The sequence below is a fragment of the Schistocerca piceifrons genome, chromosome 5 (assembly GCF_021461385.2).
Source record: "Schistocerca piceifrons isolate TAMUIC-IGC-003096 chromosome 5, iqSchPice1.1, whole genome shotgun sequence".
In the NCBI taxonomy this organism is placed as follows: Eukaryota; Metazoa; Arthropoda; class Insecta; order Orthoptera; family Acrididae; genus Schistocerca; species Schistocerca piceifrons.
This window is the reverse complement of record NC_060142.1, coordinates 298,395,450-298,467,538: the sequence shown is the minus strand read 5'-3', so window position 1 is coordinate 298,467,538 and position 72,089 is coordinate 298,395,450.

Below are 72,089 nucleotides of genomic sequence, written 5' to 3'. Positions count from 1 at the left end.
GATCGTCCCTATGCAAACTGGTGGCAGTAGAGGGCTCTCCAGTGCCGTCATCAGGGGCAGTGGCCTGGAGTGCAGAGGCAGTGGTCTGTATCTACGACGTTCACACATTGCAGCAGTAACCAAAATCCAGTAACCACGAAAGACATTATTCTCTTTCTTTGGTTGTTATGAGGCAGAATTTAGGCGTATTGATGGGCGCGCTAACGTTTGTGAGACGTAACGAACTTGTTGATTTGTCAGAACTCTGAGATAATTGTAAAGAGAGATGTTTGTTACGGATGACATGTACTACTTGTAACTAAGAGAGTCATAGTGAACCATGCACCGTGTTCGTACCAGTAACTTGTTTCATTTGTAGACGGTACGGTCATGAAGCACCAAATATACTGAGTGTTCCTGGGCGACGATCAGGCAAAAGAAGTAGCTGAGTCAAGGTTCGTACATTGTATGCTATATTTTTCCTGTCTGCTAAAGTTGCTCTGTTTGAAGCACGTATTTTCAGTATAAATATAATTTATTGACAATTGAAGAATAATGCTATGCACAAGGTCACTACTAGTGACAGCATGACCACTCTGACGGAGCAAGTGTCACAGTTGTTAGAGGAAAATGATCAACAAAGGTTACGCCATCATGAATTAATGGTTCAATTACAATGTTTTCGGGCTGCGCAAGAGCCAAGTTAGGGTGAATTTATGTCGCCAATAGCAATTCTCTCCGTTTCAGTTGCTCCTTTAGTAGCTAACCTAATCACACCCTTCTGCGGCAAAACAAGAGAGGACGTAACGGTGTTGATTAATGATGCATTGGCTTCAGCTGGCTGGTTGATTGGTTGGTTGGTTTTGGGGTTTGATGGGGGCTAAACATCGAGGTCATCAGTCCCCTGTTCCAAACAGACATACTTGTAAAAGCCTATACAGTAAAAGCGTAACCTCTGCACCCAGAGGGAGGGAGCACCAAGGGGTACAGAGCTAAAACGAACACCGCAATAACACTAAATAGAGGACACTTAAAAGGAGCTGAGCAAATAGTTGACTAGAGTAAAACGGACTACAGTGGTTGATGGATCAGGTAAAAGGTCAACCATTCAACTACAAACGAAGAACCTCCAGCTGGAAAGCGTTGATAGAGGTACCAACACAACTTGTTACCATAAAAGACACTATTTTGGTATCCACGTCACAATTAAAGGTCGCTGGAGTGGGTGAAGCCAGAGAAATCATGCGAGAGCACCAACACTAGAGCGAGTGTTAAAACACAGCTTCACTGATAAAACGTAAAACTGAGTCAGCTATAGAGGCATCGTCACCCAGAATTAAAGGAAGTGCAGCTGGCAAATTAAAGGACTGCCACAAGAGGGCTAACAGGGGGCAGCCCATCAGAAGATGGACCACTGTCAGCCCTGCATCACAGCGACACTTGGGCGGGTTCTCACGGCGAAGGAGATAGCTGTGGGTCAACCGCGTATGTCCAATTCGGAGACGGCAGAGAACAACTGAGTCCCTACGTGTGCTCCTCAAGGATGAGTTCCATACAGCCACGGACGACTTTACCATGCGGAGCTTATGCGGCATGTTAAAGACAGACCATTCAGAGCTCCAGACATAGCGGACCTTGCGATGTAGGGCTGACCGGAGGTCTCCTTCCACGAGACCAAGCTCCAGGGGTGACGAAGTGGTGGCCTGCTTGGCCAACCGATCGACACATTCGTTTCCGGCAATGCCCATGTGGCCCGGGGTCCACACAAACGTCGCTGAAGGACCACACTCAGCGAGAGCAAAATCAGCATCTTTAATACCGCGCCTGAAAGAGTCCCGAGAAAAACACTGGTCGAGTGCTTGCAATCCACGCAGGGAGTCACTACATATGACAAATGACTCCCCAGGGCAGGAGGAAAGGTGAGAGAGTGCACGATTAAGAGCAACCAGCTCCGCAGTGAAAGCACTGCTCCCACAAGACAATGCTGCTCAACGTAGTCGCCGTGGGTGAAAGCAAACCCAGTGCGTCCATCGACCACAGAACCATAAGTGTAGACTACATCTGCATCGCGAAACGAGGCAAGAAGAGCCATGAATTGTTGACGAAGACGGGCAGGTGGAACGGGGGACTTGGAGTCGCAGGACAAATCCAAGCAAAGCCGCAATCGAGGGAGGGACCAAGGAGAGGTAGAAGAAGAGGGCCGGAAGGATAGAGGAATGGGAAAGGATTGACGAGAGAAGGGAACGAACGCGGACCGCGATCGGGAGGCCCGACCTAGGCCGCCGTCGTGGGGAGGGGAGTGCAGAAGATGGAAAAAGGAGCCTGCGGTTTGGATGGTCGGGTGAGGCATGGACGCGGGCGATGTATGACGCAAGCAACTGTTGTCAGCGGAATCGTAGGGGAGGGATTCCAGCTTCTATAAGAAGGCTAGGCACCGGACTATTGCGGATGGCACCTGTCGCCAGTCTGACGCCACAATGGAGAATCGGGTTGAGCATCTGCAACGTTGAAGGTGCTGCTGAGTCGTAGTCGAGACGGGACTGGACTAAGGCCTTATAGAACTGTAGGAGGGTTGTTCGTGCAGCCCCCCAAAAGGTGTGGCTGAGGCAGCGAAGGATGTTGAGGTGCCGCCAGCGCCGTTGTTTAAGCTCGCGATGATGAGGTGTCAAAGTGAGCTGAGCATCAAACAGCATGCCAAGAAAGCGATGCGTCTCCTCAATACGAAGGAGTTCACTGGCAAGGTAGAGCTCTGGATGAAGGTGGAGCGTTCGACGACCACAGATATTCATCACTCGGGTTTTAGAGGCTGAGAACTGAAAACCATGGGTGGATGACCAAAAATGTGCCTTACGGATAGCTCCCTGCAGCCGCCGTTCAGCGACACTGATGCCTGGGGAACTGTAATAAAGACAAAAGTCATCGGCATATAGAGAGGAACAGACCGATGAGCCCACCGCAGCCGCAAAGTGGGGAACACTGAGAACCGAGCCCTGTGGGACACCGTTCTCCTGAACATGAGCAGAGCTAAAGTAAGTGCTAACTCTAGCCCGAAAGGAGCGATTGGAGAGAAAATTCCGTAGAAAAATCGGAAGTGGACCCCGTAAGCCCCATTCGTGCAGTGTAGCTAGGATGCGATGGCGCCAGGTGGTATCGTACGCCTTCGGAATATCAAAGAAAACAGCACCTAGATGTTCTCGCTGAGTAAAAGCTGTACGAATAGCCGACTCTAGCGAGACTAAATTGTCGATCGCTGAGCGGCCCTGACGGATGGCCCCTGTTGCTGGGCCAGGAGGCACCGAGCTTCGAGGATTCACATGAGCCGCCGACTCTCCATGCGTTCCAGGAGTTTTCACATAACGTTGGTAAGGCTGATAGGGCGATAGCTATCAACCACCAGCGGATCTGCACCAGGTTTCAGCACCGGGATGGTAACCCTATCCTGCCAACGAGTTGGGAAAACGTCCTCCGTCCAGATGCGGTTAAACAGGGCGAGTAATTCACCCTGACAGTGCGCCGAGAGATGGCGAAGAAACTGGTTGTGGATTCGGTCTGGACCTCGAGAGGTATCGGGGCAAGCTGTAAGGGCACTTTGAAACTCCCATTCACTAAACGGGGCGTTGTAGCGTTCCCAACGGTGCGTGCGAAACGACGACCGCATACGCTTAGCCTTCTCTTTAATGGAGCGGAAGCCTGCGCTGTAGCCTGCTGTCGTGGAACTACGAGTGAAGTACTCTGCCAGATGTTCGTCGATGGCGATTGGGTTAGTAGCTGCAGCTGGAAGGGGTAAATGGTCAAATGAAACTATTCTACGGATGGAGATTTTAAGCCTTTCGGGTGAAGCCAAGACATACGCCTAGTATCAGGAAACACTGAGCAAGGCCAGTACGTCCAAACGATTCGCGGAAGGCTTGCGTCAGACTAACCGTATACAAAATAGTGCTAAGCCCTTTAGACAAAAGTTGAATTGGTTGACACAGAAGACAAATGAGACTATACAGACTTTGTCTGACCGGATCCGTAAAGTAACTACGCAAACATACGAGTCGACAATGAATCCAGAAGCCAATCTCGTCATACTCTGGGAGGCAGAAACAGAGCTCTCAATGTGTTTTAGCGGGGTATTCCAGAGGAATTTTCATGAAAACAAATTAGAAATCCAAGTGAGATGCCTACAGCTGTATGTGATGCCACACATTTGTGGTTCAAAAAATGGGTCAAATGGCTCTGAGCACTATGGGACTTAACATCTGAGGTCATCAGTCCCCTAGAACTTAGAACTACTTAAACCTAACTAACCTAAGGACATCACACACATCCATGCCCGAGGCAGGGTTCGAACCTGCGACCGTAGCGGTCGCGCGGTTCCAGACTGAAGCGCCTAGAACCGCTCGGTCACAGCGGCCGGCACACATTTGTGGGAAGTAGATATTGCTGCAATAGTAAGCAATGAAAAACGAGTTTTTGTTTGTAAAGGCGTTGTTATCGTTGTGGGAATAAAGGACATTTGAAGGTGCAGTGCAATAAACACAATGTTACGGATGCCGTTTTAGCCACAAGGCAAAGGAGTGTGGGAACAGAGAGCAGGGTAATGGAAATAAGAGATGGAAATCGTTAAACTTAAAAAGGCGTTGTTTCACCCGTCGGAAAACATATCCATTGAGTCAGAGTACCATAGATACTAATACCGAGATAAATTGTTGAAAATACTTTCTAAATAGAAAAGAATGCTAATGTTTAACCGATACCGGTGAAAATTTATCTGTGAGTAGTTTAGACATCGTTTGTAGAAGAGCACGTGGAGGGCGAAACAAACGTCGTCCATACGTGGACGACGGTGGTCTGTGACTTTCGGACTTAAGTTCCTGGATAGACATCATACAAAAATTAATCTTGCACAACGTAGAGTTGAGCTTACTGTGAACATGTTTCCGATGATTCCTACAACTGTAATACTTTCAATGTCGCACGATACACCGATTGCCAAGCTGTCACCAACTGAACTGCGTACATGAACATTACAAATAATTATGCATGACAAAGAACGTGTTGGTATATGGAAGTTAGTTTGGGCACGTGTAAATTCCGAGGTGCCACATCAGAGATTACGTATAGTTGACCCACTGCAGAACAATGAAGCTTTAGACGCAACGCATTGACTTACACTGAGAAGCGTTCTGGGCGTAAGCAACACTAACGTGAAATTGAGATTCCGATATTCTTTAATAACTTTATTACAGCTAAAGTGAATCTCCCGAAATGATTAACTGCAGGGAGTTCAGAGATACTCGAGAATCGGGATATCGGTGGATCAAAAGGTGATTGAAGCACCCGACAAAACGTCAATGTTTCTCTATTATATACCAAGGTTTATCACTTGGAAGTCAGTGAACAAGAAGCCATAAAAACTCTGTTGTGAGTATATTAAGATTTATTCAGCAGATGGTCCACTACCAGAAGCATCTATCACACAACGGTGCATACTAACAGGCAATAGTCCAACAGTGTGTAAGAAACAGTACAGAACACCGAAACACCAACTGCTACTAATGGAAAAACTTATAAATCAAAAACTATGTTATCGAGCATCGTCATAGCCCTTGCTTTCGCATCCAAAAAGTCAGGTGATGGTACTCCAAAATAAAGACTTTGTACTGACTGCTGTTACTTGAATGCACAAACCACAGTGGAGGCACATTCGATTCCAATTACAATAGATACGTTAGACAACCTAGAAATATGTAAATATTTTTCAGCTATTGATCATAGAAGTGATAATCTCTAGCTGGAAGTGTTTTCCGAAGATAGACCCAAAACAGCTTTCACAACACCTTCGGGTCATTACCAACATCAAAGAATGCCGTTTGGACTGTAAGATGCTCTGGTTACATTCTAATGTCTATTAGATGGCGTACCTCCTGGATTAAAACAAAGAATCTGTATCGTATGCCTTGTCGGTATGGTCGTCTATTTGAGAACCATCATATTATAGTCTGGAAGAGTGATTCAGTTGCTTCAGAAATGAAAAGTATGTTATCCTGGGTATATTACCAGTCAAGATGGAGTGAGGACGGATCATCAACTTACTTCCGCCGAATGCGATTTTGCGACGCCACCAACTACTAAAATATTAAAGGCTTCCATTGGAATATTCAATTATCATCGTAAGTTCGTGAAGCGATTCGCTGAAATTGCACAGCCATTAACTAAGTTACTACAAAAAGGTGTTAGTTTTCAGTGAACAACAGTGTTAAGAAGCATTTGTAAAACCCTTGGAGATACGAATATCAGGCCCTGCACTACTATTCTATGACTTTGAACAGGAATTCATACTTGATGGCTCTGACAATGCTTTGGGTTGTATCTGAAGTCAGAGCGTTGATGGGAAAGAACACCCCGTGACATATGCTACAGACAGTTGAATAACGCTGAAACTGCTTGTTTGACAACTGGAAAAGTGAGGTTACCATTATTTACAGATTCTCTTATTTTCGTTGCTATTTGTATAGTTGTAAATTCAAAGCGATTACCGACTCTGTGTCTTCAAATGAATATTAATTTGGAAAGACCCATCAACTCGATTAACGATATGGGTGTTAATATTTGGTTAAACTATGAAGTAATTCATAAGCCTTCAGTCAAACGGACGAATGCAGATAAGCTCAGCAAGAGATAGCAGTTATACAAGTAGGAGCTGGAAGCCAGGTAGATTGAATAGAAGCACAATCAGCTGACAAAAGAGTGTCAGTTATTTCAGATTCAGCTTCAGTTTGAAAGGCAAGTAGGTATTACTAGCTAAGCCATATATCCCAAAGGGCGAAATAAAAACGTTTTAACGAAATATTATGGACCTTACCAAGTTATCAAAATGACTTCGCCAGTCATCATAAAATGCAGTTTCCAACTAGAGCTTCTATAGAACCTGCGAGTAGAGTTAAATCAATTAGAGGGGTGATTGTTGCATTGCCACAGCTTCCTATAACCGTTACGGAAAGAGAATAATTACCAAGGAAAATCTAACATCAGGTAAACTTATCTTATCCACTTAGGTCTAGGAAATGGCGTAAGTTTCATGTGAATGTACACATGGTATCAGTTATCTAGCTTAGTCTTAATTATCTATACTCATCATCGTCTGTGTTTATATGAGGGTAATTCCTTTTCTCTCAGCAACTAAAACTCTCTGTGAGAAATTGAGAATTTGGTTTCAATGGTTAACAGAAGTAGTACCACAAATGCTAATACGAAAGAAACGAGGTTGGCTGATGTCGAAGGTAAACTGTTGAAACCTGTGTTGGGAAAATCGGATAATGAAGCTAACGAGAATTTAAACCGCACCAATGGAAAAGGATACAAATATAAACTCACGAAATATTATCACCGTCAAGGCAGACACATGCTCATTTCGCTACGTCTGTAGCAAATTTAAAAGGTAGTATTAGAGAATATGTTGTTATATCTGCAACAAGAGTGACACAAACAAACTACCATTCATGTCAAATGCAGTTCCTCTTAGGGAAAATAAAGCGGTAGACTGAGAGAGAAAGATTTTGAGCTCCTCACCCAAATTTTAGAAAATTGAAGTTCACAAGATTTACTCCAGATTTACACCTGAAATATTAATTATCATTTGGTACAAAAACGATAAATCAACAGGAGTAATGAGACTAGTTATTACAGGGAATGCATTGTTAACTAAGGGAATTGTATGTGAAACAGCATTGTTAATTAATGAAATTGGATGTGAAACAGCAACAAGGCAGCTTCACTTTCCAGCTTCCATCACGGACATGACATTCATTAATGTGTGTCGACCAGTGTTGTACAGGCCGGAGGAACCACACATATATCACCTAAACAAAGATTGACTTTTACTTTGCTGCAGTACCTAGGCGAATTAATAACTACAGATAAAGAACAAATTTCAGCCAATTAAATTATGGTACTGGTGGTACAATATTGTGAGGAACATGGATAAAATACAGCTATTTTCTATGTATCAACATCAAGTGTAATCATGGATCTAGTGCTTATTTGTGCAACGTGCTTCTGTGGAATGGATAAGGACTGATAATATGTAATGTAAGAGAAATAGCGTATACAACTAGGACAACATGACAAAGTTGATTAAATAAGCTACCTAAGATTCAAGACTCTGGTTGAGAAGCAGCCCAAAAAACTGCCATACAGCAACATTTTTTAAAAATACAAGACCGTTATGGACTAATTAGTAACATGTAAAAGAAATGAAAAATTCGGAACAATTTTTTTATGGAAGAATGATGTCTTAGGGCACAGTATAGTAGGTGTCAAAAATTAGAAAACGTTTATTAAAACTCATTCTCATTACCACAGGCAAATCAAGTCGTGCCAGAGACGGAGGGAGAAGCAGGTAGCGCATAACGACACTTGAACCGTATGACCTTCATCTTTGCCTAGGTGTGGTGTGTCGTGTTCCGGAGCCTTGGCTTTGTTCCGCCGCGATTGGTCCGTCGGCTTTTAAATTTCGGAGGGTGCTGCGTTCTAGGGAGGGACCTGCTGACAACGAGAGTATCGAGTGCTGCTGCCGGAGTGAGACAGAGAATTTAGTTTCCGGTTGTGTGGCAGCGCAATGTTGCGGGAAAGGTGGTATAACTTCCTGTGAACGCACGTGATTGCTACGAGAGTGTGTACTCGGGATGGCGGCAGTCGTTCTGGACGGGCTGTGTGATAAGGAAGCTCGGCGTGGCCACTGTTGACGCGGCGTGTCCGCGTTGCGATGGCGGAACTGGGGAGATAGACATAACTCGAGTTGGGGTTGGTTGCAACCTGTCGTCGAATGCTTATCTGCCTTCTGGACTAACGGTGAGAATTTCATGACCTGATGTGTCTCACTCAATTTCTGCCCGTGTCGTCGGGTCAGTTTTGCTCTAAGGTCGTGTGCCATAGTGTTTCGCAATTTTAGTAGGCTCAGGCGTGCCCGAAATCCCGATATTCAATGATCTGCTGTTATATTGGCAAGTGTAACTATTACTAGAAAAGAGTGTTAACTCTCTGTGCCATAATAACTGAACCTAAAATATTATCTGTGGTTGAAAATTTATTCTGATCCAAGCGAAATAACGATCTTTTATTTTACAATTTGTTGAGTGGTACTATTATTTAGTACTGGCCGTCACATTTACTAAATCGAAGATTTACAAAGGCCAGTGGACGTCATCAACAGTTCCGCCTAGATAGGCGTTATATTTTGAACCATGTGTTTCAATGTTTAGTAATTTTTATTTCATGTGTTATAGAGAGTTGCTGTCATGCCCTATGTGGACGATTCGCCACGTTGGTGAAGTTTCTAGTTGTTCTGCTGGTCTGGTGCCATATTGCTAAAGCAGGCAGTCCTAGCACAGCTGATTGTAAATTTTCCCTAGTGGTGAGGATCACGGGCTGGTTTTAAGTGCTAACTCACTAACTTCAACCATTCTCAAATATTTATTACTACTGATATTCAGGCCCTTCAGGCCTAGTGGCGACGTCACTACCCGTTTTTGGTTATTAATTTATCTTGTTAGCTTGTTCCATTAAAATAAAAACGTTTGGTATATGAATTCGTCTTTTGGTCTCTACTGCTCCTTTGGACGAAGTAAATTTAACTGTCGGTTTCGCATTCTTGTAGCATTATCAAAACAGCATTTGTGGTTGTATTTGATTGGCCCTTCTGGGCGAATGATTAAAGTAATTCCTTTCAGTAACTTATTGTACTGGTCAGTAACTAATCAAAGGTGTTGGGTCCTTCAGACTGTGATTATCTCCTTATGTTGAATCTTAAGGTTGTCATTCTGACATTACAGTTCTGAATGTTCAGCGGCCCTTCAGGCCTGGAGTAAATTGTGTTTGAAACTGTAACCTCATTTTGGTCTACGCCTTCACTCCCTGCAGCCTTTGAGCTCTGCTTGCCTTACGTTTTGGTTAAGTTTTTCCATACCACTGACGAGTAAGGATACGCATTCAGGAAAAAGCAGACTGCGACAGAAAACCTAATAATGAGAGAGATGCATATTCGTTATCTCGTGAGAGATGTTGCAAGAAACACTGTATCTTTTATAAGAGCACATAGCGAGGGACTGACTCAGCGGTTAACAGTGATTATAGCAGTTTCAGGAGAACACATTCGGTCAATACGAAACGAGCTTTACGTATTAGGTTCACTCTAGCTCCCTTTCAATACTCCAGCTCTCATCATGAGTAGATCATTTTGATCAATGGCATTCGCAGTGATTGCACTCGATTCCATGATTACGATTCTGTAATGAATCTATGTCTTACGTTATCCAGCACAGTCTGTGAGCTAACCAAAGATGTACTCAGAATCATACTTGACGGGAACACTATTTTCTAGGCATCTTTACGTGCTCACTATGCGTCCAGAATGGAAAAGAGCGACGTGCTGCGACCGGCGAATATACTAGAGACTACTCAACACATTTGTGCAAAACATCATCGCATATTCACAGTGGTTTTCATTCCGCAACCGATCAGAACTTCTTTTCCTAGTAGTCCGCATATTTGAAATTGGAAATATAGCTAAAGGCAAGTTGTAATGCTAAACATCCGTACTCAGAAATTTGCCTCTCAAATTAAGACGTATATTTCGTACGAGTGAACAATGTTTGGCTAGAAGTGATTTTGTTGCTGCTTCTAGTATGCTCCTTATATCTTCGTTGGTTCATCTACCTTTCTTAATAATGCTTCCAACGTCACACAATTCATTCATTTAGTCTATTACATCGTCCCTTATTTTCATGTTAAGCAATTTCTGCTGCTACTCGATACTTTCTTTCTCTGTGGTTTACGCTTATTTCATGTAGATTGTTCAGTTCAATAAGTGTCGTAGTCTCGTCACTTCCATAGAATATGCCAATAGTGTTTAATGATCGCCGATTTATATGATTGCTGCCCTTTCACCTTGAATCTTTATGTTTGTTACTTCCTTCATTGATTCCTTAATGTACAGAGTAAACAGTAAAGGCCCAAGACTGTTTATTTAAACGGAGCACATATTGCTTGGTCTACTGTTTTTTTTCCTACAGGTTCTTGTATATGTTGTAAAATACTCGCTATTGCCCATTCCTAACTACTGTTCCGAGGTTTTCAAACATCTTGTTCCACGTTATAATACTGAGAGCTTTTTCTAGGGCAAAGACTATTTCTTGACGTTTCTTAAGTATTCTTGCATTCTAAGCGTATGGTAAGAACTATGTCTTTGGTGGCTATATCTTTGCTAAGGTCAATCTCATCAGCATCTAACTACAATTTTCTTTTACCCTGTTTTATATATCAGTCTGGACAGCGAATTCGATGCGTTAGATGTCATACAGATTGGACTATAAATCTTGGCATTTAAGTGTCCTACTTTCGAAATATGAAGCAAATATTCGTTACCAATCTCCTAAAACCTTTTTAAGGCGGCCAGAAATAATGTCGAATACCTTCGTTGATTTATCACATATGACGCGATGGCACACACAGAAAAATAGTAATGGACCTCAGCCCTGAATGGCTACCCTCCTGTATCACTGAAAATCTGTTATCAAAGTCCATTTACGTATGAAATAAATCACTGGCCACAAAATATCGAGACAAAAAGAGAGCAATAGAAGCGACTACTGCAGAAGAAATTGAAAGGAAGATGTCATGATTCAAAAAATGAAAAGAGCATAAGACGTGACAACTGAGTAGATACAGAAAGAAGTCTGACATCATCCAGGAAATGGTGTCAGCCAAGGAGTGATGTAGAGACAGCGATGCACTTCACGTTGACAAGAAGTAAGTCCAAGAGAAGAGGGTAAAAGCCGAAAACTAAGACGATGTTAGCAGGCACACACATGTTTGCCTGGTAAGCATAGGGACAAACAGGAAAGAGATGCAAGAGATTTTAATAACAATGTATTTCAGTCATTGTGGAACTGCCTGTTAATTATTAATTTAGCTATACATAGCTCACACTGACATCTAAAGTAAGAAAAAAGATATTTTGAGTTGAAGCCGTCTATTCGCGCGTCTGTCGAAATGTATTATGTGAGGAAATTTCGTCAGTTATAATGTGCTAATAACAATGCGACTAATAATGCATAAACAATGCTCGTGACTGGTCTTATTTATTTATTTATTTATGTATCAGCTGTTTAATTTTTTCCCTGTATGGTAGCGTCTTTATTCCAGTCATTTGACTTTATTTGACATGGATCTGAAACCCATGACTGACTGGCCCGAACGCCACACATTTCAGTTTCCATAAATATGTGATTGCTTAACTTTTGGTCGCATTACCTTTCGTTTTGTCATGTTAACCACATATTTCTTGTACACTAGCAACTCCTCCTCTTGTTCACAGTTGGTAGAACTTGAAGAGCAAGCTTCAGGCCTAGAAACTGGTCGTGGAATACAAAATTACTGTCGACTGAAGCGGATATTTGATTCTATTATGGTTGAGCCCGCAATGGACGGATCGTTCCCGTACTTGCTAATAACACAACATTTGTTTTATCTATGACATCATCGTCCGTGTGTGGACACATACGCATCGTTGCTACGAATTGGATTACCGTAAAAGTAGCTAGTAGCGCCACTATTAGGTTACATATCAGGTTTGTTTTAAATACACGCTGTAACGGTCATGAGTGTTAGTTACCTTTGAGACTGGACGTGGTGAGCTCATGTTATTCAAGAAAAACTTTAAGGTGACAAAGACGCCACTATCAACACCTCAGTTTGAAAGAGGCAGTCTAATAGGATTATGAGAAACTGGACATTCCTTCTACGATACTGCAGAAAAACTTGGCAGGAATGCAGCCACTGTACATGTTTTCTGGATATGGTGCTCATGAGAATGTACATCGCAAAAGACCGAGATCTGGACAGTCACGTGTCACTACCGAGACAGTATACCATCATGGTCGACGTATAGCTCAGGTGCATCATTCTGCATCTGTAACAGGAGTTTGAAACTCAGTTGGCACCACAGTGACATAACGAACTGTTATAGTTCCGTTACTCCCAGGACAACTCCGAGCCAGACGACCTATAGCGTGCATTCCTCTGTCACAGACCAGAGGCATTTTCGACTTCAGTGGTGTCAAGCGAGAGCTCACTGGAGGGCATGCTGGAGGTATGTTGCGTTTTCCGATGAAAGCTGTTTCTTCGTCGGTGCCAAAAATGGTCGTGTGCTGGCTAGAAGGGCCTGCAACCGAGCTGTATGCGTGCTAGACACACTGGACCTACACGTGGAAGTATGGTCTGAGGTGTTATATCTTATGACAGAAGGAGCACCCTACATCTACATACATACTCCGCACTCCACCATACGGTGCGTGGCGGAAGATACCTCGTAACACAACTAGTATCTTCTCTCCCTGTTCCACTCCCAAACAGAGCGAGGGGAAAATAACTGCCTATATGCCTCTGTACAAGCTCTAATCTCTCTTCTCTTATCTTTGTGGTCTTTCCGCGAAATATAAGTTGGCGGCAGTAAAACTGTACTGCAGTCAGCCTCAAATGCTGGTTCTCTAAATTTCCTCACTAGCGATTCACAAAAAGAACGCCTCCTTTCCTCCAGACACTCCCACCCGAGCTCCTAAAGCATTTCCGTAACACTCGTGTGATGATATAACCTACCAGTAACATATCTAGCAGCCCGCCTCTGAATTGCTTCTATGTCCTGCGTCAATCCGACCTGATAGGGATCCCAAACGTTCGAGCAGTAGTTAAGAATAGGTCGTATTAGTGTTTTATAAGCGGTCTCCTTTACAGATGAACCACATCTTCCAAAAATTCAACCAATGAACCGAAGACGACTATCCGCCTTCCCCACAACTGCCACTACGCGCTTGTCCCACTTCATATCGCTCTGCAATGTTAACGCCCAAATATTTAAACGAAGTGACTGTGTCAAGCGCTACACTATTAATGGAGTATTCAAACATTACTGGATTCTTTTTCCTATCCATCTGTATTACTTTACATTTATCTATATTTAGAGTTAGCTGCCATTCTTTACACCAATCACAAATCCTGTCCAAGTCATCTTGTATCCTCCTACAGCAACTCAACGACGACACCTTCCCGTACACCACAGCATCATCAGCAAACAGCCGCACATTGCTATCCACCCTGTCCAAAAGATCATTTATGTAGATAGAACACCACAGCGGACCTACCATACTTCCCTGGAGGACTCAAGATGATACCCTCACCTCCGATGAACACTCTCCATCGAGGACATAGTACTGGGTTCTATTATTTAAGAAGTCTTATAGCCACTCACATATTTGGGAACCAATACCGTATGCTTGTGCCTTAGTTAGGAGTCTGCAGTGGGGCATCGAGTCAAACGCTTTCCGGAAGTCTAGCAATATGGCATCGGTCTGATACCCTTCATCCATGGTTCGCAAGATATCATGTGAAAAAAGGGGGAGTTGCGTTTCACAGGAGCGATGCTTTCTAAAGCCGTGCGTATGCATACACAGAAACTTCTCTGTCTCGAGGAAATTCATTATATTCAAAGTGAGAATATGTTCGAGAATCCTGCAACAAACCGATGTTAAGGATATTGGTCTGTAATTTTGAGGATCCGTCCTTCTAGCCTTCTTATATACAGACGTCACCTGCGCTTTTTTCTAGTCCCTCGGGACTTTACGTTGGGCAAGAGATTAGCTATAAATGCAAGCTAAGTAAGGAGCCATTTCAGCAGAGTACTCTCTCTAAAACCAAATTGGAATCCCTTCATCTGGGGATTAATTCATTTTAAACAAATTCAGCTGCTTCTTAACCCCAGGGATGTCTATCACTATGTCCTCCATACGGGAGTCTGTACGAGAGTCAGACGGCGATATGTTTGTACGATCCTCCTGAGTGAGAGATTTCTCAAATGCTAAATTTAAAATTTCAGCTTTCGTTTTGCTGTCTTCCGTTGCCAGGCCAGACCGATCAGTGAGTGACTGGATGGAAGCCTTCGACCTGCTTACTGATTTTACGTAAGACCAGAATTTTACTTCGGTTTTCAGCAAGATCTTTTGCTAAGGTATGACGGTGGTAGTGGTTGCATGCTTCGCGCATCGCTCTTTTTACAGCAGCACGAATCTCTACTAACTTTTGCCTGTCCTCATTCTCCCGATCTTTCTTGTACCGCGAGTGTAACTGTCTTTGCTACCTGAGCATTCTTCGAATTTCGCTGTTAAACAACGGTGGGTCTTTTCCGTCCGTAACCCACTTTTTCGGCACATACTTCTCCAATGCGTGATTTACAATGTGTTTAAAATTTGCCCATAATTCTTCCACGTCCATCGTACTGGAAGTAAATGAAGTCGATTCATTTACTAAGTGGGATTCTAACAACTGCTTATCTGGTCTTTCTATTTAGAATTCTCTCCTAGCCTTCTTGACCGACTTTTTAACTTTCGTAACAATAGTCGTAATGACAACATAATGATCACTAATCCGTGTCTCAACACAGACACCGTCGATGAGGTCTGGTCTGTTCGTGGCTACCAGATCTAAAATATTTCCATTACGCGTTGGCTGTCGATTTAGCTGCTGAAGACAGTTTTCGGATAATGCGTTCAAAAGTAATTAACCCTCGTGGTAACCCCACGCACCTGATTGCAAATTTGTACGTCAGTCTGTGATTTGACCTTTTGAGCTACCTTTCATTAACAGCATTCGAGGGGGTGTTATCCAACAGGATAAAGCTCACTCACATAACACCATTGTAATCTAATATGCTCCATAGAATCTTGACACGTTGCCATGGACTGCTCGATCACAAGTTCTGCCTCCAGTTGAGCACGTATATGACATCATCGGACAACAAGTATAGCTTCATCGAAAACCAGCATTAACGTTGCCTATATTGACCGACTAAGTGCTACAGGCACGGAACTCCAGCGCACAAAATGACATCCGACACTTGTACAACGCAATGTATGTACGTTTTAACGTTTGCATTGAACATTCTGAAGGCTACACCGGTTGTAATTGTAGTTCCATTTCACATTTGCAGGTGCTTATCTCGCTCTATTTTGCGATGTTAAATACTTAATTACGTTACGTAGACAAATTCATTCCCGAAATTTCATTACTCTACGTTAATTATTTTTTGGTGTTGCGATTTGTTTTCTATCAGTGTGTAACTTGATCTAACGTGGGAACGCGTTTAGACAGGAAATTGATTCGGTATGACTATGAGACCCCGCGGAGCACTACTGGAACTGAAAGTCAGACAATAAAAGAATTCGCCGGAATGTAAGTGAAAATCTGTTGTAAATGAAAAATTACGAAACAGTGAAAGATGTCTTCTCATAAGTCACGTAAATACTCTCCACATTATAGGAAACAAGTCAGAGGATAGTTCTCGTCAAAAGATAACGAAAAAGCCCAAAAAGTGCAGTGCCGAGCGAATGCGGGAGCTACAACAGCGTCGGAGTGGAAATAAAAAAATAGGCACAAGGTGGGTACGCAGCTGGCCAGTGACCATCCAATCCCAAATTATGATTTACTAATTGTGTAACCAACACACTATCATTTTAACCGTTGCACTACACAGATAGATAATTAAATTCCATATTTCGCGTAATAGGAAACACTTGTTTTGATATAACACCAGTATTGTCACGAATTATGTACGGCGTTCTCCCGAATTGCGCTCGCAATATATTTTTTACCTTTGCAAAATAATTCTTACCATTCAGTATCCAGTGATGTTGCATATGCAGAAATCAACCGTCATTTCCGCTCTGTATAATCCAGACAATAGCAGCTTAAGTCGATTTTCCTTGATGGAGAGGTGCTGAAGTTGACTGAAGGGAGTCTTAAGCTTATAATCTGTAGCCTGAATATTGACTGAACTTTATCGTGACGCAGTGCAGGTGAGTGCGTGGGCGGGCCCTCGACTGGATCGCCGCCGCCCCCACGGTAGACAGTGGCAGCTCAGCCCCTGACTTGTGGTCTTTGTCTGGTGGAGAGAACCTAATGGCCGACCGCAGGTAGTTAGGGTCGAGTTACGTGTCCTGAGGAAGTCTTCTTAAAAGTTTGCCAGTAGCTCGGTCGTCTTGCTGTCCGCCTTCTGATCCACTTCAACCGGAGGGCGAAGTTTCAAGCGAACTTCATCCCCACGCAAACACACTGGTAAATCTGTATTGGGTTGACGAAAGACTTAGAATTACTTGCAAGGTAAACTGATACTACTATGTTACGTTTGTTTAAATTGTTTCGTAGGAATATGTTCTAGGTTCAATTTACAGAGGATGGACAATAACACAGGAAGAGCGAGAGAAATGAACACTCGAAGATAAGCGCAGATGTTATCGAAGCCTGCAAGTAGCACTATTGAGTTTGACCACCTCGATACACTGCAAGTATTATTCGTGACCAGAGCAGTGTTCTGTGTGGTTAAGAATGACCTTTCTCAGGCATAAGTGATGGCGAACGTGGGCATAATTGTTCCTTCTTTTATAATGGTTGCTTGCGTCACCAAGGCAGTCTAAGTGTTTCGTATTCTAAGAGGCACGGTGTCGAAGTTTTTACCGCGTCCAAGGAAATTAATTACGAGACCAGTTTGGGTGATGAGGTCGATCCCATGGTATAATATTTCGTCCCCAGTGGTGATGCTGTCTTCCAAAAGGGCAGCGCCGCACCTCACACAGCTAGCGTCCTTCAGGATTGATTTTACGAGCACGAAGATAAGCTGTCGCATCTCTCCTGCCCACAAAGTCGTTAGATAATTATTGGTGTACTTTCGGGAGAAGGGTGCGCGATCACTACCCACCTCCATGATCGCTGTCTAAACTTGCCACTTCCATACAGGAAGAGTGATATAATATACCCCGGAAAACGAAACAAAGACCTGAATCTATCCTGCCGAGATAAGTGGCAGCAGTTTTCAATGCCAACGTATTTTCTTCATCGTATTAGGCTTTTAATGCGTCGTGTTTTAGGCGTTCCCATGGTTTTATACGCCCACTACATTATTTGACGCGTATATACTGAGAACTTTAGCCAGGCGGTATATGTTAATAAAGCCACGTACTTAGTTCGTTGAATTAGTTGTACAGTTTTGAATCAGGAAATATTCTTTATATTCAGTGAATTATAAGCTTTCACAGACGTATGATATCTATATGAAATACAAGAGAGCTGCATGGAAGTAATACGAAAAACAGTGAACCTTAACTGAAACGGTCGTGACGAAGAGACATTCAGCATGTACTAAGGTCAAACTAACTATCGTCAACGTTAAGAATCCAAAATGAATTTCAGTGCTAAATGCTGACGAAAGATCAGTTTGTCGGAAGAAATACACTAAGGGTCTCCGCAGACTGCGAACGTGACAGAGAAAGAAATGGGCACCTCAGGGCGTACGAGATGCATTAGTAAAGTCTGAAAGAATTTTACCAATATTTAACTCAATCAGGGCAGAATTGGTAGATAAAATCCCTTCGGACATTCTGAACTCACTTCTGTTAGATTACATCACTATAAGGAAGAGATATTGGATTATAAGACGTGCCAAGGATCAAATATGGACTGAGATCACAATTTCGTGACGATGGACAGTAAACTGAAATTTAAGAGCCTGGTCAAGAACAATCGATGCACGAAGAAGTGGATACGGAATTACAAAGGAATGAAGAAATACATTTTAACTTTCTTGAGGCTACAGATACTGCGGTAATGAATATCGTAGTAGACAGTTCAGTTACACTAAAAAGTGGATACGGAATTACAAAGGAATGAAGAAATACATTTTAACTTCCTTGAGGCTACAGATACTGCGGTAATGAATATCGTAGTAGACAGTTCAGTTAAAGAGGAATGGACACCTCCAAAAAGTGCAATCATAGATGCTGGAGAGGAAAACATAAGTACAAAAAAGGTAAATGATACAAAACGATGGGTAACAAGAAATACTTCAGTTGATCGACGGAAGAAGGAAGTACAGAAATGTCTCTGGAAATTCAGGAAAACACAATTACAAGTTACTTAGCAATGAAATAAATATTAATTGCAGCAGGGTAAGGCGAAATGGCTACATGAAAAATGTGAATATATCGAAAAAAAAAAAAAAAAGAGGGTGGGCCGGCCGAAGTGGCCGTGCGGTTAAAGGCGCTGCAGTCTGGAACCGCAAGACCGCTACGGTCGCAGGTTCGAATCCTGCCTCGGGCATGGATGTTTGTGATGTCCTTAGGTTAGTTAGGTTTAACTAGTTCTAAGTTCTAGGGGACTAATGACCTCAGCAGTTGAGTCCCATAGTGCTCAGAGCCTCGAAAAAGAATTGGTGGTCGGAGGGACTGACAGCACGCATCGGTGAAATTAAAGGCAAGGACGGTAGCATTAAGAGTGCAGTGGGAATTCCATTGTTAAATTCAACGGAGAGATCGGGGGGGGGGGGGGGGGGGATGTGAGATACCGTCTGTAAGTGAACCTGAGTCCACAAAATAACAGCGTGCGCCTGTTACCTACGGATCTGCCTGGTAAATCGGGCTGTGTGACCCATACTTCAACACTGGCTTACACGCCTTCCCAACAAGTGCAACAAAGGGCTACGTCTAGAGCTGTGAATTGTTTTGGTTCCCATCCCTCATTTTCCTTCCCGGCCCCCAAGACGTTGTTCTTTGGAGTACATCACCAACACATCATGACGATGGTGCTGTCAACACGAAGCGTCGCAGAAAACTGTCCAAGGAGGCACTTGTACTCCACACGACAATGGCACAGATCTTCGTGCACAAGACACATTCACACAGGCTGCTTCAACGGGCCACCAAATTTTGTTTAGCTCTCCCGTATGCTTCCGATGCCCGCTATTATTTCTCTATAATCGGATGAAGAAATCATTGTTTCACAAGCTTTTCGAGAATGACAATGAGTTGCTTTTAGGATTGGAACTGTCCCCGAAAAGCCAAATTGTCTTCTCGTCTCTCCTGCTCCTCTTCTTCTTCCCCTTTCTTTTTTCCATTATTGTTACTTTATCCATCTCATCCCATAGGGGCGGAAAGTGGGCTGTCGGCGGTATAATATTCCGCTCTTCAGTCAAGAGCATTTTAAAAAATACATCAATGTTCAGAGTGATAATGTTAGGGAGAAACGTTACATATACTTAAAAAAAGTAAATAAAGAGAACCCATTTTGTTGGGGTCTACATAAACAGCATTAAGACTGCTTCTTGTTTGAATCTAAAGGACTAAAGAGCCAAAATACACATTCTAACCCAAGCATTACCAATAGGAATGCTTTGTTCTCCCACTAATTCCATACTTATTAACCAATCGGCGTTCTTTGATGTTTGAAGTTGAAATCAAATTTTATTGTTCGATACTGCATTTATAACTGAGTGATAGCAGAATTTGTTAATTAAAATTTATTTATTCTATTTTATATCCAAGGACCTTAGAAGCGCCGTCCCCCCTCCCCCAACACATACTTAACCCGTCGGTAATACCAACGAAATATTGCAAGTAGTTGAGACTTTGATACAAAACATAGTGCATCAAAGAAGGGGGCTAAGACAACAAGGAAAAACTGAGTCTCCGAATGAGATTTTAGAGCTCTTTTTAATTACATTGCGTTATGATTGTAATAAAAGTACACTCAAATGAAGAGGCTTCTAGATTACCTGTTGAACACACCACTGAAAATGAGTTATTTTGTCATATAGGACGTTTACTAATAATGGATTCAAATCATGACAATAAGATACCTGACCAAGATTTATGGTATATGCTTCGGGGCCGACAAGTGTACTATGGATCAGTCAGCTGGAACCTATTTTTAGAACTGACTAAAATATTTATGTCTCATAGGAAGAATTCAAGATAGTTTGCTCCAGTGAAGGACATTTTTGAAAGCTTCAGTACTTTTTTCCATTGTATTTCATTCCTGGTCTACACGCCGCAGTAGATGAGACGTCTTTGTTCCGTGAACGCTGCCCATTCAAAGTATTTGTAAAAGATAAGCCTGGTAAATGCGTCATGCAAATCAGAATGCTGTCTGATTCTGAGACTAGATATGTGACAGCATATACGTCTGTACAGGAAAATGTAGAAAGATACAGCACCTAAATGGACGAATGTATGCTGTAAAGAGACAAATAAAAACCATTGAGAAGTCAAACTGGAATGTTACCACAGATCTGACTTGTTGGCACCCTGCGTTGGAAAAGACAACACATACACAAGGTGATCAAAAGTATCCAGACACCCCCAAGAAAGTATATTTTTCATATTAGGTGCAATGCGCTGCCACCTACTGCCAGGTACTCCATATAAGTGACCTTAGAGGTCATTATAGTAATAGAGCAAAATGGGGCGCTCCGCGGAACTCACGGACTTAGAACGTGGTCAGGTAATTGGGTGTCACTTGTGTCATACGTTTCCACGCAAGATTTTCACACCCCTAAACATTCCTAGGTCCACTGTTTCCGATGTGACAGTGAAGTGGAGACATGAAGGCACACGTACAGCACAAAAGCGTACAGGGCGACCTCGTCTGTTGACTGACAGAGACCACCGATATTCGAAGAGGGTTGTAGTGAGTAATAGGCAGACTTCTATCCGGACCATTACACAGGAATTCCAAACTGTATCAGGATCCACTGGAAGTACTAAAGTGGGAGGTGAGAAAACTTAGATATCATGGTCGAAGTGCTGCTCATAAGCCACACAACACGCCGGTAAATGCCAAACGACGCCTCCCTTGGTGTAAGGAGCGTAAACATTGGACGATTGAACAGTAGAAAACCGTTGTGCGAAGCTACGAATCACGGTACACAAGGTGTACAAGGTGGCAATCCTATTGCTGGTTATGGGTGTGGCGAATGCCCGGTGAACGTCATCTGTCAGAGTGTGTAGTGCCAACAGTAAAATTCGGAGGCGGTGGTGTTACGGCTTGCATCCGTTGTTGCTATGCGCGGCACTATCACAGCACAGGCCTAAATTGATGTTTTAAGCACCTTCTTGCTTCCCACTGTAGAAGAGCAATTCAGGGACTGCGATTGCATCTTTCAACATGATCGAGCACCTTTTTATAAAGCACGCCCTGAGGCGGAGTAGTTACATGACAATAACATCCCTGTAATGGACTGGCCTGCACAGAGTCCTGACTTGAATGCTATAGAACACCTTTGGGATGTTTTGCAACGCCGACTTCGTGCCAGTCTTCACCGACCGACATCGATACCTCTCCTCAGAGCAGCACTCCGTAACGAATGGGCTCCCATTCCCCAAGAAACCTTCCAGCACCTAATTGAACGTATGCCTGCTAGAGTGAAAGCTGTCTTCAAGGCTAAGGGTGGGCGAACAGCAAACTGAATTTCAGCTCTACTGGTGGAGGGCTCCACGAACTTGTAAGTCTTTTTCAGCGAGGTGTCCGGATAGTTTTAAAAACATAGTGTAGCTGAAGAGTATAACCGGTCGCAGTGTACGTTCATCCTTCTTTGCATATGCTCACAGTCAGACACAGAGGTCACCAGCTACTCTCGCATCAACGCTAGTCCGTGATACTTTCGACTTATCACTCAGAAGGGTGATTAAAGGAGTTTCAAAAAAGACTAACGTAAATAAATTTAATAATTTTGTAAAGGGAGGTGTGGACACAACAGACCAAGTGGCAAAACATTATAGCGCGAAGAAAGGAACAAGAACATGGTCTACGTCCATCTTCTACACATTGATGCAGAAGCGGTAATGCGTGTTCAGTCTTGCTTCTCAATTTTTGAAACTGGAAAAATAGTTTATAAAATCACAGATTTTCTCGTTAACTTAGGTCCTCAACTAATAAGGCCTCATGTAGATAAATAGACCCGAAATTTATACGGGCTTCAGATTCCAGAAATAAAGACGATGGAAAGCATTGCTTAACAGCTTAACTCTGCAACCTTCACTATCGACAGCAGGGCCAGAAACGAGTGGACAGTGTGACCTAATCTGCCAAGAAGCTGCATCCAAAAAGATGAGGTACAATAGGGTTGGAAAGTCAACTGTTATCTGCTCTCAGTGCCGCTAATACGTCTATGGAAAATACAGCAATCAGTGACATTTGAAAATATGTTTCAGAATGAGGCCGTACAATCTAATTGCTTCATATAGAGGACTGAAATTAAATTGTTGTTTTTTATAAGCGAACACAATTATAAACGTTACTGGAAAAATATACAAATACAATTTTATGATTTGTTGATTCTGTTCCAATTATAATTTAATTTTTTTATCCAGTATACAAAAAGAATGTCCCATCAGTTTTAAATGTTTTCAGTGGTATCAGAGGTAATTAAACTTGCATTGAGACAAAGTAGCTTGTCACTTTCTTTGTGGGCCTCTGAGTCTCCCCTCGTTGGTATTAAATGTAACAAGAGTTATTTTGGTAACGTTGGGATTAATAACACAATACAGAACGGTTAAATTCTTCTAAGAAGAACACTGCATTTCCATTTCATGTATGAAGGACCTGCACGGATAGAGGAGGATTTCTGGAAAAGAAGATACGTTACATAGGGTTGAGAGGTGTACTTAGGAAAGATAGCGCTCTGTTAGCTAGGAAACTGTATATTGATGAAGGTAGGTTTTGTGGGGGATAGTGAGAATACAGAATGTGGGAAAGACAAGGGCGAAGGGAAGTTTCGTGCTTTGGTAGGGTAGTGGTATCAAGAGTGGGATGGGGATGGATGGAGAGCGATGAGGAAAAAGGAATAGGATAGGTGGCGAAAGTTAAAGATTGTAAGAGGGATTATATTGGGTCGGATCTCATTGTCCGGGAGAGGGAGTTAGTTGAGGTTGCAGAGGATTCAAATGGGGAAAGGTAAACGGATGTGGAAAGTGAGAAAGAGGATATAGCGTTTGAGACATTGGAAGGACTTATAGAACATTGTTTGAACGATATTTCGGCCATATGACTGTACAACTTCTTCATTTTATATTACTATCATGGCTTCGGCCTTAATCCATTATCGATTACAACAATTTTGTGCGTAATTAAGCTTTTTTAAATGAAGTCATCATCAAGATCCATCGTACTGATTGTCGTAGCTTGTGAATATGTGCAGAATCAATGAAATATATGGCGGACAGGTAGGAAACATGATGTTTTCCAGCCATAACACAACTGAGACACAGAATAATACCTACACATGTGTTACACGTGCAGTGAACATGTTCTAAAAATATTCTGTAAATTGTATTTCCATATAGTGTAATGGGTTAGAGGTGGGGTAGAAGATATACAGCTTATCGGGTATGACAGGGGCTCGGACATAAATGAAGACCTACACTCTACACTCAAATACGTGAATTACTTGAAAAAAAAAAAAGAATCGAAGCGTTTATTGTGTGCTATTACAGAAGGATGCTGAATATTAAATGGGCTAATGAGGGAAAAGTATTCTTCGGTGAGGTAATGAATGTTGAAAACTATTCCTATAAGAAGGGACACAATAAAGTTAAAAGATCAGTGAATTACATCCATGGTTGTAGCGGAAGTCGTAGACAGTGAAAATTGTAGGGAAAGGCAGGGATAATCATAGACGAAAAAACTTAAGAATTGGGATTAGATTTTTCTTTGAGATGAAGAGAACGGAAAACGTGGCAGGTGACATCTCGCTCTGTTTTCTCACACGTTATCAACAAAATTATACTTAGATCGTTTGCTTACTGTGTCATAATCTGAAAAGGAATTTTAATAACTTGGCAGTGTGACTCACTGCACCATACCGCACTGAACTGACTGGACAAGTACACATACGGCAGGGAAAGTGATAAACCTAAGTTAAAGATGAAATAATTCGGATATTATAAAGTGCTATCTGATAATTTAAGTTTCATTCTTACAGATAAAGGTGAGGAATTACCCACCAAATGGAATTTGACCTAGCGTTACCGCTCTAATATGACTTATAAGAACGAAAGTTGCAGTAGACACAATAAACAATTAAACCTTTGCTTTCGCAATTCATTATTAAATCGTTTTACCAAAGAAAAGATCGAAAAATGTAGAATGCAAATTGTTTAGTGGGCATTCACATATACAACTTAATATCAGCATACCTTGTAAGCAGTCATTTGTGTGCAATTCTGTCCACCTATGTTCGCTCCACGATTAACTTGTGTACTCATCTTCATTAATATTTGTATTATTACAGTGGTGGAATTCTCCCTTGATCCCTCTACTGATTAATATCTCTGTCTGCTGCTCAGTACTTGCAGGCTATTATCCGATTCAGTATATGCACGTGGAAATGTCCTCCAGTTCACAATTTGGTTCATCAGCCGTGACTGATATCCACGTCAGTTTTGAATTTCTCTCTGATCTCGCATTTTCTGAAGAGGACATCTAGCTGTAATTAGTTAAATTCTATTAATAAACTGCCATTACATTCCTTATTAATCGTTTTTGTTTCTTCCTGGACCATATTCTCCTAAACTACAAGCTTATCTAATAATCTATTGTGATTCCGATAATGAAGGAAATTTTCTCACAGGAGAAACCGTGACTTTGCATACTTCAAGAAATGCATCACTACAGATCAGTAGCTGCTTTCACAAGTTTTCATACATTCTCAGTATGTTCATAACTGTATCTGCTCTCCATTTTGCGATGACTAATTGTAAATAAAAGGAAAGGTCCTTCCCGTTGTTCCGCTATAAATTATTGTGGATGGTAAGTTTTTACCCTCTTGCCGATTCGTAACGAAGCCAGAGCATTTCATATTCGCACGTGGCTGTGGCTATTACCTGTAGTCGCCGTAAGTCTTTGTTCCTTTCACTCTTGGTGTGTTATTGCCAAATAACTCTTAGCCTATACACCTCTAACAAATTTTACAAGTTCCCCTGCAATCTGGAAATTGTATGACTCAGATCTCAAAGTCCCTTCATTTGCTTCATTCCCTTATTGAGCAGCTCCCACAAACTAAGAGATGGACGTTCTTTTGGTTTCTGTAGCTTAATTTTCTTTTGCAACAGAGAGTGTCCTTGTAGGATGATTTTGTTAAACAGTAAACCTGTCTCCCGAATATTTATATTTAACGCAGCGCTTCCATAACTTTCTTCTTCGAGACTGCCTTTTATCGTAGGTGACACCCCGATTTTAGTTATCATAATCTATTGTGGAGTTTAATGTTGGAGCACGATTAAAGGGGTTGGTCTTTTTGGTTAGCAAATGCTATTGCGACAGATATTCAGAAGTTCTTTCGTGGCGTTCATAGTTTACTTGCATACATTTTTAAATGGTATTATGGAATTTTTACTATTGTTTAAGTTCAGTTCAAATAATCACATCTTTTTATAAATTTTAGTTACTCTGGTGGTTTATGTGGTTTGGAGCTAAATATATATCGCTTTATTTCCATTAACTTCTGTTACTAGTTAGAAATTAGTACAACAGCGATTATAACTGAATAATTACCTGAACCAGGTTTTCTACGTATTCAGCAAGCTTTGTTCGTCTGCCACTTGACGAATTATTCATAATGTGAGTTTACAACACGAACCGACTGGTAAAGCGCAATATTTAATGTATGAGGAAGTGTCCTATACTGAACACTTGGTGGTTAATGGCCAAAGAATAGCTGCAGGCGTACGGAGCTACGTTTGCAAATCAAGTCTGAAGTTGCAGAAGACGGCCCCAGTAACGGAGAGACACGTTTGCTTCAACTTCTGCGGGATGTTTTTCTTCCCTCTCTATCTCTTGCGTTCCATTACTGCTTCTCCACAGAGGCAAGATGGAATAGGACTGAAAGTCAACAAGCAAAGTTTCAGAGATGTATAGAGGTCTATCACAGCTGTAGCGTTTACTAGCTACGTTATACACTCCTGGAAATTGAAATAAGAACACCGTGAATTCATTGTCCCAGGAAGGGGAAACTTTATTGACACATTCCTCGGGTCAGATACATCACATGATCACACTGACAGAACCACAGGCACATAGACACAGGCAACAGAGCATGCACAATGTCGGCACTAGTACAGTGTATATCCACCTTTCGCAGCAATGCAGGCTGCTATTCTCCCATGGAGACGATCGTAGAGATGCTGGATGTAGTCCTGTGGAACGGCTTGCCATGCCATTTCCACCTGGCGCCTCAGTTGGACCAGCGTTCGTGCTGGACGTGCAGACCGCGTGAGACGACGCTTCATCCAGTCCCAAACATGCTCAATGGGGGACAGATCCGGAGATCTTGCTGGCCAGGGTAGTTGACTTACACCTTCTAGAGCACGTTGGGTGGCACGGGATACATGCGGACGTGCATTGTCCTGTTGGAACAGCAAGTTCCCTTGCCGGTCTAGGAATGGTAGAACGATGGGTTCGATGACGGTTTGGATGTACCGTGCACTATTCAGTGTCCCCTCGACGATCACCAGTGGTGTACGGCCAGTGTAGGAGATCGCTCCCCACACCATGATGCCGGGTGTTGGCCCTGTGTGCCTCGGTCGTATGCAGTCCTGATTGTGGCGCTCACCTGCACGGCGCCAAACACGCATACGACCATCATTGGCACCAAGGCAGAAGCGACTCTCATCGCTGAAGACGACACGTCTCCATTCGTCCCTCCATTCACGCCTGTCGCGACACCACTGGAGGCGGGCTGTACGATGTTGGGGCGTGAGCGGAAGACGGCCTAACGGTGTGCGGGACCGTAGCCCAGCTTCATAGAGACGGTTGCGAATGGTCCTCGCCGATACCCCAGGAGCAACAGTGTCCCTAATTTGCTGGGAAGTGGCGGTGCGGTCCCCTACGGCACTGCGTAGGATCCTACGGTCTTGGCGTGGATCCGTGCGTCGCTGCGGTCCGGTCCCAGGTCGACGGGCACGTGCACCTTCCGCCGACCACTGGCGACAACATCGATGTACTGTGGAGACCTCACGCCCCACGTGTTGAGCTATTCGGCGGTAAGTCCACCCGGCCTCCCGCATGCCCACTATATGCCCTCGCTCAAAGTCCGTCAACTGCACATACGGTTCACGTCCACGCTGTCGCGGCATGCTACCAGTGTTGAAGACTGCGATGGAGATCCGTATGCCACGGCAAACTGGCTGACACTGACGGCGGCGGTGCACAAATGCTGCGCAGCTAGCGCCATTCGACGGCCAACACCGCGGTTCCTGGTGTGTCCGCTGTGCCGTGCGTGTGATCATTGCTTGTACAGCCCTCTCGCAGTGTCCGGAGCAAGTATGGTGGGTCTGACACACCGATGTCAATGTGTTCTTTTTTCCATTTCCAGGAGTGTATATGGAATGATCTGTCAATTACTTTCCACGAAGACAGAAAACAAGTAAATCAGTAAATATTGCTTTTATTAACATACATGCAGAAACTGCAAAGTTTTCTTTTTCTATTTCCTTTCCTCCTCATATTTTTTAGCTACTTTAGATGATGTACTGTTGTTTATAGTCGTCTTAACTTTATTCTGTTATGGCGTGTTCCGCAGTATCTTACAGCAGTGCGTCATGCAACTAAAAATTACCACATTTATTCCCTGCTGTATACAGAGTGAAGGTCAAATTCATTCCTTACAATCCTGATTGATCGTAGTCATGTGGTGGGACAGTCTAATTTTACGTTCGAGTTTTGCCTCTCTGGAACCATGTCCATCATCTAAACTATTTTCCAGTTCTTCTACTGCGTTCAAATTCCTGCCGTCATCCCCCGTCCTAATTACTAGTGCGTTGTGTTGTAAAGGTGTATTGCACATAGATGCACACTAGTTTTTAAATTGAGCTTAACGAATCAGGAGAAATAAAAGGACCTATACTACTATTGCTAAGACTAGGAGAACGAAATCACCAAGTAGTACAGACAAGGAGAGAATTCCACACCAAAATAAAACAAATAATACTATAAATATGCTCTTGTTTTAGGAAGAAATGTCTGGAGGTGTTCGTTTGGACCTGCCAGTGTGGCCGTGCGGTTCTAGGCGCTACAGTCTGGATCCGCGTGACCGCTACGGTCGCAGGTCCGTATCCTGTGCCTCGGGCGTGGATGTGTGTGATGTCCTTAGGTTAGTTAGGTTTAAGTAGTTGTAAGTTCTAGGGGACTGATGACCACAGATGTTAAGTGCTCAGAGCCTTTTGAACCTTTTTTGTTAGTTTGGAAAACAGAATTCTATGGAATGAGTAAAAGAGAATAATAGACTGATAGTTAAGTGGAAATTAACATTTAAAAAAGAAACATGTACAGAATGATGAATGTCAAGGCATCAAAGAATAATTTCCATGGTACTGGTGGGAGCTACAGAGGGAAAATGTGTAGGAGAATCCAGAGATGAATATATACGACAAATAATTGTGTAGGGAGAGTGCTAGTGCTACTCTGAGACGAAGCCGTTGGCACAAGGGTCAAAAGATTAACGACCCAAAAATTTGCTTGTATTGTGCCATGGTGATCATTCATCTGTCTTCCGTTAAAGTAAAAAACGCCGACCTTCCTGTAAAACTTCATGTTGTCAACCAAAACGTTCTTAATAACAGCTGATGTACTGCGATGTTTACACCGCATTTAAAACAGTTACTTATGAGAATCATATGGCTCATACCATACGCTGTTGGGATAGAAATAAATCGTGCACTTGACCTGAAAATCCCCTACACTCGCAATTAAATTAGCGCAGTAACCGTCAAACGTTTTTGCTCAAGAGCTAACACTGACAATGTGGGACGGTACCTACGCTGACGTGTATACCGATCTTATTATTAACTGGTTGCCTACATAAACTGGTAAGGTATGAGCCCCCAATACAGTAGCTATAGTAGGGGCGCGATAAATTCACCGCTTACCATTAAGTATTGAAAGGCACAATTCGAAACACTTCATGTCGACAATTCTCCATTTCAGACGGCCGGCAGCAAAGTGACCTCAAAGTCGAGGCACTGTAATTACTTAGTGATGTGTTGTTGTCTGTGTAAACGGCTGATTGATTAACACTTTGACTGCCGTCCTCGCAAGAAGTTTTTTAGAAGGCGTGTGAATCCTTTGGCTTTTCTATACTTTTTACTAACAACACTACCCTAAATTTAACTGTGGCGCTAAACTCTTATGAAAATCTGAAACTACCTCTTCTGGTTACATATATAAATTGTTACGCATTTCTTTCACATGTTATAGTATTTCTGCGTAATATCCGTTGAAACAAGGCTTCTTCCACATGTATGTTTTGTACTCGCTGCAGTGGTTTGTAGGATCCTTTCTTGTGGTGTTTCATGGCTTTACACTGAAGAAACATCAGAAAAGAACGCAATGTTTCAACAAACTTCTACAAAATCAAAATGAGGAATACTTACTTCAAGTTTGACACACTGCTTCTTGCACAAAGTCATGACCATCGTCTAAATTGTAGGCATTGTAATCACCACACTCATTGTGAACAATATGTTGCTCCCTTTTCCGCAAATCTCGTAGTCCGTAAGACAACGTGAAACCATGTCTTCCGTTTCTTTGTGTACTGAAAGCTATCGCTCTCCAGGAGTTGGAGTTCATACAACGAATGACTGTTTCAGAAACTACATGTTCCTCCCAACACAATGAAGACCGATCGAGCTCTCCAATGTACACAGTGGTGCGAAAGTCTTGGAATACCTTCCAATATCGTGTCGGACCGCCTTTTGCTGGTGTGGTGCAGCAACTCGACGTGGGGTGGACTCGACAAGTCCAACTCAAGTTGGAAGTCCAGTGCAGAAATATTGAGCTATGCTGCCTCTACAGCTGTCCTTAATTGCGAAAGTGTTGCCTGTGCAATATTTTGTGTACAAACTGACCTCTTGATTATGTTCCATAAATTTTCGATGGATGAGAAACCATTCCCTCGAATTGTCCAGAATGTTCTTCATACCAATCGCCATCAATTGTGACCCTGTAACATGGCACATTGTCATCCATAAAAACTGCATCCATGTTTGGGAACGTGAAGTTAGTAAATGGCTAAAAATGGTCTTCAAGCAGCCGTATATAGCCATTTCCAGTTATAGATTCAGGTGGACTAAAAGACGCGTTCCATTCCGTGCAAACACAGCAAACGTCACTATGAAACCACCATCAGTTTGCACAGTGCCTTGTTGACAACTTGGGTTCATGGCTTCGTGCGGTGTGCGGCATACTCGAAGTCTACCATCAGCTCTTGCCATCAGGCTACACGATTTTCCAACCGTCTAGGGTCCAACTGAAATGGTTACGAGCCCAGGAGAGGCACTGCAACCGGTGTCGTGCTCTTAGCCGAAGCACTCGCGTCGGTCGTCTGCTGCCATTGCCTGCTAACGCCAAATTTCGCCACACAGTCCCATCGGATACGTTGTCGTACGCCCCAAATTAATTTCTGCGGTAATTTCACGAGATGTTGCTCGTCTGTTAGCACTGACAACACTATGCAAACGCCGGTGCTCTCGGTCGTTAAGTGAAGATTAAGGTGAAGAGTAAAGCTCGAAATCTGGTTTTCTCGGAGCACTCCTGACACTGTGGATCTCGGAATACTACATTCCCTAATGATTCCCGGAATGAAATGTCCCATGCGTCTAGCTCCAACTACCATTCCGCGTTCCAAGTCAAATAATCCCCGGTGTCCGGCCATAATCGCCATAATCATGTCTGAAACCTCTTCACATGAATCACCTGAGTAGACATGACAGTTCCGCCAATGCGCTGCCGTCTTATACTCTGTGCACTCCATAGTACCGCCACCTGTGTATACACATCGCTATCCCATGACTTTTGTCAACTTTGTGCACTTGTTTTCATGTTTATAAGAGGAAGAAATTTTATCGCGTTGCAAGTCGGGATGTAGTTTACAGAAGTGTCGCGTTCCGCCGATAACGGGATTGGCAGTCAAAGCGTTAGATCATAAATTGTACTTAATTTTAAATGCATTATGCAATGTGAGGAGCGATGACGAATGTTTACCAAATGCTTTGAATGTTGCTTTTCTGCTACTAGCTGCGTTGTATTACAGCAACCTTAATTTAATTTCATACGTCTTAGTATTTGAAGATGACCGCCTCTATATGCGTTTTTACGAAGCCATGTTACTTGCTTTCGAAATTTGTACCAAGTCATCTGATTGATACGGAAAATGTACACCGATGAACTGTCAGGACTAGGAGGCAAACATCCTCTAAACACGGAGTGATCAGGCTACTTTCTGCTTTGCATCGGAGATAAGGGACCAGCTTCACTTACGGCCGAACTTTTTTTTTTTGGTCATCAGTCTACTGACTGGTTTGATGCGGCCCGCCACAAATTCCTTTCCTGTGCTAACCTCTTCATCTGAGAGTAGCACTTGCAGCCGACGTCCTCAATTATTTGCTTGACGTATTCCAATCTCTGTCTTCCTCTACAGTTTTTGCCCTCTACAGCTCCCCCTAGTACCATGGAAGTCATTCCCTCATGTCTTAGCAGATGTCCTATTATCCTGTCCCTTCTCCTTATCAGTGTTTTCCACATATTCCTTTCCCCTCCGATTCTGCGTAGAACCTCCTCATTCCTTACCTTATCAGTCCACCTAATTTTTAACATTCGTCTGTAGCACCACATCTCAAATGCTTCGATTGTCTTCTGTTCCGGTTTTCCACAGTCCATGTTTCACTACCATACAATGCTGTACTCCAGACGTACATCCTTAGAAATTTCTTCCTCAAATTAAGGCCGGTATTTGATATTAGTAGACTTCTCTTGGTCATAAATGCCTTTTTTGCCATAGCGAGTGTGCTTTTGATGTCCTCCTTGCTCCGTCCTTGGTTATTTTACTGCCTAGGTAGCAGAATTCCTTAACTTCATTGACTACATGACCATCCATCCTGATGTTCAGTTTCTCGCTGTTCTCATTTCTACTACTTCTCATTACCTTCGTCTTTCTCCGATTTACTCTCAAACCATACTGTGTACTTATTAGACTGTTCATTCCGTTCAGCAGATCATTTAATTCTTTTTCACTTTCACTCAGGATAGCAATGTCATCAGCGAATCGTATCTTTGATATTCTTTCACCTTGTATTTTAATTCCACTCTTGAACCTTTCTTTTATTTCCATCATTGCTTCCTCGATGTACAGATTGAAGAGTAGGGGCGAAAGGCTACAGCCTTGTCTTACACCCTTCTTAATACGAGCACTTCGTTCTTGATCGTCCACTCTTATTATTCCCTCTTGGTTGTTCTACATATTGTATATGACCCGTCTCTCCCTATAGCCTTACCCCTACTTTTTTCAGAATCTCGAACAGCTTGCACCATTTTATATTGTCGAACGCTTTTTCCAGGTCGACAAATCCTATGAAAATGTCTTGCTTTCTCTTTAGCCTTGCTTCCATTATTAGCCGTAACGTCAGATTTGCCTCTCTCGTCCCTTTACTTTTCCTAAAGCCAAACTGATCGTCACCTAGCGCATTCTCAATTTTCATTTCCATTCTTCTGTATATTATTCTTGTAAGCAGCTTCGATGCATGAGCTGTTAATCTGATTGTGCGATAATTCTCGCACTTGTCAGCTCTTGCCGTCTTCGGAATTGTGTGGCTGATGCTTTTCCGAATGTCGGATGGTATATCGCCAGACTCATATATTCTACACACCAACGTGAATAGTCGTTTTGTTGCCACTTCCACCAATGATTTTAGAAATTCTGATGGAATGTTATCCTATTCCTTCTGCCTTATTTGACCGTAAGTCCTCCAAAGCTCTTTTAAATTCCGATTCTAATACTGGATCCCCTATCTCTTCTAAATCGACTCCTGTTTCTTTTTCTATCACATCAGACAAATCTTCCCCCTCATAGAGGCTTTCAATGTATTCTTTCCACCTATCTGTTCTCTCCTCTGCATTTAACAGTGGAATTCCCATTGCACTCTTAATGTTACCACCGTTGCTTTTAATGTCACCAAAGGTTGTTTTGACTTTCCTGTATGCTGAGTCTGTCCTTCCGACAATCATATCTTTTTCGATGTCTTCACATTTTTCCTGCAGCCATTTCGTCTTAGCTTCCCTGCACTTCCTATTTATTTCATTCCTCAGCGACTTGTATTTCTGTATTCCTGATTTTCCCGAACATGTTTGTACTTCCACCTTTCATCAATCAACTGAAGTATTTCTTCTGTTACCCATGGTTTCTTCGCAGCTACCTTCTTTGTACCTATGTTTTCCTTCCCAACTTCTGTGATGGCCCTTTTTAGAGATGTCAATTCCTCTTCAACTGTACTGCCTACTGCGCTATTCCTTATTGCTGTATCTATAGCGTTAGAGAACTTCTGACGTATCTCGTCATTCCTTAGTACTTCCGTATCCCACTTCGTTGCGTATTGATTCTTCCTGACTAATGTCTTGAACTTCAGCCAACTCTTCATCACTACTATATTGCGATCTGAGTCTATATCTGCTCCTGGGTACACCTTACAATCCAGTATCTGATTTCGGAGCCTCTGTCTGACCATGATGTAATCTAATTGAAATCTTCCCGTATCTCCCGGCCTTTTCCAAGTACACCTCCTCCTCTTGTGATTCTTGAACAGGGTATTCGCTATTACTAGCTGAAACTTGTTACAGAAGTCAATTAGTCTTTCTCCTCTTTCATTCCTTGTCCCAAGCTCATATTCTCCTGTAACCTTTTCCTCTACTCCTTCCCCTACAACTGCATTCCAATCGCCCATGTCTATTAGACTTTCGTCCCCCTTTGCGTACTGCATTACCCTTTCAATATCCTCATACACTTTTCTATCTGTTCATCTTCAGCTTGCGACGTCGGCATGTATACCTGAACTATCGTTGTTGGTCTGTTGTCGATTCTGATTAGAACAACCTGGTCACTGAACTGTTCACAGTGACACACCCTCTGCCCTACCTTCCTATTCATAACGAATCCTACACCTGTTATACCATTTTCTGCTGCAGTTGGTATTACCCGATACTCATCTGACCAGAAATCCTTGTCTTCCTTCCACTTCACTCCAATGACGCCTACTATATCTAGACTGAGCCTTTGCATTTCCCTTTTCAGATTTTCTAGTTTCCCTACCACGCTCAAGCTTCTGACATTCCACGACCCGACTCGTAGAACGTTATCCTTTCGTAGATTATTCAATCTTTTTCTCATAGTAACCTCCCCCTTGGCAGTCCCCTGCCGGAGATCCGAATGGGGGACTATTCCGGAATCTTTTTCCAATGGAGAGATCATCATGACACATCTTCAATTACAGGCCATTTGTCCTGTGGATACACGTTACGTGTCTTTAATGCAGTGGTTTCCATTGCCTTCTGCACCCTCATGTCGTTGACCATTGCTGATTCTTCCGCCTTTAGGGGCAATTTCCCACCCCTTGGACAAGAGAGTGCCCTGAACCTCTATCCGCTCCTCCGACCTCTTTGACAAGGCCGTTGGCAGAATGCGGCTGACTTCTTATGCCGGAAGTCTTCGGCCGCCAATGCTCATTATTTATGAAAATTTAGGCAGTGGCGGGGATCGAACCCGGGACCGAAGACGTTATGATTATTAATCAAAGACGCTACCCCTAGACCTAGACTAACGTCAAATAAAATTAAGTACATCTGTTTTTCTGAGCAGAAAATCTATGCTCTTAAGATGCTCTTAACGTTAACTAACGTTTTCGGATTAGGCTCGTAGTTGCTAAATTGCATATTGTTATGAAACGCGGCTAAGAACTGAGGACTGCACGATTACTTGATTGGGGCCACATGCGGCCCGTGGGCCGAAGTTTGACTACTACTGAATTAGGGACTTAGAGAAGCCACATACCCTCTAAATGGTGTCTCAAAAAGAATTCCATATTTGAAGGTACTATAAATCGAATTTATTTATTTGAAAGAACAAAACAAAATACGCCATTCACTTCTGGAAATGTTGAGGTTTAATCCGAAACGCAATATGAGACATTTAACCCGCACCACTCCCCCCTCCCTCTTCCCCCCCCCCCCCTCTTCCTACTAGCCCTACACGCAGTCGCTCGGTTGGTGAAGTTAACCGTCACCTGCTGACACAGTTTCCCACGGACTTCGTCGAGGCATAGCAAATTTTTTGCTTGCGTTCCAACAGATTACGGGGTTCATTATGGCGAAGTTGTATTTAGTGTAGCCTCATAGGTAAAATTCAAAAGGAGTCAGGTCACAAGATCAAGTTAGGTTTGGTCTACTCGTAACGAGTCATCTGTCCGCAAACTTCTTTTGCAAGAGAGCAATTTTGTCTTCTGTAGTGTGACAAGTTGCTTCTTGTGTTGGAACTATGAACCGATGTTCCGTTCACCCAAATGGGGCCAAAGAAAAGCAGTGAGCATCGCGCGATAACGAATTCCATTGACAGTAACAGCCTCTCCTTGTTCATCTTCAAAAAATTAACTACCGATTAAACCCTTGCCAGAATCCCATACCAAATCGTATCTCACTGAGTATACACGTCTTGTTCGTGAATTGGTCTTGCGTTCCATGATTTGAATATTCGACTATTGTGATTGTTCACAAAGTGAGCTTCACCTGATAAAATGATGCTTTTTTGTGAAGCTACATCTCTCTCTTTCTTGTGTGTGGAATCAAATGCATAAATCGCCATCGTTTTCCATGGTCCCCGGGTTTAAGTTTCTGTGTTAATTGACCTCTGTCATGAAGCAAGGTCAAATCTTTTGTCCATATTCTGTGCATTGGTGCTGGACATATGCCTATTCCTTCAGCATTACGATGATATGACTCACAGTAAGAGAATCAAGCAGAGCAATATTTGTCTATCTCCTACCATTTCGAGGGTGTCCACGGCTTTTGAGATCTACTGTTGATCAGGTTTCTTGCAGATTTTTTTCATTAACCTACTAACAGTCGATTCATTTGGTTCATTGTTGTCCAAGAATAAAACGGACTTTCCGAACAGTTTCCAAGAAACTTTCACCATTCTTGTAATGAGCTTTCACAATCAACACTCACTGTTCCGTACTGTGTATTTCCAACTGACAAGAAAACACGTTTCCAACAACAATTAATAAATAACTGTCCCTTCGAACCGGCGTTCTTACTGAGACTCTCACTATGTTGAATCCCTAAGAGAATTTTCGTTCGGTCTATACATTACCAAGTATGCATCGTTCGATGAGTGTGTACACTGAACCACCATCACGTGCAAACGAGCTAGCGTCCAGATACCAGAACGTTGCCTCCAGGGAAATTCACCGCGGCGTTGCTCATTGGCCTCTATTGGCAGCCGGTCGCAGTGCGGCTGTTTACAAAGCGAGTTTTCAATTTTAGCCGTGCTGCTCCTGCTATGTACGAATTGCGGAATGACACACAGAAGCTGACATATATTGCCGTGAATAGCACCACAGTGCTTCCCCAGTTGACATAGTCTGCCCAATAATTTCCGTCGCTGGGGAACACCAGTTCTGAGTCCTGACGGCAGACAACGAGAGTCACGTTGTTTGACGCTTTCTTCCATACAATGTTTCCTTTTGAAGGGGGGCATTTTTTATAGTAAATTCTGAATTTCCAAAGCATGGGAAAATTTCGTGAGATGAGTGTGGTACCAGGTCTGTAGATTCAGTTAGATTCACAGCGATTTCATAAATACTTAACAAATAACTAACAACTGATTAACAACTAACGAAATACAATTCCAAGGGTTGAAAGCATACTTCTTCCTGAGACATACAAATTCAGTGCTATTACCTATGCTCACAATGTATAGAAAAATGAAGAATAACCTATTCTAAAAAAATGTCATTCACTCGCCTAGTGAAATGAGCATTAGTTGCAATTAAGCAATGAAAAGATTAATGATTTAAACGAAGCTGGCACCATGAGCTCGTTCGGTATTTCCGTCTTATACACACTCTGTCTTGTTGGATACTTAGTTACAGATATTCAAAAGAATAAATTTCCTGATTAAAGAAAATAGTAACGTAGTGAGTAATAGGGGGTAATAAAACAGCTATTGGTTCACATTAAAAAAAAAAAAAAAATGAAAGAAAGAAATGTGGGCACAAAATGCACACACACATCAATATCTTCTTGCATGGATGCACTTGGGGAACTTGAAATACATAATAATTTTTAATGTGCCTAATTTAAAAGAGTACCCACTTTTTGTTACTATAACAAAGCCTTTTTTGCAGTAAGCTCCCTGATACATGTCTTCTCCTATGATAGAATTCCTCTTTCTGGCGGTTCATACTCGTCTAACAGCAACTTATTTCTTTCTGATTGTTCAGAGTACACTGACATTCGCGATAGGCTGAACCAATTCATTCCTGCGAACCACTTCACTCAGCCACAGTCTTTAGCGTGAATCGTTAGAATGACGTGGTTCGTTCATGAAATGCTGAAGTCTGACGAAGCTGTTCAGTTCGTCATTCCGTAGCGTTTTCGTTCACTGTACCTCACTCAGTCGATAAAGCTTCGTAATCCACACTAATATTACACTGAAGCGCCAAAGAAACTGGTATAGGCATGCATATTCAAATACAGAAATAGTAAACAGGCAGAATATGGCTCCGCGATCGGCAGCGCTTTCATATGACAAGTGTCCGTCGCAGTTGTCAGATCAGTTACTGCAGCTACAATGACATGTTATCAGGATTTAATTGAGTTTGGACGGGGTGTTACAGTCGGCACACGAGCTATGAGACAGTATCTCCGAGGTAGCAATGGAGTGGTGTTTTCCATACGACCATTTCAAGACTGTACCGTGAATTTCAGGAATCCGGTAAAGTTTCAAATATCCACCATGGCTACGGCGTGAAAAAGATACGGCAAGAATCGGACCAACGACGACTGAAGATAACCGTTCAATGTGACAGAAGTGCAACGTTTTCGCAAACTGCTGCAGAATTCAGTGGTGGGCCATTAACAAGTGTCAGCGTGCGAACAATTCAACTCAACAATATCGATATGGGCTTTCGGAGCCAAAGGCCCACTGGTGTACGCTTGACGACTGCAAGACACAAAGCTTTATGCCTCGCCTGGACCCGCCAAAACCGACATTGGACTGCTGATGACTGGAAACATGTTGTCTGGTCGGAAGAGATTCGTTTCAAATTGTATCAAGCTGAGGGATGTGAACGAGTATGGAGACAACCTCAATAATTCATGGAGTCTGCATGTCAGACGGGGACTCTTAAAGCTGGTGGAGGCATCGTAATGGTGTGGGCGTGTGCAGCTGGAATGATACGGAACTCCTGATTTGTCTAGATACGACACTGTCAGGAGACAAGTACGTAAGCATTCTGTCCGATCACCGGCTTCCATTCATGTCAATAGTGCATTCTGACGGGCTTGGGCAATTCCAGCAGGAGAATGCGACCTCCAAACGTCCAGAATTGCTACAGAGTGGCTCCAGGAACATTCTTCTGAGTTTAAGCACTTCCACTGGCCACCAAACTCCCCGGACATGAACATTATTGAGCTTACGTGGGATGGATTACGAAGTGCTGTTCAGAAGAGATCTCCAGCTCCTTGTACTCTTACGGATTTATAGGCAGCCCTGCAGGATTCTTGGTGTCAGTTCCCTCCAGCACTAATTCAGACATAAGTTGAGTCCATGCCACGTTGTGCTGCGGCATTTCCGCGTGCTCGCGGTTGCCCTACCCGATATTAGGCAGGTGTACCAGTTTCTTTGGCTCTTCAGTGTAGGTAGTTCTTAATGAAACTATGAGAAGTTGTTCACACCACGAAACTCTCGCAAAAAGTTCCTTTTGTAGCTATTTATTCTATATTTTGATCCATAGTTTCATTATAAAAAGTGCCGAAAATAAAATAAAAAATTGTTTCGTTCCTTTTGTAAATAACTGTCTTTCTTATTAATGAAATATTATGTTTTGAACATCCATTTTAGTTAGAGTTTCGTAAATGTTTTCTTATTTTTGTGTCGTAGAATGCAAGTGTTGACTCGGCTGTTCAGATACCCTTGATAATAGATCCTTTGATACTAAAACATAATAATGCAGAAATAGCTTTGTCCGTTACTTTTTCACCATTAAACTGTTGAAATGATTTCGGCGAAATCTGGTACTGAGTTAGCTTGGAGCTTAAGAAAGAGCATATATAGGTTACTTTAGAAAATTAAAAACAGATTAGACTCCTAAAGGCGAACCGTAGTGATGAAACATCTTTTATTTACATCAGAGAATATAAAAACAGCTAAGAAATTATTTAATTTTTTCCATAATGTACCTGTTCTATAAAGTGTAGCTATTGTGTATAGAACATCATGAGCTACGCTTATCTTAGCGGGCAGACACGTCAGGGCAGCTGACGTTATTTCACGTACAAAATGGCTCTGAGCACTATGCGACTTAACTCCTGAGGTCATCAGTCGCCTAGAACTTAGAACTAAGTAAACCTAACTAACCTAAGGACATCACACACATCCATGCCCGAGGCAGGACTCGAACCTGCGACCGTAGCGGTCGCTTGGCTCCAGACTATAGCGCCTAGAACCGCACGGCCACTCCGGCCGGCTATTTTACGTACAATAGCTTACTTACTCAGCATCACTCATTACACAAAAACTAGTGATGTGCGAACGCTGCCGCTGGTACTCAGTAATGTTGCCAACAGATGGCGGAACGATATAATTACGGGTACCCATTCGTTTGTGTTTTAAACAGCATCTGATGTAATTTCAGCAGTACATGCTTGAAGGGAAAAAGAAAAAGATCAACAGAGTAGCCTGTCTCATATGAAGCAGGAATTACGTTTGATCGTGCTTGACATTTTCCCATGAGACCAAGTGATACTCCATTTGTTTTACTCCCTAGCAGGGCTACGGAATATATGCACCGTTATACTATGTTCCTCTTAAAATTCAATAGAAAGCGGAACGAATATGTTTGCCTCTGCCATAAGGCCTTTTTTTTCGAGTCATCGGTCGTGCGATCGGTCGGATGTCCGCCACGAATTCCTCTCCTGTGCCGACCTCTTCGTCTCCGAGTAGGCAGTCCGGAACCGCGCGACTGCTACGGTCGCAGGTTCGAATCCTGCCTCGGGCATGGATGTGTGTGATGTCCTTAGGTTAGTTAGGTTTAAGTAGTTCTAAGTTCTATGGGACTGATGACCGCAGATGTGGTCATAGTGCTCAGAGCCATCTCAGAGAAGCACTTGCAACCTATTACCTCAATTCCAATATCTTTCTTCATCCACAGTTTTTTCCCTCTACAGCTTCCTCTAGTACCGTGGAAGTCATTCACCGATGACGTTACAGGTGTCCTATCATCCTGTCCCTTCTCATTGTTAGTGTTTTCCACACATTCTTTTCCTCAATGATTCTGTCCAGAACCTCTCATTCCTTACCTTATCAGCCCACCTAATTTTCAACATACGTCTGTAGCACCACATCTCAAATCCTTCGATTCTCTTCTGTTCAGGTTTTCCAACAGTCCATGTTTGATTGCCATACAATGCCGTTTTCCAAACGTACATTCTCTGAAATTTATTCGTCAAAATAAGGCCAATGTTTGATACAAGTAGACTACTCTTGCCAAGGAATTCCCTTTTTGCCAGTGCCTCCTTCCACCGTCCATCATTAGTTATTTTGCTGCCTAGGAAGTAGAATTCCCTCAGTGGACTTCATCTAGAAGTGCGCGGGTGGCGTCCACGGGGACCCGAGCTGAGTCTGATATTGCTTCCACTTACTTGCGTCAGGCTTCTTCTTTCTCCTTCCCTGTCGGCTTCCCTTGGTCAACTGTTGCTTTTTCGACCCCAACTGTATTAGGTTTTGTCTTTCCAATTTTCTTATTCCTATCTCTAACCCAGCTCCTGAGAGGAGCTTACCACTTAAGAAAAGCTAGCAATCCTTTAAGCTGTGAGGGTAACGTCTCAGGCTGGACGAGAGGTCAGCACCCTCTCTTCGTAAAAAAATTAAACATGCTTTCAAGACTTTAAGTAAGCCTCGGAATATTACTGATAAAACTAGACGACGTCAATGACAAAGAAACGGTATACGATTTGCTACGTAGTATGTAAGGAATCTGTGCAAGACAGGAGCTGCAATCAGTGTTGCCACAGAAATTCAGAGGTTCGAACTAGACCTAGTTGCATTGCAATAAATCGCGTGGGAGGATGCTGGTAGCATGGATATTGAAAACTGTACTGTTTTGTACGGAGCCAGTGAATGAAGTCATCTGTTACGTACTGGTTTTTGCTTAGATAAGACTTTGGCCACCAATGTTTCAGAGTGCGTGTCAGTCAGCCCAAGAATATCTTAAATATCTTCTACATTTCGCGGCCCTGTCAGTAACTGTTTAAATATTAATTTTAATTTTAATAATTAACAGCCTCAGTGTACCTAGAATTTACCTACCTTTCAGTCGGGATAACGCAACCTTCTTCAGAATGACAGTAACTAACGTTTGTCCATAGTGCACATCGTCAAGCTTAAACTACAAATCCATAAATCATCGTCAGATTGTAAAACGTATCTGGAACTGAATCGGCCTCACCTCGCGACCGCGATGCGGCAGCCACGAGTGCTGATATAACAGTGGACGTAAAGTATATCAAGGCGGCTTTTTTGAACTGTCATGCTCCCACGGATGAGAGTGAAAGTAAGGTGAAAGACATACGCCCAGCTAGAGGCATTGATGGACGCTCTACACCAAACGGACACCTGAGGATCGTCCTTGGTGATGGGAATGCCAAGGTAGGGAAAGAGCAAATATTCCAAGACACAACAGGAAGGCACAGTCTACACGACCTAAGCAGTGATAATAGGGTGAGGTTCAATTGCCTCGCTACATCATCAGGGTTGTTCATCTCCAGCACAAACTTCCAGCGTAAAAACATACATAAGGGAACCTGAGTATCACCAGATGGAAGAACTATAAATCGAATAGACCATGTTGCCATTGATGTAAGAGCCTAGAGGTGGGTGTTAGACGTTAAGACAGCGCGGGGTGCCGAAGGTGGGAGTGATCATTTCCTGGTCAGAGGCATTTTAAACGTACAGTGTAAAGGAAGAACGGGGCCTAAGTTAAAAAGAGTTGAAAGGTACCATGCGGAGAAACTGAAAGATGAAACAACGAAGACCGAATACCAGGTGCAACTTAGTAACCGCTTTGAATCACTCAGTGAAATGGACGTGAATCAGGGTCTAGAACTAATGTTGGGAGACATCCAGAGCTCAGTCAGGCATATGGCAGAGGAAACACTTACGGGAAACACAGTGGGCAAGAAGATCTTGTTTGGAAAGGAATGTGCAGATGCCCTGGAAAGGAGGTAAGAAGCCAGGGGCAAGTGGCTGAAAGGGAGAAATGTGGCACAGTTGTTGTTGTTGTGGTCTTCAGTCCTGAGACTGGTTTGATGCAGCTCTCCATGCTACTCTATCCTGTGCAAGCTTCTTCATCTCCCAGTACCTACTGCAGCCTACATTCTTCTGAATCTGCTTGGTATATTCATCTCTTGGTCTCCTTCTTCGATTTTTACCCTCCACGCTGCCCTCCAATACTAAATTGGTGATCGCTTGATGCTTCAGAACATGTCCTACCAACCGATCCCTTCTTCTGGTCAAGTTGTGCCACAAGCTCCTCTTCTCACCAATTCTATTCAATACCTCCTCATTAGTTATGTGATCTACCCATCTAATCTTCAGCATTCTTCTGTAGCACCACATTTCGAAAGCTTCTGTTCTCTTCTTGTCTAAACTATCTATCGTCCACGTTTCACTTCCATACATGGCTACACTCCATACTAATACTTTCAGAAACGACTTCCTGACATTTAAATCTATACTCTATGTTAACAAATCCACAATTTGAGGAGGTCCGAAAGACAGCACAAGCAACTCTGATAAGAGCAAAGAAGAAATATATAATGGATATCATCATTGTAGCAGAAACAGACTTCAGAAGACAAAAGACCTGGGAAATATTTCTGAAAGGGAAGTACCTCTGCGAAGGTCACCAGGCCAAGCAAAAATTTTCTCAAAGATTCCCATGATAAGATCCTGACGAATGAAAGTGATATAGCGAAGAGATGGAAAGAGTACTTTCGACAGCTCCTAAATTTTGATGAACCCGAACTGCAGTTTAATTTCCGGTACCAAATCACAGCCGATGCAGATTATCCCCCACCTTCTTTGGATTAGATAAAAACCAGGATTAGACATCTTAAGCAGAATAAGAGTCCAGGTGAAGAACGAATACAGGCTGAAATGATCCCGGCAGGAGCAGAGAAACTTGCAGGAAGAGTATACCGACTGTTACAGGCAATATGGACCAAAGAAGAACTACTACCAGAATGGAAAACAGCTCTGATTTGTCCAATACATAAGAAGGGTGACAAATCGAAATGTGACAATTATCAGGTAATCGCCCTGCTTAACGTCTGGTATAAGATCCTGTCCAATTGCCTCATACACAGAATTCAGCCACTGGCGGAATCGGTGATTGGACAGTACCAGGGAGGTTTCCGGATAGGGCGGCCTACAGTAGATCACATCTTCGATCTCCCGCAGCTCACTGAGAAACTGAGTGACTAGGGTAAAGATTTAAATACTTTATTCGGTGATTTTAAGAAGGTCTATGATTGTATACATCGCAAGAGCCTGCTCAGCTGTTTAAGGCAGTTTGGTATGGCAGAGAAACTCACCACTCAGATAAATATCTGTCTGAGCGAAACACGTGGAAAGGTGAAGGTGCGAAATCGCATGACTGAGGAATTTGAAATTGTGACAGGACTCGGGCAGTAAGATAGTTTTTCTCCTACACTGTTAAACTTAGGCCTCGAGAAGATCGTACTCGAGCCCTTCCAAGAGAACGAAGGGATTGAAATCGAAGGAAAGAGACTGGCACACCCAGCCTATGCAGACGATATCTGTTTACTCTCTAATTCTGTAGAGGAGTTGGAGCAAATCACCAAAGCACTACAGGAGGCTGCCAGCAAATTTGGGCTTAATATAAACGAATCCAAGACATAGTACTTCGTTTTGACGTGTGGTCAAAGTCAGACTGCTGGTCATCTACAATCACTGTAGGTGGGAGATCAGTCCTACAAAAGAGTGCGTAAATTTAAATACCTAGAGGAACTTTTCACTGAGAACTCGTCATGTGAAGCAGAGATCAAAGCCAGAGTACAAGCAGGAAACCGATATTACCACGGCCTATCACAACTGCTTCAGTCCAGATATCTCTCCAGACAGTTCAAGATTCGACTATAGAAAACGCAGCCTGTTGTTCTGTATGACTGTGGGACGTGGAGTATCCGGAAACGGGACTTCCATAAGATTCTCGTTTTTTAGAGAAAAGTGCTTCGGAAGATCTTCAGTCCGATTCTGGATGCAGACACAGGGAGTGGAGGATTAGACACAACCAAGAGCTTGAGGAACTATACGAAGACCTCAACATATCAGGAACTGTCAAAGCCAAACGAATGCAGAGGGCCGGATGGAAGATCACAGATGGCCAAGGAAGCTCCTGGATTTCACACCTACAGGAAAGAGACCCCCAGGGAGACCCATGAAGCATTGGAGAGATGGCGTCCATGAAGATTTATACCAAGCATCAATAGATGTGGACGGAAGGCGAATATCAGCAATGGAAAGAATACAATGGAGGAGGAACATTCGAGCAGCGTGCGGTCCACTGTGTCTGATCACGTAGAAGAGGAAGAAGAAAGTAGAATTCCTAACTTCGTCGTCTTCGTAAATATTGATGTTAAGTTTCGCGCTGTTCTCATTTCTGCTACTTCTCATTACTTTCGTCTTTCTTCGATTTACTCTCAATCCATAATCTGTTGTCATTAGACTGTTCATTCCAATCTGCATGTCATGTATTTCTCCTTTACTTTAGCAATGTGTCAGCGAATCGTATCGTTGATATCCTTTCACCTTGAATGACCCACTCATGAATCATTTTTTTAAATTATTATTTCCGTCATCGCTTCTTCGATGTACAGATTGAACAGTAGGAGGGGAAAGACTAAATCTCTTTCTTACACCCTTTTAATCCCAGCAGTTGGTTCTTGGTCCGCCACTCTTATTATTCCTTCTTGGCTCTTGTACATATTGTATATTACCGTCTCTCCCTACAACTTATCCCTAATTATCTCAGAATTTTGAACATCTTGCAGAATTTGACATTGTCGAACGCTTTCTCCAGGTTAACAAATCCTATGAGCGTGTCCTGATTTTTTTTTAGTCTTGCTTCCATTATCAACCGCAACCTCAGAATTGCCTCTCTAGTGCGTTTACCCTTTCTAAAGCGAAATTTATCATCTAACACATCCTTAGTTTCCTTTTCCATTCTTCTGTGCATTATTCTTGTCAGTAACATGGATGTAAAAGCTGTTAAGCTGATAGTCCGATATCTCACGCACTTGTAAGCTGTTGCAGTCTTCGGAATTGTGTGGATAATATTTTTCCGACAGTCGGATGGTATGTCGGCAGACCCATCATACATTCTATGCACCAACGTGAATAGTTGTTTTGTTACCACTTCCCCCCAGGTGGTTTTAGAAGTTCTGATGGAACGTCGTCTATCCCTTCTAGGTATATATACCAGAATCAATCAATTTTTCGTTAATTTTTCTGTTAATTTACTTTTTGTCGAGACAAATAATTCTCCGGATTCAAGAGGTAAACTACCGCGTTGGGCCACTGGTATGCTTTTAGGTAAAACTCCTCTTTCTTTTGTTCGGGATGCAGTTTTTGTATCCGTTTGCGGTTAAACCATGGCTAACAACTCGCAACCATTAGAAATTAGTGAAATGTGGATTATTTTCGCAGATTTAGATTATGCGAAAGTCAAGTGCCACTTTCGTACAGAATCTGTTCCATATAAAGGAGAAAATACGTTTAATACTGATTGTCATGGTCGTATCATGCAGCCGATTGTCTCTCTTTCTGTTAGGCGTTTAATACCTCCTGCTACTGAGCTTTATGGTATTTCTTCGGAAAAAACCTCCAAGATATGTAATCAACATTAAAAAAGGAGTCAGGAGATAAGTGTCGCACTTGTAAAGATTGTGGTGAAGATTATTTGCCCTTTAGCGTAGTTGAGAACATGCATTTCCAAAAGTTCTTAGGTAAACAGAATGGCGCTTATAGAATGACAGTACAGAAGACCTTATCCTACACACTTTTCCGACAGCAATGCCCCATGACAGAGGAAATGGTGAAAACCGAAGTTAACTCCGCAGAAACTGTTGTAGTGACATTAGATTGGCGGACTTCAGTTAGAACTGAGTGCTATTTCATTATGACAGCACATTTGTAGAAGAGGTAGAGCTCGGGTCTTCCCTCCTAGAGTGCTCGAAGTATAACAAGCACACTTCAGAAAACAACGCCGATGAACTGTGACATGTTAGCAGGTAATGGGACGTTGAAGTAAAAGTGTGTATAGTTAGCGACAATGCGTCTAATATTGTGGCAGCTATAAGACTCACAACCTGGTAACACGTGCCCAGTTTCAAACACGCGCTGAATTTAAATGTTAAAAATTGCCTTAAGCACATTTGTATCATTACGAACAAAGTGGAATAAGCTGTTGAATTTATAAACCAAGTTCGCAGGCCAGCTCGATACTCAAAAAGATGCTGGAATGCCTGAAATAGCCAGTGCTGACACTAAATCAGGATACAGCAGATGGTGGAATCCGACGTGTGATATGCTGCATAGAATACCTGATGAGAATTCCCTGATGTCATGGAATACTGCATAACTATCGACTACCAGTGTCTTCCAAATTTGACCACAGACGACGCTATAACAGAAGCATGTGAAATGTTGAAAATTTTTAAAATCTGTACTGAGAAAATGAGCAGTGAGAGGGTGATCACTGCGTCGGTAGTTACACTCCTCATTCGGTCGCTGAAAACGTGATGTTACAGCATTGTTAATAGCATTGAACTTCGTGATGATGTGTGGAATATGGCCGAGAAATTAGTTGAAGAACTAAACCGGTGTTTTCGCTGTTTTCGCAGAGTAAGTTTATTGGTTCCACCGTTCAGACTATGTGGATTTTCTGATAAAAATTGTGCTGAGAAAGTGGAATTATATTTGATCAGGCATTGTGAGAAATACGTGATGCAAGCATTCACTGCTCTTTCAAAAATCTCGGCTCCAATTATCCAATCTGCTTCTGGTCTCTGGGTTGAATCTGATGCTGTGTAGTCCAGGCTGTAGAGTAATCCACGCGCAAGAGCTGCTACAGTAGTGGAAAAGCCCGTAATACAGAGGCAACGCAGTCCGCTTCAATGGTTCCCTGAGTGGCAGTCAGTATACCTCCCACCCTTTGAACATGCAGACATGTGGCTGTGTATTGTTGCAACCTCCACACAGGATGAAAGACTTTTCTCGAGGGAATGACACAATGTAGCATTCAGAATGAACCGCTTGACGCATCTCGTTTTCAAATACAAATCCCTAAACATTCGCTTTACAGTAGCGATACCAAGTCCGTTTAACTTTATTCATATAAATAATTTAACGAAGCTATCCTCAAACTGCCATTAGCTGTAATTATTTAAGTAATGTGTACTAGATAAACTTTCGTACAAGGAGGATAATCCTCTTGCCGTGAATTCTGCCGTGCTTCACTTCCACACTAGCAAGGTAAGCATATTACTTGCATCCTGGCTGTGCTCAAACTGTCAGTGTCTTCATTTTTATTTTTAATGTTGTACGACTACAGCTGATAGATAGGATGGGACTCTGAAGTGAGGTAGCACCGCTGTTGAAGGAGAGGGAAAGATCAAGAATGAGCGACCCACAGGCAAATCATAAGAAATTTAAAGTGTCTGAAAGGCCAGTTCCTTGAAACTGAGATGTAAGTTCACACTTCATAGGAATGAAACGTTCATTTTGATAGATTAGATGCACATATTAAAGATACTAACAAAAACATCAAAAATACATATGAAAAAGTTGATGATATCGTGAATGGACAAAAGAAAGTAACCAATGTATTATCACGTATGATAAATGCTGATGAGGAGACGATAGTGGAACACACTAAATATTTTGCGTGTCTCACAGACACCGTCTGACTTTTGGATAGTAATTTTGGCAAAGAGATTTAGAGACGTGATGCAAACTGAATAGTAAAATAGGGAAAAATTGACATATGTTATGAAAATGAAACGGTCCAGTCCAACATTTTGTAACAAATAATACAAAGGAGGTGTCTCAAAAGAAGCTGGTAGTCACCAGAAGGAGAGCGATTTTAAGCCAAGGAGCACTGACGTCTTTGATGAGAGAGTAGAGAATAAGTTAGATTAAAAAATTAAAAAATTTGGATATTGTAAGTACGTTTAATGGAAATTTTGGCAATGAAGACTGCTGTTGCAAGGTACCTACTTTCTGTAACTAAGCTGCAACGAGGTAATAACTTCCAAAGGCCTTTATAAAACAGTTCAATGGAGTATTACCAGAGCACTGGGACAACAACATTTGCTAACCAAGCTTCCCAGTAGGTGATAGGACGTACTATGAGCCTGGTCGTAAGTGTAAGTCGACGACAGAATATTCTGAGTATTGTTCAGATATAATATTCAGGAACTTCTTCACTATGTGGAAGGTATAAATCTAGCTTCTCACTATTTTGAAGCGTTTGCAAATAAACGCATCGTATGCCATCTCTAAATCTGTTTCATAGAAACTACCTACCCACATTACTAATTAGAATGAAAGGTCGCCTGCTTGCATCTTCTGAACAATTCAGCGCGCTACCAAATCTGCTTTCGGAGACATCTTCTACGAGACCATCACAGAGTACAGGTAGAATATCCTAATACCAATTCACTATGTTAATCCTAGATAGGATCATCTTAACTAGCACAGTTTGCGGTGCGAAGGCTTGACCAGTACACTGAATGTCACCACGACCTGTACCACTTTTTACGGAATTCCCAATAGAGCTGAGAGACTTGTACGGAAGCTCAAAATCGCGAAGGAAGTTTGCAAGCCATCCTGCTTCCTTTACGAGCCAATCTGATTCATAAATAGAACGCGTCGACGAGTGAGTATAAAAAACACTGATATTCAAAGTCCTCCTTCCGCTGTTTTATGGATTCTGCAGAACAATATCTTCGCCGTCCTAAGGTCGAATACAATGCAGGATATTTCAACCACACTTAAAAATCTTGTGTGACATCGTAGCACTGTTCTCTATAGTTCGGTGATTGCAGCTCAAAAAAGATACTGAAAAATGTAATTAAACGCTTATGATGAATTAAGACCTTCCTCCAATCCCAGACAAACATACACGACACGGATGCACAGATTGACAAACTGACACATATTCACTTATGGCGGTAACATTAAGTATTAAATAAGCGTTTCTCATTCAGGAATTTGACCAGAGCCTGGCCAAGTTTATCTATGGTGTTTGATTTCTTCTGGGGTAATTGTCCTCAGTAGGAAGGATTCGAACTGTCACTGTGTTACCGATGGTGACATTGGTATAGCGTCTCTGTATTATGCATTTGCCTTAGTCATAAGTTGTCTGATGTAGGAATGTAGGAGAGGGAGAAGACCAACTAATTAGGACCATACAACTATTTCTAAATCTTCGGTCTTGGAGGTTTCCAAATGAACCAAGTACATGCATCAATAATATGAAACGAAGGCCTTTGCAAGCATGTTGTTGTGACGGTGATTACATTTTTTCCTTAGTACATAGGTTTTACCAATTTAGAATTTTTCATTATGCACACACGTTTTGCAAGATAAGCAAACTGTACGTAGTTGCATGTTCTTGACCTTTTCATTGTAACTGTAAAAACCTATAAAATGTTTTGTTTCTGACAGCTAACCTTATACGTAATGTTAGGTGGTCCTCAGTCTGCTTTTGGAAGGCATGTTTATGCGGCAGACCTTTTGGTGCACATCACCAGCTGTCTCTGATAAACAAGCCCATGGTCCAGCCACTCAGACTGTAAATAGAATCACTCAAGTGTACACATAGAGAAACAGGCCTGCACCTACTCTCGCGCCTCTTCTTGTATGTGAGGCTTCTGTCATGCTGAAATTCATCCTCAGTCACTGATTTGGATTTGTCAGTCGCAACTTAGTGGCGGTTTGGTAATTTCCCATCATAAATAGTTCAGATAACAGTTTAAAATTCTCTACAACGAACCTTTTTTGCATTTGTCAACTGTGCTACACTACGATAACCATAATTGGTGGAATGGTGAGCCTGGTCACACGTCTTAAAATCACTCAGATAAACAATAAACGACTGTTTCTGCGAACTGCTTGTGTGACACACGCTAACTATGAGAAAGGTGGTGGGAGCATGGCGCAGTCAGTTGAAAATATTATTTCCTTTACAGTGACCATTGCAGAACCGCAGTATGAAACACACTCGGGTTAGGGGACTGGCCGTTTTCCAATCTATGATCTCTTGTGGGTGACGTCACGGACAAACATTATTTTACTTTTTTTAAAAATCTAATAACAGCCATGCCACGTTTTTATATATATAATTATCGATTTATTCAAGAAAGAAATATGGTTGTGATCACCGATAGAAAGCTGATAAGCTAAGGTACCAAGCAGAGCCGTAATATGCTCGCTATTCACCAGCATAAACTAAGATTATGTAATATATTGGAATGGCAATCAACGGAAAGGGTATACCTTACATACTTGTATTTGTGTAAGTGGGAAGAAATAGAGACACAGGAATTCCCCATTGGTCGTGAAACGACTAAAAGAGTGTCGTTTGCTAACTTAACTCAACCCATCATCCTGCCTGCACGGTAAATTACATTTGAAACTACTTATAACTGCAGAATTTTCGGACGAAGTGTAGTTTGTTTGTTGACGGAACTTTGGGGTGGACTTTATCTTGAGAGGCTTGACAGGATGATGAATTTCGATATAGATTATCCGACGTCAATTGGTTATCAAGTTAGTTTGTGTTGAGAACAACACTGGTGAAGCAAATGCCGTGTCGATAAAAAGAAAGAAAAAAAGCCTGCAATCTGGCAACGCCCAAAATAATTGACATTGTGGTATCCGAAACTACGAGAAATACAACACTGAAAATAATGTCAGCTGCAACTGCGTTAGCGACAACTGTAACAGAAACTTCAGATGTAACATGGACATCCTCATAAACAACTATCCCTCTTGCTCCAATCGTGAAGTCAGTCTTGTACGGGCGCCTACATGACTGCCACTTGCTAAAGAAACGGACGAATTTCGTGCGTAACACACAGCTCCAAATGTGTTTTCAGGAACGTGATTCAAATTTGCAGCGTGCCACTACGTTACTATCAAATTCTAAAATTTTCAGTTTCTTCGAAAGCTCAATGATGACCTCATAATTACAGCAAATTTTAGTCTATGAACTATTTCTTCACGTTTGAGAACAAGAAGATATCCCAAGGAGTCACCTCGGAACAACAAGGCAGGTGTGGCACTAATTCTGAAAGGTATTCATCTAAGAAATGAAATTGTTCAAATGGCTCTGAGCACTATGGAACTTAACTTTTGAGGTCATCAGTCCCCTAGAACTTAGAACTACTTAAACCTAACTAACCTAAGGACATCACACACATCCATGCCCGAGGCAGGATTCGAACCTGCGACCGTAGCGGTCAGGCGGTCCTAAACAGAAGCGCCTAGAACCGCACGGTCACACCGGCCGGCCGAAATTAAATGTGCAAAAGACATGTCTAGCTGGCCGACTACTTCCAGGGTGTACGGCCACTTGTTGTAAGTCTTTTTTTTTCTTTTTCTTCTAAAACCGCGCGCCTTCACGTCGAAGGCAACACACACACCTACCCAGCCCCGGGCCGAGAAAATATCCGACGCGCAGGAGAGTCGAATCCGCGGCCATGTGATCGAGGGTCAGCAACGTTAACCACTAGACCATGCCCTGCTGAAAGTATTCATGTAGTTGTACTGTGATAACTCCAGAATAATTTCCTGGCAAATTTACATTGTGAGCCAGTACTTTCTTCGCTAAATTGCGTCTTTTCTTCTATTTATAAACTAAGTGATGCAGTATATCAACGTAGTATTGCCCAGTGATCATTTTTCCTATTTCTTAAATGGTAGCAATGATACATATAGCATTAAACAGAAAAAGTCATTGCTAGAACGTTGTTCCTGTTGCTAAGTGATGAGTGCAGGTCTTATCACTAATAAAATGTTCTCGGGTTTCAAGATGCGTCAAACATTTAGCTGCAAGCGAACTTCCTGTAAAGATCTCCTCTGCCGTTGATAAGTGGGTGACTGTCGTCTAAATCCCGCTGCCGTGTTTATATAGCGGCGGTGCCGCTAGTGACGTCATTGATGACCATTCCCGCGTCATATATGGCAATGTTTTCGTGGCGCGATCGCCGCGCCCAGTCCATTTCCCCAGTCATAGGATCCCACACCGTACTCAGCTGCAATCCACCGCGTTTCTTGAGGTTGTTGTTCGAACTTTTTCATCTCTATTGCTTCATGTATTCCGCTATCCCAGTAGTCTTTGGTCAGTTTAATAAAAAAGTGTCGTCGAATGAAGTTCGGCAATTCTGTGCCCTTTTTTCAGTACATGCTCCGCTACAATTTATCTTTCGGCGTAGCGTGGACGGAAACACCTTTCATGTACTATGCGATACTGTTAAACAGTGTGAACAGTCTGACCATCATAAAATTGCCCATACCCACGCAGTATTTTTATTTATCTATTTTATTTATTGATTTATTTAACCTGACAAGATTAGGGCCATCAGGCCCTCTCATACATCTAACCACGCATTCTCCTTATTTTGATTTCATATGTTTCAGTAGGTGTGTTAAAACACATCTAGTATATAAAGTGAAATTAACAATTACGAAGGTACGTACAGTTTATATTCGTGGACGATAAGCACTGCTATAATTAGACATTATGATACAGACTTATTTTAGATAGGAGTGCTAGCAGGAGCGGTATGAGGGAAACTGATGGTGAAGGGAGGAGAAGAATAGGGACATGATGAAACACATTTAGGGGAATATAAAGGAAAAGAAGATTGCGTGGCTAATGGAGGTACATGAAGAGGAAGAAGAGGAAGGAGCAAGATAGTAGACACTGGTTTTATTACACTACTGAAAAAATTCCTACCCCACGAAGATGACGTGCTGCAGAACCGAAATTTAACCGACAGGGAGAAGATGCTGTGAAATGCAAATGATCAGCCTTTCAGGGCATTCACACAAAGTTGGCGCCGGTGGCGACACCTACAACATGCTGACGTGAGGAAAGTTTCCAACCGATTTCTCATACACCAACAGCAGTTGACCGACTTTGCCTGGTGAAACGTTGTTGTGAAGGCTCTTCTAAGAAGGAGAAATGCGTACCATCACGTTTCCGATTTTGAAAAGGGTCGGACTGTAGGCTATCTCGATTGCGGTGTATCGTATCGCGACATGACTGTTAGCAGAATATGGAATCGGTGGTTCAGGTGGGTAATACGAAACGCCGTGCTGGATCCCAACGGCCTCGTATCACTAGCAGTCGAGATGACAGGCATCTTATCCGCATGGCTGTAACTTATCGTGGAGCCACGTCTCGATCCTTGAGGCAACAAATGGGGACGTTTGCAAGACAACAACCATCTGCACAAACAGTTCGACGACGTTTGCACCAGTATGGACTATCAGCTCGGAGAACATGGCTGCGGTTAACCTTGACGCTGCATCACAGACAGGAACACCTGCGATGGTGTACTCAACGATGAACCTGGGTGCACGAATGGTAAAACATCACTTTTCGGATGAATCCAGGTTCTGTTTACAGCATCATGACGGTCGCATCAGTGTTTGGCGACATCGTGGTGAACGCACATAGGAAGCGTGTATTCGTCATCGCCGTACTGGCGTATCACGCGTCGTGATGGTATGTGGTGCCAATGGTTACACGTCTCGGTCACCTCTTGTTCGCATTGACGGCACTTTGAACAGTGGACTTTACATTTCAGATGTGTTACGATCCGTGGCTCTACCCTTCATTCGATCCCTTCGAAACTCTACATTTCAGCAGGATAATGGACGACCGCATGTTGCAGGTCCTGTACGGGCCTTTCTGGATACAGAAAATGACCGACTGCTGCCCTGGCCAGCACATTCTCCAGATCTCTCAGGAATTGAAAACGTCTGGTCAATGGTGGCCCAGCAACTGGCTCGTCACAATACGCTAGTCACTACTCTTGGTGAACTGTGGTATCGTGTTGAAGGTGCATGGGCAGCTGTACCTGTACATGCCATCCAAGCTCTGTTTGACTCAATGCCCAGCTGTATCAAGCCCGTTATTATGGCCAGAGGTAGTTGTTCTGGGTACTGATTTCTCAGGATCTATGCACCCAAATAGCCTGAAAATGTAATCACATGTCAGTTGTAGTATAATATATTTCTCCATTGTATACCCGTCTATCATCTGCATTTCTTCTTGGTGGAGCAATTGTAATGGCCTCCCCTCTGTCAGATATACTACTGGCCATTAAAATTGCTACATCAAGAAGAAATGCAGATTATAGACGGGTATTCAATGGAGAAATATATAATACTACAACTGACATGTGATTACATTTTCACGCTATTTAGGTGCATAGATCCTGAGAAATCAGTACCCAGAACAACTACCTCTGGCCATTATGACGGCCTTGATACAGCTGGGCATTGAGTCAAACAGAGCTTTGATGGCGTGTACAGGTACAGCTGCCCATGCACCTTAAACACGATACCACAGTTCACAAAGAGTAGTGACTTGCGTATTGTGACGAGGCAGTTGCTCGCCCACCATTGACCAGACGTTTTCAGTTGTTGAGAGATCTGGAGAATGTGCTGGCCAAGGCAGCAGTCGGACATTTTCTGTATCCAGAAAGGCCCGTACAGGACCTGCAACATGCGGTCGTCCATTATCCTACTGAAATGTAGAGTTTCGAAGGGACCGAATGAAGGGTAGAGCCACGGATCGTAACACATCTGAAATGTAAAGTCCACTGTACCAAGTGCCGTCAATACGAACAAGAAGTGACCGAGACGTATAACCAATGGCACCATATACCATCACGACGCGTGATACGCCAGTATGGCGATGACGAATACATGTTTCCAATGTGCGTTCACCGCGGTGTCGCCAAACATGGTTGCGACCATCGTGATACTGTAAATAGAACCTGGATTCATCCGAAAAAATTATTTTTTGGCATTCGTGCACTCAGGTTCGTCCTTGAGCACACCATCGCAGGTGTTCCTGTCTGTGATGCATCGTCAAGGGTAATCGCAGCCATGGTCTCCGAGCTGATAGTCCATGCTGCTACAAACGTCGTTGAATTGTTTGTGCATAGGGTTTTTGTCTGGCAAACGTCCCGATTTGTTGTCTCAAGGATCGAGACGTGGTTGCACGATCCGTTACCACCATGCGGATAAGATGCCTGTCATCTCGACTGCTAGTGATACGAGGCCGTTGGGATCCAGCATGGCGTTCAGCATTACCCTCCTGAACCCACCGATTCCATATTCTGCTAAGAGTCATTGCATCTCGACTAACGCGAGCAGCAATGCCACGATACGATAAACGCAATCGTGATAGGCTACAATCCGACCTTTATCAAAGTCGGGAACGTGATGGTACGCATTTCTCCTCCTTATACGAGGCATCACAACGACGTTTCACCAGGCAACGCCGGTCAACTGCTGTTTTTGTGTGAGAAATCCGTTGGAATCTTACCTCATCTCAGATCTTTGTAGGTGTTGCCTCCGGCGCCAACCTTGTGTGAATGCTCTGAAAAGCTAATTATTTGTATATCACAGCTTCTTCCTGCTGTCGGTTAAATTTCGCGTCTGTAGCACGTCATCTTCGTGGTGTAGCAATTTTAAAGGCCAGTAGTGTATAAGAACGTATTCGGCGTTCAGACGATAGTGAACCATTTGACAATGGCAGAGGAGACCACTGTCAAATCCTCTTGGGCACCACTGTACTCGGCTGGCATAGCAGTTAGCACATGGTCACATGACTCGGTCTATACATCGATGCTATTTTATTGATGGATGCGATGCATATATGTGAATAAATCTTCATCTCTCTTCTCTTACGAATTTCAGCACACGAAATGTGTGTTCTAGCGGAGATGATCTTATAAGGATAGTTGTTGAGCCCGGGTCATATGCGCTTCGGACCCCTTCGTTGAGTCTGATGAGGGAAAGTGACCACAACATCTGTTGGCGAAAGTACCGGTAAAAGCTTTTGAGTGGATGGGGATTTCTCTGGTGACTGGTATAAAGAGAAGACCTTTACTGGATATGTTAGACGGGTCTCGCTGTGGTCTGTGTAAGCGGTAACGAACATCTTTGTTATTCATTGCGTATGTTGTGAATAGCCTTTAGATTACCTATAAGAAGTCGTAGGTATTGTAATTTACTTGCATTTTCACCTGCAGTCATTAATGTCACTTTCTTACATCTTAACCCCAGGCACTGCGGAACTAATAGTTTTATTATTTGATGCACATATGCACACTGAAGCGTCGGATGAAAATTTGTACCAAGTCCGGAATTAGAACCTGGATCTCTTGCTCACTAGGCATATGCGGTAACCACTACGCCAACGTGGAACAAAAAGCTTCGCACAACTGCACCGACTGCCTTAGGACGCCTCCATCCTCAGTCCAAGTTCCAGTCCACACCTCTCCTCAACTGGTATTTGAGGCGCGAATGAGAACTTGGAAAGATGAGCGAGGTTTGCTACGGTAGTTAGTCCAGTTGTGCAAAGCAACTGTGCCAGACAGACATAATTAGCACGTATGCCTTGGGAGCAGGCAACTCATATTCGAATCCCGGTCTCGGTACATATTTCCCTCCGTTGGTTCAGTCTGTATGCACAAGGTATTCGTTAGAACACCGACATTCGTTAGGGATAGATTCCTTACACCAAAGCAAGTAAAAATTGTCTAGTAAATAAGAGCTCTTAAGAGCATATCTTATGGAACAGGAGTACTTTTCATCTTCGATAGTATGTATCACACCACTTATACTGCGAGCTCTTTGCTTTCCGTATATTGAGAGGAGGTGGTATGGGCCAAAACTAGAAAAAAGTGTACAGTATAACCTAAGAACTATGAGCATTTTTTTCGTAGAAGAGATGTTTCACAATAGACAAGACGAACGAATTCTAGACATTTATTTCTTGTTTTGGTCATTACGTCCTCCTGCCAAAATACTGAAGGCAAAGACCTCACAGTAGAAGAGATCTCTTTCTTAGTATCCAACATACTCATACCTCTTAAGATATGCATTTTAGAGCCAGTGTTTACTAGACCTTTGTACTATTTCTGTATAAGAAACCTGTCCCTAAGCTTTGTCGGTGTTGTTTGGGGACCCCCTGTATACGTCATAGATTTTGAGACTTTAAACGGTCACTAGAACAACATAGCGTCATTTATTATTTGAGTTATGTATTTTTCCTAACCATCCCTATTCTTTGTACTAATTGTGAATTAAAACTGAATCCGTAAACTGGCCCACATTAAAAGTTCCTTACTCCTGTACTGAATCATAACTTGTTTAACGGCCACCTAGTAATTCAAAGCGTTTTCTGACCCTCGTGGATATCTTCACCGAGTTGATCTAATAGGAACATCTCATTCACAGACACCAATCGACTCACTACCACCCGGGAAACGACATTTTATTAGGCTATCCAGGGCCGTATTTTGGAACTATGCTCCTAGACGAAATGTGTGGCACGGGTCGTACCGAGGGAAATTTATGGATTCTCTTACGTACAGCGATATTCGAAATTAATAGCTACATCCCAGCAATTAGGTTTTTGGTTGTTTTTATAAAATTTTACCACACATTATATCATTTAATGAAACAGTAACATCAAAAATAGAAGAAATATTAAAATCATTCAGGTATTCAATGCACTCTGTTAACAGCCGTATGAAATCAATATTCTTCTATAAAAAGTGTTAAGGATATTAGCTGTACATCAACGCATAAATCACTATTTCAGTATTAAAAACGCATTTGTACCCGTAAGTACGCACAGTTATTAGCCAAGTAAAAGACAACAAAATGAACCTATCAGCAAAACAATTTCTCCCTATATTGAATTTAAATACAACAAATTTATATATGCCCATATTACAAGTCTTAAGTAGACTATCTGAGTAAATGGTTTGGTCCTAAGATTTGTAACTTATTCGTCTTAAAATGCCACTTCCAGTATTTAGTGGTACAGAAAATTGAGCTTGTCTTCAAAGATGTAAGCTCGAAGCCTGTTTTTGATGACTTTCAGTTTTCAAAGTAAACTGCATCCACTGCTGTAGGTGATTATAAGAAACAGTTGCATTCATAGAGCCACTTCTACGTTGGGAAAGAAATCTTTGTCGTATTGTCGGGTCCTGACTCAGGTGAATGAGGTATCGGCTTTACACGGAATCGAATATTTTTTGAAATTAACAAATTTCTGTTAACCATTGTATCTAAAGTTTTGCGTTTGGACCGATGTCACGGGAATCTGACGCGAGGTCTTGAGGCGTTCACAGAAATTTTAGCCGAATAAGAGTATACAAAATAATTACTACAACCACTACGACAGTAAGGTAGGGGAGAGGGGGCGGGCGAATCACAAAACTGAAACAAAGACTTATTTATTTTAAATTTTTGTGGTGCACATCCCTAGATTTCAGCCTAGGTAGACTGCTCGTAAACGTGGCACTGGGTCTACCGAAATATCAAGATTAACATACAATCACAACTGCGTGAATCAGTTCCCTTTTTCCACATCTGGTCTCGGATGTATACATATTAAATATCAGCATTTACTCTCCGCTAAGTATCTTTTCTCCCGGTTTGTTCACAGAAAAAAATTATGAATGCTTCTTTCTTCAGCTGAGGGAGAGTAGATAATCCTTAGTGAGAAAAATGCTGAACAATGTCTAATGGAGTCTTTTTAAAAATGTAATACATATGGAGTTTGAGTGTGAACTCACTGAAGAGTTAAAGCCACACGTTACGTAGCTGAGCCGATAAAGAACCTCTGGTGAAAACACAGGCCAAAATAAACATTCATTTTGTTTGTATAACACCTACTTGGTCCTCATTTCCCTGTGAAATATGTCACGTATGACTGAATGTGTGGGTGGTGTCATTTTAAAATTTCGCGGGCAAGCAGAGTGTGTAGTGACGGGGATGTGTTCTACCGATCTAAAGTGGTAGGAAAGCGTATCAGAGAGTTTTGGTCTAACATCGAAGCTAATCGATAGTTTGTGGCTTGATAGTGCAGCGTTGCGGACATTACTATAACGATAATTTTTCTACCAAACTTCTTTTAGCCGGAAGAAAAAGTGAACGGTCACGTGGTATAGCATTTCTAAGTCACCTACTTTGTAAGTGTTTATATGGTCATGCTTTCTTGAGCCGTCAAGTTGAGCTATGGATTCAGATATAGAAATGAGGAATCTTAATTCGCAATAGTGTTTAATCCATGTCTTTCAGCTGTGATGTTTTAATGAAAGAGATCTGCATATGTCTTATGATTCTTTTGTACCTGGTTTTGCATACACATAGTGATTCAGTAAGATAGGCACTATTCTTCCTGAACTGCTGCTACATGTGCTTTCATGCCAGTATGGTTAGGCTTTCATCATTTGATTGCCCTTTAATTTGAATATGTATTCTTTCGCAAGGCATGTCGTATTTATTCCGTTGAAATTATTCTTATTTTAAACAAATTTTCGGTGCGCTAGAAATACAAACCGTTCTCCGTTAGACGATCAAGTGCTGCAGGAATGGAACTGTGTCCCCCGTTAAATGGTTGAATGTTAAATGCAAGCGGCTTCAGAGAGTGTTCCTTGCTCACCACATTTTTATTCCGTAAACGTGGTCTTATTCCAACTTGACCAACTAGAGTAAATCACGGCATGGGTAAGTCATCTTATATTTGTTACTTTACAGTCATTCAACTAACAGGATGTGGATTTCTGTACAGAATCAATATCAACATATGTATAGAACTGTCTCTCGTGTCCGATTTATCTATTTTAAAGTGCTTTCTTAAAAATTTTGTTGGCTTTCGTGACGTGCCATTAGAGCCATTTCAACAGTTTAATATCACTACTGACGATACGATCATAAGGACAACACCTAGTCTCCGGGTGAAGAGAATCTCCGACCCGCCCGGACATCGAAAACGGACTCCATCGGGCAGAAATCCACCGCTCTCACCCGCAGCCAACGAGGCAGACGTTTTAATGCCCTTTGTGACCCCTTGCATTTCATACTGTACTCTGCCTTCACCGGCCGTTGACGGCCGAGCGATTCTAGGTGCTAAAGTCTGGAACTGCGCGACCGCTACGGTCGCAGGTTCGAATCCTGCCTCGGGCATGGATGTGTGTGATGTCCTTAGGTTAGTTAGGTTTAAGTAGTTCTAAGTTCTAGGGGACTGATGACCTGAGATGTTAAGTCCCATAGTGCTCAGAGCCATTTGAACCATTTGAACCAACTCTGCCTTCTCCGCTTGTATTCTGAATGTATTAGTAATAATGCGTTGTAGAAGTAAATGCTGCCTGTTGTCACATAGTGTGCTTCAGTAATTGAATATACTTTGATCACCGAGAACGTTATGACAACCTACCTGGCAGCCGGTATTTCCACCTTCGGCACGGATAAAAGCGGTGACGGGTCGTAGCATGGATGCAGTGAGGCTTTGGCAGTTCACTTGAGGGAGCTGGCACCACGTCTGCACACATGTCACCTAAACCACGTAACTTCCGGTGAGAGGGACGAGGAACTCTGACGCCATGGTCAGTCATATCCCATATGTGTTTAATAAGGTTCAAGAGTGACTAGTTGAGGGGCCAGTACATCAACTGGAACTCGCCACTGTATTCTTCGAACCCCTCCATCACACGCCGTCGGGAAACGTTATAGCCATGTAATTCGTGGGAAGTTCGTATGGGGCCAAATTGCTTAGTTTATCGGTCCCTAGGCTTACACACTGTGTAATATAACTTAAAATTGCTCACGTTTAGGACAACGCTGCGCGAATCGTGGCAAGGCGCCTAAGACAGCGCGGCTACCCCGCGCTGCCGTAGATAACTTTTGGCTGGTATAGTGCCAAGTACAAACAGCACTGGACCCATAAATGTTCCCCAGAGCATAATGGAGCCGCTGCCAACTTGTCTCCTTCCCACAGGAAGGGCTGCAAGGAGCTGTTCCCCCAGAAGACGCCGGATTCGCGCCCTCCCATCGGCATAATGCGGAGGTATCGGAATTCAACAGATCAAACAACCCAAACAACCCAAACTGCGCCAACTTCCAGTGGCAATTCCACGTGCTCATTTCGGTCCCAGTTGTCGATGTGGTGTTGTTAACGTTGTGACGTACATGGTTCGTCGGTTGCGGAAGCCCATCGGCAGGAGTGTTCGATGCACTGCGTGTTCAGTCATACTAGTACCCTGCCCAGCATTAAAGTCTCATGGCAGTTCCGCCATAATTTGCCGCCTGCCCCGTTTTATCAATCTGCCCAAACTGCGATATCCGACATCGGTAATGAGGGGTGGCCATCTAAGGCGACGACGTTTGCACGTTCTTCCCCTTGATTGGTCCCATGTAAGACACTCAGCACAACACTCCTCAAGAGTGTCGTACAATTTCAGAAATACTCCTGCCGAGTTTCTGGGTAATCACAATCTGCTCTCCTTCAAAGATTGATAACACGCATTCTTCATTCTACGCACGGAAAACAAGCTCACTCATACTACATGCACCGAGCGTGTGTCTGACTACCAGGCAATCGTCGTCAGGTGGTACTGCTATCGCCAAGACAGGTTTATATCCACAGCAGGTCGGTCGTCATAATGGTCTCACTGATAAAGGTATGTGTGAACTACGCGAACCGTGTCTTATTCTGCCCACCCTGTTACCGTCCAGAACCTCAGGCTGATCGCGTTTATATGGGAGCAAATGATTCCAATACATCTCACTTTTACGCGCAGAGAGGGACCCTACATTTAAATTATCACGACAGGGTGTAACTTCCCCCTTCCCTTCTATCGACAATGTTAGAAATATATGACCGTGTAAGCATGTGCCTAAACAATTGGAATAAAATTTTGAAAAGGCTATCGTTCCGAAGATTCAATATAAAGTCGATAAATTAGGGGGAGATTAACAACAAGATGCCTTCTAGGACAACTTATTCCGCCTACTTAATTACTGTAAAATTTTGTATGGTTGTTCGAAAGGTTTGTGGTATCATTCACGTACTGTGGCAACGAGAAGGGGTACCACGTGGATCGGAACAGAATAATAAGAGTTACTGAAATAATTATAGCTAAAGGAAATACGGTCGCCAGCCCAATTGGGCAAAATTTCTGTTCGGTAGGTGAATTAATGAGCCGAACAGTCAATGTCAAGAATTTCTCGAACACGCGCGGCAACAGAGGGCTGCACGCACGTTAGCAAGAACAATTGAAACATATACGTAATAAAGCGAGAAAGAAAATAGTTTGCACTCGAAATATCATTAACTAATAGATCTGAAATTTTGAAAACATACAAGATAACACTTTGATTAATGGTTACTTGCTGTTGTAAGTGACAATGACGCTACCTCACAATAACGTCTACTATATTCATATGAATTAGGAAAATGGCAAAAAATAATTAAACGAAACTCTATTGACTTCTGAACAGGCAAGCAGAAATTGATAATTACTGTATCTAGAGGTAATTATTATACTTTAGCACGACTGCAAGTCAAAATGTGAACCAGAACTTTACTAACAACAAATTACTATAATCATTGATATTTGCACTCACTCATTAATTCTATTTGTACTTTTTTTCATAGTGCCAGAATCATTTTAATTTGATTATTTGATTTACTATTTGCAACATTTAGATCGCCTCGGATTAAAGTTCAAATTTAAAGTTAGTGAGACTGAAATTACTGAATGCTGTAAGTTCAAATCTTTCATCTAACTGAATCATTTAGTTCATAAGCAAAATTAACTGGCATTGCAATTCTCATTTTTTATAAACAGAGCTCAGATTATTGTAACAATAGGACAGGACAGGAACCTACTAGTTGAATGATTTTAGGAGAATCACGGGTAAACAGTTTTGATTAAACCATGATAATTATACACTCGCAAAACACCACAAAGCTGAGTAACGCCGTTACAAAACTCGTTGACAGTAAGCTGTGATGCAGTAATCTTACTTCTGTCCATTCTAGCCGTGGCGAAGTTGCTGACGACGATACTGCTGCTGGCCCCTTTCCATGATAATTAGCTAGCACAGGAGTTATTGGCAATGATATTGGCGTGGCGGGTTCTTGATGTTGCTGCAGGCAATATTTTCACCGCCCACGCTCATCACTTGCCACGTGCCGCTAAAAAATCACTCCCCCATTACAGTGCACGCCATCCATGCATCCACACTTCACGCATTCTCACACCAGAGTCCCCTCTCTGTGTAGCGCGCGCTCTGACGTAACATTCAACGATACTTCTTCGTTGACAAAAACCTAACCTTTCAATAACATTCCCTCAGCGATTACTCAGCGATATTTACATAATATACATAATTTATTGTATAGCAAAATAATCAAATTAATTCATACATCGTGTACATATAAATTTACATAAAAATAAAAGAGAGTACATATATAGAATAACAAATGGTCAAAGAGCACATTGGCATGAAAGTGTTACAAGGGGACTGAAAGTGAGTGACGCGTTCCGACACAAAGCAGGAGTCTTCTTTAATTTAAACGTTTCCAGGTTATATGTGCCTGAGACAAATGCACTTCCATTTTCAATCAACTGTTATTTTTAACTGGAACCCATCTTCTTTTCATTCTACTAGGTTTCGCCGATGACCAACCGCTTCCATAAGTTGCATCAGAGACACTCACGAGAAATAAATTTGTATTGCCAGAAAAGATTATGAAATCAATCTAAGGATTGTTTATTGAAGCGAACCTCAACTCTAAATGTGCGATGCCACTGATCTCTACAGGCTTGTGTCGAGTCATCCAAGTTACCTGTCGATTAAAGCATTATTAATAATACCTCTCACTGCCGGTATTTCACATGGTGCTGTCGTATGATAAAAGTGAGCCTGGTGGTTTCTGTTTCTGATGTGTGGCTGTCGAAGGGAGACATAATTAATGACCATACACTGAGATTACAAAAGTCATGAGATACCCTCTAATATCGTGTTGGAGCTCCTTTTGCCCGGCATAGCGCTGCAGCTGGGCGTGGAATGTATTCCACAAGTAGTTACAAGCTCGCTACATAAATTTGAAGCCATGGTGCCTCTATAGATGTCAATATTTGCGGAAATGTAGCCGGTGCATGATTTTGTGCACGAACAGACTCTTAACTATGTCTCATACTCGTTTTATGGGATTCACGTCGGGTGATCTGTTTGGCTAAATCGTTCGCTCGAATTGTTCAGAATGTTCTTCAAACCAATCACAAACAACTGCAGCCAGGTGATATGCGCAATGTCATCCGCTAAAATTTCAATTTTGCTTGGGAACATAAAGTTCATGCATGGCTGCAGATGGTCCCCACGTAGCCGTACATAACCATTTCCAGTCAATGATTGATTCAGTTTGACCAGTGGACGCACAGCATTCCATGTATACGCAACCCACACCGTTATCGACCCACTACCAGCTAGCACAATGCCTTGATGACAACTTGTGTTAATGTCTTCAAGGGATCTGCACCCAACTTCAACCTATCCATCGTCTGTTACCAACTACAATCGGGACTCATCTGATTATTCAGTGATCACGAGCTCTGGAGAGGCACTGCAGGAGATGTCGTGCTGTTACCAAAGGCACTAGCGTCGGTCACCGTCTCCCATAACACATAAACACCAAACTTCACCTCACTGTCCTAACGGATAGGTTCGTCGTACGTCTGCGGTCATTTCAGGCAGTGTTGCTCGTCTGTTAGCACCGACAGCACTAAGCAAACTCCGCTGCTCTCGGTCGTTAAGTGAAGGCCGTCAGTCACTGCGTAGTCTGTAGTGAGAGGAAATGCCTGAAATTTGGTAGTCCCGCCACACACTTGACACTATCGATTTCGGAATTCTGAGTTCCCCGATGTCCCCCGCATCCAGCTCCAACAACCACTCTGCATTTAAAGTCTGGTAAGTCATGTCATGCGATAATAATCACGTCGGACAACTTTTCACATAAAGTCCTTGAGTACGAATGACAGCTCCACTAGTACACTGCCCTTTTATACCTCGCGTTTGCGACAGTAGCGCCATCGGTATAATTACATATCGATATCCCATGATTTTCCTCACCTCAGAGTAATCCTAGCTCATGAATACAGGCGTTGTAGAACAACCCTATTTTAATTCCAGTGCCCGTGCCGCGTAGCTACTTCAGACCTAACCATAAACAATGCCTAACCATAAACAATGTCGAACACTCATCAGACAAAATGGAATTTCGTATACCCCCTCTCCGATTCTGGGGCACTGGAACAATTTCGTACACCCCCTTTCAATGGGCTGTAGTGTCAGTCGGAAGTAAAGCAGGTGGCACACTACGAGTCATTAGTAGGACACTGGGTATGTGTCAACTGTGCCGTAAGTATCTTTTCTCCGTAATTACCTCCAAAACATCAGTTGTTATGTGATCTACCTACTCTATCTTTAGTCTTATTTCGTAGCACCAAGTTTAGAAGGGTTCTATTCTCTTCACGTCTGAACTGATTACCGTACACGTTTCACATCCACATTGGGGTAAACTTCGTACACTTACCCTCAGAACAGACTTCCTACCATGTACTTTTATGTTTTACGTAAAAAATTTCTATTTCTCTTAAATGCTTCCGTGACTGTTGCCATCCTGCATTTTATGTCCTCTCTGCGTCAACCGAAATGATGCTGCCTCTTCTGACCTGATGAAACTACTTCCGCTCCGGCGGTAACTGTGGGTTCTTTGGTTGCCTTGGGGGAAGGCTCATGAAACTAGAACAGGTGAAATATCTGACTTTATTATGTAAGTGAATAAAGGATTTACTTAACTTTGAGTTCTTTACCACAGGATTATTTGCTAACCTACAGTTGTCACTGGTTATGGGAGTTTCACTAGATGCACAGAGTAACTAACTGTTCTCTTGCAATTCCAAATGCAACATTTACCAGAGCAAATTTCATCAGAAACTTTAACTGTCACTGTCTTACTTGATGATGTTCGCTCCTGTAGCTGAGGTCTCCATCTGGGGCTGAGCTCTCCCAATGCTCGACACAATCTTCACCTCAGTGTGAGGGAGCCACTATGCTGAAAGGGAACTCTGATCTTCTGAAGAGTCTCCCAAGCGAGCACTCGCTAACGTCTGTGGTATTGATTCACATTTCCGTCTTTGTTGTAACACCGCAGTCCTTGTACAGTACCATACCTACCAAATAGCAAAACTACTAATTTTAGTATATCAATTCTGAGAGTAATTCCCTCTGCAACGCCTAATTTACATTTCATTGCTATGGTTTATAATTTTGTTGATGTGCATCGGGGGTTATTGAGCGTATACAAAGACGGTCAGCGATTGTGGTGACAGGGCTGCTTGTCCCATGGGAGAGCGTCACGGAAATTGCTGAAAAACATGGACTGACACGTGCATGAAGATAAACATCAACTATCTCCAGAAAACATTCAAGAATCCGTTTTATGTGAGGATCCTAAGAATATACCACAATTCCCCAGAAATTATTCCAGTTGCAACAGTGAATACAAGTTTCGACAGGTTCACAGCACATAGAAAGACATTTAATTAATCATTCCTCCCGTGGTGCAAATGCTAATGGAACCGGCAGATGCGTTAATAAATGGCGCTTTGGAAGCTCAAGCCCCCACATGCTTACGGTAATTGGATTTGTGTCACCCACGTAATCAGGACAACTCCAAAACGTTAAGAATGAAAGCGCAATGATGGTCACCAGGATATTACATGTAAAATCTAGCATATAAAATGTTAAATATCAGAAATACCAAATAATTTTAGTACTTGTCCATGTTGCAGAAAACGAAATGTCGCTGTAGCAGCTGAGGTAATTCATCACAAAACCATCTTCTCTAAACTTCTGAAGAATCATGACTTAAGATCCATAGAGGAATTTATTATGCAGAAACTCTCCTCTACATTATTCTTTCAATGGATCTTTTACAATACACTTCCATTACTATTCTTATGATAGAGGGAGCTATACAAGTAACCCTAAGGCCAATAAGAAGTAAGAGGGATTGTACTTTTTTGATCATAAATGTATGCGCCCTTCCTTAGGTAAAACTATTCAGCATAAAAGGAAATACGAATCCGACTTTAAAAATGCTGAAGGGTTGTTCAAACGTAGTCGTTGTTTACTGTATATTTCTTTATTGTTTCTTGTGGAGACGCATTTCGAAATCTTCCTATCGGCTGGTGAGCTGCTAGATGAACAAAATTTCTGTTTAGATTTTGGAAATGATAGAAGATTCTTATGAAGATCGTTACAATACAAAACAATCAATAGTAATAAAATGTGAACAACCAGTACATACCAGGAATATATATATATATATATATATATATATATATATATATATATATATATATATATATATATACTATAGGTGTCTTGCCCTTAAATAGCGCAGTTGGACTAAACTACATGGCCAGTTCCTTTTGCTGCCCAGACTTCCCTCATTCGCTCGCTGTGTTTCTGTTTCCGGTCCTCTGTCCATGCTTCTTATCGGCTTTGTGTCTTCGGCTTCATCTTGATTGCCTTTTTTGTTGCCCATATTTCTTTCATCTTCCGGCTGTGATCTTGCTTGCGGTCTTCGTTCCATTTTACGCCTGTTCATTTGTCACATTGTATCTCATGTAGTTTACTTTTCTTAATGATGTTTGTGAATTTTATTCTGTCGTTTATTGTGTCTGCTGTCATGTTGAGTTGGTTCAGGTCGTTTTTAACCTCTGCCACCCATATATAACACGACTTTGTCTTGCATCGTCAATTGAAATACAACCTACATCAGTGAGAAACTTAATGGCAACACGAAACCTAACAAACATCAGGTAAGAACTGTAGTGTCAAACAGAACTGTCTGCGCTGGGCGCTGGAGCACGGATACGTGTGCCGAGCGTCACGACTTTGCGTGGTTTACGAGAAAGGCACTGGTCAAGTAAACAACCTAGCATACTCGCATAAAAATACCCGAAATTACGCAATGGTCCACAATCCGGGTTACGGACAATTTTTACAAAGAATTTTGTGAATAACATTACTGAGTAAAACTGTCCTTATCCATTACAAACAATCGTACAAGCAAAAGTTGTGAAAGTCTTTTATAAAAACACCTACACATCAGGCAGTAATTTACTGTCTGGTTTACAGATATGTGTTTTAAGATTAGTTGTAATGAACAGAGACATTTCTATTCTGTAATGCTATTCTCTAAATTCCTTGTAAAAATTACCAGTTATCCGGACTGTGGCCGGCCGCGGTGGTCTAGCGGTTCTAGGCGCGCAGTCCGGAAACGCGTGACTGCTACGGTCGCAGGTTCGAATCCTGCCTCGGGCATGGATGTGTGCGATGTCCTTAGGTTAGTTAGGTTTAAGTAGTTCTACGTTCTAGGGGACTGATGACCACAGTAGTTAAGTCCCATAGTGTTCAGAGCCATTTGAACCATTTTGAACCGGACTGTGGACCATTGTGTGATTTCAGATTTTTGTATATGTGTATGCTAAGTTGTTTGTTTGACCAGTACCTTCCGTGTAAGTCACGGTCTCAGCGCTCAGTATATGTGCTTCAACGGCCTCTGGCAGGCGCCATGTCCTCTTCTGCAGCGCAAACGGTTCGGTTTGACACTACAGTCCCAGCCTTGTGCCTGTTACATTTCGCGTTGGCTTTAGATTTTTAATTGATGAAGTTTAAGCTTCAGTTGTCTATAAACGATTGGTAGATCGAAGTCGTGTTGTACATATGCACTCTGTGGTACGTATCGGAAGCTCACATTTAACTGCTGTTGACTGTTGTTTCATTGTAACGACCATTATAAGTCTCTTGTAATATTTAATGTATGTAAAAGGAAATTTAGTTTATGTACCTGGTTCCCGAAAAGGGTCATGAGAAGAAACAAAAAAAGTGAATATTTTTGAGGAACCACTCAGCATTTTGAAAGTCTGTTTAATAGTTACTGTGATAATGGTTGCATGCCTCTTTACTGAATTTGCATCCAATTTAGACACCATAAGAGGTATGGGAATACGTCTATGATTTGGGAATCGAGATTTATTCATACTGCGCAATTCACATATGCCATGTTATATCAGCATCACAGATGTAGCATAACCGGATTGTATCAGCAGGTGAGGTTCGTGCTGTGTCTTCAATATCTATGACATAAGAAGCACAAGGGGTCTTTAGTACCTTGGTTTCACATTTAATGTGAAAAGAAAACCATAATGTAGGTTAGTATTCTCCTTGCACTGAAAACTACATGAGAGACTGAAAAAGAATTTAACAAGAGAACAATTTCCGAGCAGCTCAATCTACGCGATAAGCCAAAGAACAGGCAATACTTCACAAAGTATCCTCTGCCGCGCACTTCACATTCGATTGCAGAATGTACAGTTAGATACAGTTGTAGAACATCACCACAGATAACGTAGCAGTCGTCCACGAGCTGCACACAATAAAAAGTAGGAGATCAATAGCATGGGCACCGTCCACAAGTTGGTCGGCGTCTGCGTTAAGACGCTTCTGGTGTGTGGCCACCCCTGCTGGAGGCGAGATTGCGCCGCTCCCGCTGGAGTACTCTTCTCACGGGCTGGTCCGGCATCTGGTGTACGCCGTGCTCCTGCTGCGCCGCCTAAGCGTTTTCCTTTAATATTCGTCGTATTCCCGAAACCCATCGGGCTACGTGATCCGAATATATCGCCCGAAAGAACAGCCTCGCCGGGAGGCGGCCCAGCCGGTGCGCCGGCGCGGCACTTTTTATTACTCGGCTGCTGAATGGTTGGCAATACGCTCTCTGAGCGGCCTGTCTGTCTCATACCTTCGCTCACAGGCAGAGCCAGAGCTTAAGACTTCTTCCCGGCACTAAGTCAACCGTCCGCTGAGGTGAATTTTAAACTTGTTTTTCCGCGCCGACGTAGAACTGGGTGTAACTTGGTTCCCCTTCCTAGCGAGACGTTATCTTGGTTTACCTCGCTCAGTAAGGGCACTGTCATACTTTTCTTGAGTTATTATTATAGAGGAATCGCCTAGAGTGCTGGAGCGGAGGTGTATAACGATCAAGATGATTTTACGTGAGAGATTTCGGATGATATCAGTGACAATTTGCCGAGGGTCAGGTTAAATTACACCTCAGAAACACCGTGGGTTGTGATGTTTCTTCTCTAACGTCTTTTATCCGGCCCTGAATATTTCCCTGGGAGTTATGCGAAGTGTTACAACATGGACAGTAGGCAGACCATTAGTATCCTGTTGCTCCAGTTATTTATTGTTCGTGGTGAACGTCGATTAGAGCTTCAAAAAATGGTTCAAATGGCTCTGAGCACTATGGGACTTAACTGCTGAGGTCATCAGTCCCCTAGAACTAATAACTACTTAAACCAAACTAACCTAAGGACATAAAACACATCCATGCTCGAGGCAGGATTCGAACCTGCGACCGTAGCGGTGACGCGGATTTAGAGCTTCATTCCTATACGAACTTAGTTTCAGTACACGAAAGAGAGATTCCTGCAGATTTAGAACGCTGTGAGCAATTGATAATTATTGGGTGTCTGTATCGGTATTAGGGAATTTCACGTGGGGATCGCAACAAAGCATGTCCAGAAGCCGTCCCAGTGAAGTTTGCCATCCTTTGGGCTTATAGAAATGGTGAACCATTGGCATATGTGACATGGGATAATCATTCGAGTGATCGCACGCGTAGCTATACGTACTTAACTGTGAAATGGGGCGAATCATTGAGATGGGCAAGGGATTCGTACATAGTGCCCGTATCATACAGAGAAAGGCAACCAGAAGTCATTTCATGCGTAAATCACACTGTCACATACCCGAGAACAAACGATTTTTCTGTTGTTTCGAATCAACATATGTAAGTATGGTACAGTGAAAAATTATGTGGAAATGATAATATCACGAACAATATTCCAACAGATGTGTCGACTCTGTTACACATTCTAGC